Below are 72,089 nucleotides of genomic sequence, written 5' to 3' on the forward strand. Positions count from 1 at the left end.
AATCAAGAAATAAAATTATCTTAAAGATCATCAAAAGGATTTTAGATGAGACCAAGAAAACATGAGATTCTAAGTTTCCTTTGACAGTATGGGAAAATCGAGTAACATTGAAGAAAGAAATTGGTTTCGCCCCTTTTAATCTACTATATGAAATTCATGCAAGGTTGCCATCAAATAATCTAATTGGGATGTACAAGTTCATTTAGAAATATGAGGATGACATCAGTGATGATATGTAGGATAGAATCAATGATATAATTGAACTGTATAAAACTAGAAGAGAAGCCTCAACCCAAATGCCAAGCTATAGTTGCAATTGAAACACTTATATGATAGAAAGTCTACACACACAAAATTTGAACCAGATGATCTGTTCTTTGGAATGCAAGATTGGAAGACAAAAGTAAAACATGAGAATTTTGATCCTATTTGGTTGGGTCCATATCTTATTCACGGTAACTGGGGAAAGGACTCATATATCATTAAGTAACTTTCTGGTGATCTTATTGAACTATTAGTACATAGACAGTTTTTGAAGATTTATGTTAGAAGTATTTTTTTTTTCATGGATAGTAGGTTAGGTTTGTGGATACTATAGATTCTATGTATGTAATACCCCAAAATTGGCTCAGTGCCATGATCACCAATTCTGGTCTATTTCAATCAATCCTCAGTCATATGTCACTAGGCAATTCTTATTATACTACTCACTACTTGACATAATTGTCAAATGCAGAAAACCCTAAATCTGCATTCATTATACTCTTTATTGAATTCCTAAAGTATTGACTCATATTAGTCGCATTAAACCTATTGATTAAGATTTAATTTAATTTGAAGTATTTATACTTTAATTAAATTAAATTATATCCTAAGGCTAATGTACTAAGGAATTAAAATATTTAATTTAATAATTATACCTACTTTAATTAATTGAATTAGAATATTCAATTAAATGAAAAAGGCAGTTATGAGGTCATGTCTCACTTATTAAATTAAATAATATCTACAAAATCTTCTCTTCAGTTTGAAAAGGGATACTCTTTAGTTAACAGAAATTAGAAAAGGAATGAAATCCATTAATTCCTTATTTCACTCATGGAAAGCTTAGTTAACTCCCCTTTCTTAAGGAAGTTTCCATTCTAACTGAATCTCCTCTTGATCTTAACCGTTCATCTAAATTGATCTCGATTGTTGATGGATTAATTGAATTCTATTTAAGAGACTCTTAATTCCTCATTATAGAGGTTGGATTTTGATGATATTGAATTGTTGTCAAATTGCAGACTCAATATTGTCATAGCTTTTTCATTGTTTTAGCTTTAACATCATTTAGCTTTAATATGCATACATATAGTCTAGCTTATTTTATATGTTCTTAGATTAAATGCATATTTCATTTTAGATTACTTGCACACTCATATAGACTTAATTGCATTTAAATCCTTCGTTCTAGAATAGTCTGGTTGCCTGCACCTAAAATCTAAGAGTATAAACAAGCAAAATCCTTCTAGATAGAAGGCAATAGGTCAACTTGCAAGACTCCTGTTGGGTGAACAATCTCATGTTTATTCCAAGACGAATCCGCATACAAGGACTATTTTGAAGTGTGTGTGTGAACTTTGAGGCCACATTCCACATATAAATTTATGGAGCCCACTATGGGGCTTAGAAAAAGAGTTTTCTAGCCTCATTTATTTAATTTTTTGTCATTTTTATCATTCTGTTCATACTATTCTTTATAGTTTCTTGAATCCTCATGCAAGAAATTTTATTTTTGCACAAAGATTTGAGGGTCTCACCTGAATCTCTACACTTTCTCATGCGAAAAAGTGCCCTATTGTGCGAGTCTTTGTGCGGCACCTCATTTTCTCGCGTGGGTTAGTGAAAGACTTCACGTGGGTCTATGCATGATTTCGCACAATGCACACCATTTCTTCGTGCAATTTTGTGCATGATTTCACGTGGTGCACATCATTTCTTTACGTGGGTCTGTGCATGATTTTGCATGGAATTTTGTAACAACAATACAAAAGATAGTTTTTTCAATTTTCCAAACAAAATAATATTTTTTTTTAAAAAGAGTATAAAATAAATTTTGACTTTTGATGTCTTCATAGGTTTTCTTATCTTTTTTATGGGTATAAAAAAGAACCAAAAAAGTTAAATTTTATTTTCCCATAGTTAAGCTTCTATTTGACTAATGCATTTTCTTTGAAGCATTTTTTATTTTAGTTTTTCTAATTTTCTACAGCCTAACAGTTGTCTGTAGGACATTTGATGAAGACTCCTTTATACAAACTCTCCAAACATGAACTGACTGTGTGTTTGTAAGACATTGTCAAAGATACGATTGTCAAAGACTACTCTTAAAACCCACAAAACAATGTGTCTTCTTTCCTACTTTCTAAACATAGTCTAATTAGGGCTTGTAACCTTCTTAGGGTGCAAGATAGAAGAATAGGGGATTATGATCTTCAGCACTTGGAGGTCATGACCAAGGGTGAATCAAAAACCTAGACGCTTCTGAAAGATGGTATTCCGAGGGAGGAAAGCAGCTTAGTGTTCCTCTAGTGCTAATCCTTTTCTATGATGAGATGATGGTTTCCTTTCAAGGGGATCAGAATCTTTAGGAAGGATGAGTTTAGATTGATTAAGCTAAGTCAGTAATTAATGTGTTCTGCATGTTTGGGTGAGAAACTAAGGTAGAGGAGTATGTTGTTTCCCCTTGAGGGAAATCAAAAACTTTGACCCTTGAGTTCAAACCACCAGTCTGAGTCAATCCTTTAGAGGGCCTATTGGAGTGATCGAACCTCTAGGAACGACCCAAGTGATCACACTCTTTTTTTCGGAGATTCCAACTCACTATAATCAAGATGCTTTGTAGAGTGAAAGATTCCAAAGTTAGATTAATTTCTTTCCTTCAATTCTTGATATCACTTATCAAGGGGAAGCTTTGTCTATTGCACAGGTTGGCATCGGCCCCAGTCTGCTAAGCAAGTGTGTGCACTCTTAGATGTTGGTGTGGGTTACTGATCTCAACTCTGCTTGTGGAGCAATCGAGGATTAATTTGAATGGAAGCCAAGTAAAAACCTCCTAGTTATAAGCTACCCAATTCACCTCCAAAAGGAGGCATAATCTTTGTGCAAGGAGGGGGAAGAATCTCTCATGTAGAACTCACTATAGGCATGCTACTGTATGTTTGAAGGTAGTATACATGCTTGTAGCCTACCACAAGGGCGCTCATTCAGCATATACTATTGAGTCCTTTGAATATATCAAAAACATAGGTGCCCTCTAGGAGGTGACATGGCTGTGTGAGGTACATGCATGATCATAAGTTGTGGGGAAAAGGTTTTTCCTTCTCTACCATTTTTTGTTTCTAGAGATAAAGCGTGTTTATTCTCAAGTCATAAGCAAGTCCAAATCTATCTACAACAAACAAAGTTCAAGACTCCCTTGTCCTTCCGAGTTGCTTAGTCCTCGGTGGGATTATTTTCGACGATTGCTTGCTTCCCACTGTCTTGTTCAAAAAAAAATTGCCTTGATTGAAACTCAAAAAAAATTAGAGTTAACCTTGCTATTTGTCCAACAAATTAGTCCAATTAGTCTATCCAATCTGTCTAAAACTATTCAAAACTATCAAAATCTCTTTGAAATCTAAGTCTGCTATCAGTCTAGTCTGCATTTTTGCACATAATTTTCAAAATTTTGCACAAGTAGATTTTGTATTGTCACTTCTTTGCATAGCTTCGTCTAGGTTCTCACATGAATAGTTGCATATCTCTACGCAAGATCTTGCCTCAGATGTCCATATTTTGTTGTCAACTTGTTACTTCTTTATGCGGCCTAAAGCACATCCTCACGCAAAATTCTTATGCTATCAATTAGAGCTATATGCACTTTGTACCAAGTCTATTTCTTGCATCAATTTACTACTTCTCTATCTGAAAAATAGTCCCAACTAGCGGCATTTCTCTTAGCTAAAGATTTGTGACCCGTACTTTGACTAGTCTCGTCTTTTGATTGTCTTGGTTATCATTCTCTAGTGCTTGTCATACACCGTGTTACGACAGTCATAATCTTTGGTTGTTCTAGCCTTCGAATCAGACTATTCGTGCCTTAGTATACAACACACTTATCTTTCTTTTTTGAGGCTACGTTCTAGTGTGGTCCTTGTCTAAGCTTTTTCTTTTCGTCATTGTCTATGACTGTTGCAACTTGAATTATGTTCTAAAACTTGGTTGTCACTACTTGAAACATAGTACATCAAAATGGCTAACAACAAATGTGCTAAATCCAATATTCCTATTGAGGAAGAAAAGCTACTTATTGTAAACATGAAGCAACAAATCCAATCAATGAGCACTCAACTTAAAAGACTAAAGGAGGAAGATGAAACGTCATCGAACAAATTATCCTTGAGAGAAAATTTTCCTTCCTCCTATAACAACCAAAAATCAAATTCTTGTGATCTTGAATCCAAGATATCTGAGAACACTTCACAAACACCCAAGAAATCTAGAAATATCTTTGAAGAAAAACCTTGGAATCCTAAACTAAAGCGTGATTTCACCCCTTTGGGAAGATCATATGAATCAACTTTGGAGGAACTTCTTCAAAAGAAACTCATTGTGTTACCTAAGGTCACTTTGGTGGGAGTTTCCTTTATGAGTAACTATTGCGCTTATCATAGACATAATTTACATAAAATTTCACATTGTAAGGAGCTAAAAAACAAGATCCAAGATCTCTTTGACAATGACATAATTCAAAAATCTAAGCTCTCATCTACTATAGATTATACTCTCAAGAAGGATCATCATCATGAAACCATGTCTGGTAATGGTTCAAACACAACTTCTACTTTTTCCAACATACCTCCACCAAACAAAGCACCTAATTCTTTTTCTATTGACTATGTGTACCCTCAAGGACTGCCTCTAAAAGAAACCCAAGCTACTCTTGACTTGGCTGCAGACCTCTTCCATATTACTAAGAATACATATCTTCAACCTTCATGAAATTTTATGCCAACTACACCCACTCCAACTATCCCTTCACTAGCTCGTCAAGAGCCTACCATGCAAACTCCACACCCTACCTTGTCCTTAGAAGTGGATCCGTGTCAAGAGGATTTAAAAAAATCAAAAGATCAAGATCAAGAACCCTCTCATATCCCTCAAGATTTCATTTCTCCATCTCAAGAGCCATATAGTCCTCCATCTCCCATGTCATGCACCTCTACTAAGAACGATCAAGATATTCCTTCCACCACCCTTAAGGAGACTATTAAAGACCAAGAGAAGGATACTTTTCCTATACTACCTAAAATTCCTTTTGTAGATAAAAGTGTTCTCTCACCCTCTTGTTCTACCTCGCTACATTCACTTCCAAACTATGCTCAAGCTTTAAATACACTTGTCAAAGGTATTCCTCCTATAATAGTTACTCATAAATCTATTGGTGGCATTGGTCATGTTGCTCACTCTAAAGGTGATGATATCCCCACTCATGGTCCATTCACATTTTCTAAATCTATCCTTGGTTCCTATCCATCTAAGCTAAAACCTTCAAACCTTCCATCCATATTGGTACCTTATGTTCCTCTATCTCCTACTCCCACTCTTAGCCCATCACACATTCCTCCTACCTTACCCCAAGATCAACAAAGATACACATACTTGAACTCTTCACATTAACCTTTCCATCTAAACCAGTCATATTGGCCTCATTCATCCACAAGTCCCAAGTCCTTCAGAAGCAATTTGGATGATCAACTCAAACACGAGTGCATCAATCCATTCTCAAAAGTTCACTATGTCTCCTCTAATTGACATGTCAATGTCAAGAAGGAAAATACATAAAAGAGACTGCAAAGATCCACTATTTAAAGAGCTCAACAAAAGAAAGTATGGGTTCTTAAATCTATTATTGAAGAAATGTGTTCCAAAGCATCTAATGAAAAATCAAAAGCTATATGGATTCCCCAGTCTCTTTTGAAGGACTTGAATATTGAAAACAAATCAAAGTTGACATGTAAGCTTCCCAAAGGCATCCACTCCATCTTCTTCGCAACATCTTACTAAAAAGGTTCCAAAACATTATACTTCACCTTCCTCCAAAATTATTCCACCACCTCATACTATTTCATCCATATTTCCTCCATCATTCCACTACCCTAGAAGGTGTGTGTCAATGTTGATCTTTCCCACTTTGTCTACTCCCCTTGTGCATCCCTTTCAATACCCTATCCATTCCACTTGTTGTCCTTCCATCCCATTTATCTCATCCATAGCCTAAAACCTTATCCTCCATATGTCTTTTCTACTATCTCCCTTTCATTACCTTATCAAAATCTTTGAGTGTACCTTGCTATGGCATTGGCTTATCATAACTTATCTTTGTTATAGGAATGATATCTAAATTGAGAAAGGCTTGAATTCTATCCAAAAACTCTAAAAATCCAACAGAGAGAGAGAGAGAGAGAGAGAGAGAGAGAGTACCTTGGTGAAAACTTGGAAACAGGCACCTTGGTAGCAAAAGTAAAGATAAATAAATTTCTCTTATGGTGAAAAACACTTCTTGTGCCACCTTGGACAAGTACCATGATGAAAACCTAGTAAACAGGCATCATGCATAATTCTTCCATCCATGACATCCTATCATGATATTTCTTATCCTTCATATGTCCTCATTCCCAAATTCATTCACTCATAACCTCCATAAAAAACTGTTCTATCCTATTCAGTTAACCCTTTGGTCTTGATCAACAAAAGAAAGAAGAAAATGCAGTTCTTAGCAATCTCTTGACATGGTCATTTTTCTTGAATTACTTTCATGATACCTTCATTACACCATGAGCTTATATTGTTATATTTTTTTCCCTAGCTTGGGTAATCTTGTGAAAACTTTCCTTGATGGTAACATCCATTGCTTCATACTCCTTGCCTATCCATCTCCACTTATCCACCAGCTTGCTACTACATCTTGTCCTACACCTTGCTAGACACTGGAACAAAATCAAGGTAATCCTTCTTGAGAGCTAGTAATCTCTAAAAAAGTTCTAAAAATTTGAAAATATCCTTAAAAAGTCTAAAAATTGCAAAAAGTCTTGAAAACAATCTATTATCTTGGTGAAAACCTAGCAATAGGTGCCTTGGTAACAATACAAAAAATTGGAAAATACGAAAATAGAAAAATTTGAAAAATAGGAAAAAGTGTCATTCCTCTTGCAAAAGATCTCTTAAGCTTCAATCACCAGTTGTTCTAACTATGTCTATTTATTGTTTCTTACTTTTCTTTTCAGATTCTCCTCATAGAATCTCTTTTGTGAAAGTCACCGGTCATCCTAGCTAGGTCTGCCTACTATCGCTAGTGTTACTCTTGTCAAGATTCTCCTCATAGAATCTCTTTTGTGACAGTCACCAGTCGTCCTGGCTGTGTCTACCTACTGTCATCAGTGTCACTCTTGCCAAGATTCTCCTCATAGAATCTCTTTTGCGACAATCACCAGTAGTTCTCACTACATCTGCCTACTGTCACTAGTGTCACTACTTTTCAAGATTCTCCTCATAAAATCTCTTTTGCAACAGTCACTAGTTGTTTCACTTGTGTCTACCTACTATTACTCGAGTCATGTTCCAAGATTCCTTTATGGAAGATCTCTCTTGTGTAAATCACTAGTGATTCTAGATGTGTCTATCTACTATCACTCAGTCCTCTTTAGGTTCTTCACCTCGAAGATTCCTCTTTGACCTTAGTCACTAGTCATTCTAACTGCATCTGCCTACTATTGTCACCCTATTGAAGAGATTTATTTCATCCATATTTTGGACATTGACACTTGACATCAATCCCATGACAAACATTGAACTCAAAACGACACACTTATTTGGATATGCTAAGCATTTTCTTGGTTTGCTTTGTTTTTGCTTTATCGTGTCTCCTCAAGAAACTTGATGATGTCATTTCTTACTAGAGAAGTAATGATTGGGGGCATGATCTTTTCTTTTCTTTCTATCCATGGTTTAGTTCCAATTAGTTGACATATTCCTATAAGAGGGGTGTCCACTATAAGAGCCTCCATCTTGTATTTGATGGTCGCGTCTACCTCAACTCCTTTTATATGAATACATCAATAATGTTGGTTCTTCTCCTTGTATGATGGATTGAACTCTTTATGCTATAGTAAATATTGATACTTGTCCTGCTAAGTGAATGTATGGGCCATTGTGAGTATATCTAGCATGCTTTTGTCTCAGGTTACAAATGCAAGGATCGTTGCAGATAGAAAACTTATTGATTACTTAGCATAAGAAGGATCTCTCATGTGCCCGATGTGTCTACATGCAAGAGACATTCTAGTCATCCTAGTGTTTATGCTCTGATGCTTATGTTAACTTGCTACATCAAAAGGGATAAATGTTCTGGTCATTTTGGCTTCTTGTGTCTTGAATGCTTACATTTAATTTTGACAAAACTAGAATAGATTTCCTATTCATATTCTCATGATTGCAATGTCAGTGAGAATTATATGACATCTATGGTTTTTGGCTATATGCTTAGTGATGATAATTGTTGAGGCTTGGTAACCAGAGCTAGGGTTCCATCTAGTTTAGAGTTGCATATCGCATAGTATTGCATTACTTGGTTCGACATATGATTCAATTGCAAATCTACTTTCATCTTCTGTAATGAGGGGTCGCTGGCTTGTTCAAAGCATCATGTTCTCAATGACTGCACCAATGATTGATTAATCACCCTCTTGGCTACTTTGGCTGCTCTGAACCCATTTTTTCAAAATTGAATTCAAAATATGACACACTTAAGTGGCTCAAAAAAAACACGTTTTAAAATTTTGGGACCAACATGATTGAACGGTTGTGCAGTCCACAATTTTCTGATACTTTATGATTCTTAGAATCTTTTCAACTCAAAATTCTTCATCTTTTCAAATATTATTTTGGAAAAAGTCAACTTTGGTCAACTTTTGGTCAAACTTGGTCTTCTGGACCTTGACATCATGTTGAATTGACTCTAAATTTTCTTCTGATCATTCTATTCTCTTCTTTTCTTTATCTCTCAACATACTCCTTACATCATATTTTTGGTGTGTCATCTTTCAATTTCGCTCCTGAGGGGGCAGGATGATTACATCACTGAACTTGAATTCCAAATCAATCTAAATCTTCATTGCTCAGGGCATCTTGTTCCCATCTTATGTCCTCACCATTTGAGGCATCTCATCACTAGGGGAATCTTGTTTTCCTCTATCTGACATCTTTGTCGTCTATTTCATCTTGTCATCAGTTGATCATACTTTATAGAAGTTATTATTAGAGTCTGATGGATAGCTATCAGGAGAATCTAAACCTCGACTCCTAAGGATCAAGCCTCATTCTGGGGATGATTCTATGACTCATAATTTGATCTTGTATCTTTTATCAATCTTAAATATCTAGGTGTGCTATCTGGATCCTTAAATATTAAGCTCAGTCCTGGAGATGATCTTTTAAATGCTTATCAAACCTCAGGTATTTAGGTGTTCTATCTAGATCCTTAAAGGTTAAGCTTTGTTCTAGAGATAATCTTTTAAATGCTATCAATTTTAGGTATCTAGTTGTTCTATCTGGATCCTTAAAGGTTAAGCTCTATTCTAGAGATGATCTTTTAAATGCTATCAATCTCAGGTATCTAGATTGTTTGTCTAGATCCTTAAAGGTTATACTTCATTCTAAAGGAAATCTTTAAAATGCTTATCAATTTAGGTATCTAGGTGCTCTACTTGGGTTCCTTGGGATTAAGCTTTGCTCTGGAGATGGTTCTTAAAAGCTTATCAATTGGTCTCTGTATCATTAACTTTGGAACCAATCTCATTTCTTGATCTTTGCATCATGCTTTCTGATTTTCTTTGAATTGAACGTGCTGCTCTCACATTCATTCAAAGAGAGGAAAAATGTAAAACCCCAAAATTGGCTCATTGCTATGATCACCAATTCTATTCTACTTCAATCAATCCTAAGTCCTACGTCACTAGGCAATTCTTATTCTGCTACTCGCTACTTGACTTAATTGTCAAATGCAAAAAACCCTAAATCTACATTCATTATACTCTTTATTTAATTCCTAAATTATTGGCTCATATTAGTTGCATTAAACTTATTGATTAAGATTTGATTTAATTTGAAGTATTTATACTTTAATTAAATTAAATTATATCCTAAGGCTAATGTACTAAGGAATTAAAATATTTAATTTAATAATTATGCCTACTTTAATTAATTGAATTAGAATATTCAATTAAATGAAAAAAGCATTTATGAGGTCATGTCTTACTTATTAAATTAAATAATATCTACAAAATCTTCTCTTCAATTTGAAAAGGGAAACTCTTTAGTTAATAGAAATTAGAAAAGGAATGAAATCCATTAATTCCTTATTTCACTCATGGAAAGCTCAGTTAACTCCCCTTTCTTAAGGAAGTTTCCATTCTAACTGAATCTCCTCTTGATCTCAGTCGTTCATCTGAATTTATATCAACCGTTGATGGGTTAGTTGAATTGTATTTAAGAGACTCTTAATTCCTCATTACAGAGGTTGGATTTTGATGATATTGAATTGCTGTCGAATTGCAGACTCAATCTTGTCATAGCTTTTTCATTGTTTTAGCTTTAACATCATTTAGCTTTAATATGCATACATATAGTCTAGATTATTTTATATGTTCTTAGATTAAATGCATATTTCATTTTAGATTAATTGCACACTCATATAGACTTAATTGCATTTAAATCCTTCGTTCTAGAATGGTCTGGTTGCTTGCACCTGAAATCTGATGGCATAAATAGGAAAAACCCTTCTAGATAGAGGAAAACAGGTCGGCTTGCAGGACTCCTATTGGGTGAACAATCTCATGTTCATTATAGGATGAATTTGTATACAAGGACTATGTTGAAGTGTGTCTGTGTGTGTGTGTGAACTCTAAGGCCACATTCCACATATACAATGTATAGGTGTGTTTTTCCTTCCTATTGTTGTTTTCCTTGTATATAGTCTTGTTTGTTTCTTTTCGGTATGTATTGTTGTTTTGTTCTACCTTGTGATTTCCAAAATGTTGTCAAATGTGTGGTCTTCTCTCCCAGTGATTCTAGACTCTTGCATGGACATAAATTATTCATCATCCCCAAATAGAGCCACTATTGGCAGTATTTTTTGCAAATTCACAAAATCCTTGTATTGGAAAAAAAAAATTATGTGTGCTTGCTTTGAACTAGGGTTTTTCTGTGCCTATCCAAGTGAAAGTTTCCCTAAAGTGAAAACCCTAGAAAAATGTGTGGAAGCCCTTAAATTTTTATATCTTGAAGTTTTTTTCTTAGTAACTTAAGTGCATGATGAAGTGACATCCTTTTTCCTTTTTCATGAGTTTGTAACCCATGAAAATAACTTCTATTTAATATATGTTTAAGAAAGGGTTGTCATACCATGTAGTCGGCCCCTTTTTAGTTCCCTAGCTACTCACAAATTTTCTTTAAGTCATCTACTTGTGGTCCACATTCTTTTCAATATTAAAACCTTAGTGCATAACCAATCTACCTTTGTATGTTTGCAAGAAAGGTGGGGATACGATCCAAAAGACAATGCATCTTCATGAGGCTTGATAGAGATCATTACAAAAAAGTGAGATGTAAAAACATGTCTGATGGTGGGCCAAAGCTTTCAAATCTCATTACATTTCTAGTTGAGATATCAATAGCTCTCACTTACTTGTAAACTTCTCTCTTGCCTTGTGAAAAAAGCAAGATCTTGACACATGGCAGTGACCTAAGCTTGAATGGATGCAGTGGGACCTGTCTAGGCAGAAGAATTACTATTACTTTCATTAGTCTATGTAATTCCAACATAGATCATACATGGAGGGTCTGAAAGAAAAAATCATTAAGGAAAGGCCTCCAATGATGCCACATGGACTTAGGGATGATCGAATACACTCTACAAATGGACCAACTATCTTAAATCGAATGGCTCTTGCATCTTCATGAATGTCTCTCTCTTACCTTGGCAAAAAGAAAGATTTTAATGCATGTCACATTTTTTGGTGAAGGAAATGCTTGGTGAGACCTAAGGAGTCAATCAGAGCTAGAAGTATTTTGGTCTTCATCCACCTTTCAAGCAGTTGTTATGGCAACACTATAGGACAAAAATGTCATAAAAAATAGAAAAAAAGAAGGTACAAAGGCCTAATGCTCATGTAGATGATCTCATTAAAGAAATTGAGGAATAAATGATGAATAGGTTTGAGGCTCTTACCCTAGAAGAGGGAAGAGAGATTGTTGGGAAATCAGGAGCTTTATTATTACCAAATGTCAATATAGAAGATGTTGTGGCATTTGATTCCATAATGCAAAACATGAGATTGAGAAGGCCAAATATTAAGGAATCAAATAGACCTCCAACAATCATGTATTATAGAGAGGACTTAACCACCTTAGCTACTTGGTCCTTCTCATTATCTACTTCTGGGAAGTAGATTGTTGATGATACTGGAATCAGGGAAAACATAGTCCTTCAGAGAGTGGAAGGTGCCAATATCTCTAAATCAACTAGAGATTTGAAAGAACATGTTTCCTACATGCATAATGTAGCAAATAAAAAGGAGAAGAAGTATGAAGAGTTATAGGAGAGATATAATCATGTTTTTGCTACTTATGAGAATCAGTCAAAGCTAACCACTTGTTTGCAAACCAAAGTAAGTTTGTTAGAATATAAAGTGGTTAAGCTAGAAGCAATTAAGTCTCCTAGTTTATTTAAGCCATCAAGTATAGATAGAGCAAGCCTTTAAGATAATTGTGTATCGTGTCATTTACACCAACAATAGCCATATCCCACTCCAATAGATTCCACCTAAGGAAGGAAAATATGTTAATGCTTTGATCAAAGAGGTGGTTGACCTATGGTTAAAAATTGAAAATAGCAAAAGTATTTTTGGTTTTGATAAGGAGATTATTGTTCAAACCACATTAATGCACTTGCATGATAAAATTAACTCTAGAATATTTAGACTCCGCCAAGCATGTGAGCTTTTATATTTGGCCATCAACAAATTGGAGGATGATAGAACTTAGGTAAACCCAACTTATCGGAAGCGGGTTGGAAATATTATGAAGATGAAGCAAATTGAACTATGTGTGAGAGTGAACCCTAATGCTTCTTTCAATGCCATGCATAAAGTTAAAATTGTGAAATCACTCAAGAACATTTTAGTTTTGCCTAATTATATTGAAAATAAGATGATGGAGCTAAAAGAAAATTTAGAGTGTTTTTGGGACACATTATTGCCACCAATTTTAAAAGAGGACAAAAGTGTGAAGGAATTTACTAAATGGAAAAATAAGGCTATTACCAAGGTAAGTGACATGGTAAAATCAATAGCCCAAGATATGAATATGACACTTTTTCAAGTTTGTATTTCAAAAATTTAAATTCTTGGGTATGTATGAAAACTTTAAGAAAGAATTCAAACAAGCCACAGTAAAATACAACCCATACAGACGGCTGGCAGATCAGATCCTTGAGCATAAATGGCCAATAGATGATAAATTTGATGAATGGGTAAAATGGTGGATTCTAGCTGATGATTCTAACAATGAGGGACCACCAGAACAATAATAATTTGAAGGATTATTCACTTTTGATGGTGACAGGAGGTTTAGAGGAGAAAGTAAAGAGTCACGTGAGCCAAGGAGCATCACATCAAGCTGGTGAAGGATTAACTACATGTGTTCTTCTTAAGTGAGTCACATATTCTATTGCAATTGGAATATTTTTCCAAATAAGGAGTTGACATGTGTCTATTCCCTCCAAGTCTGAATCTTGTTACAACTCACATCTATAAATGAGTTCCCAAGACTTGAAGAAGTGTCTAAAAAAAATTATCTGAAAATATACTTTTCATTTAGACTCGGTCCATATCTTTTTATGTTATTAGAGTATGCTCTATTTATGAATAAAAGAAACAAAATTAGAAATATTCTGAGTCTTATTGGCTTTCTAAGTTATAGATCCAATCAAGTGAGATCAATATAATTGGAGAAATCAGTGGAGTTATATAATCTAGATCTTGTCTCTTTTTGTTTTAATCTTTGATTTTTTGGATTCAATGTTAAGTATATATGAATTCTAGTTGTAATTCATTTTGAATTATATCCCATCTCAAGATTTATTGATAATCTAATGGATTACGTAATAAGCTTGTCATGGTGTGAGAGAATCATAGGGTTTTACAAAGAGATTTTGATTAGTATGGGATGCTGATAGTATAGTAATTATCTTTACAAAGTAGGGAAATAGATCATAAATTATAGTGTTGGATTTATACATTGGAACCCAAATGGATAAAGCACTGATCATGTGGTTATTTTGAACATAGATAGGGTTGCATAAAAGTAAAAACTTTAAACAAAATCTTTTACGTTTTATGTTATATTGTAGATTTGAAAGAATTAGACTACACTTGACTTAGAGAGCTTTGGGATATGAAGGGTAGCTATCTTGCAGTCCTTTTGTTGTTTCTAAATTAGAAGAATTTTGATGGGGATTAATATTGAATATTGTTACAAAGTGAATGATGATTAACACCAAGGTATACTTGCTTGAAAACTACAAAATTCAAAGGGAAGAAGACTATATTGTCTTATTAGTTTGTCCTATTGGTTTGATTGGGGATACTTTTCATGGTTTGTAGCTGACTCCTAGGTATTTTCTACATCCCAAGAGGTAATTTCAATCCTATCAAATTAGGATCCAATAGCTAGTTCAGGAAATTTTCAAGCAATGCAATGTTTTATTTCTCCTCTATATTAGTATATCTCATTTCCATCCATGGAAGTTTTTGGAAGGGTTTGACTACCTAGTAAATACATTCTATTTGAGCCCCTATGTACAAAATGTTTGCCTAACTCACTGTAAATAAGGGTAACCAAGATTTTATTTGAGTGAATGATGAATTCAACATGAGGTTAGTTAGGGAGTTAGAAGGGTGACCCAATATGAGATTATTCCAAAACTCTACTAATTTTGTGCTAGGGTTTGATGATCTTTACATCCAATTCAAACAATTCACCTACTTAAGGATAGGGAGCTTTGAGAAAGAACCCTCATGGCTTCCCATACACCATTTGAACCTCCTAGTATTTTTAGAAATGTGCCAACATATGGCTATGGTAGATGTCAAATATTGAAGCATGAGGAAGAAGGGTTTCACCTTTCCTATTTCTATGTCCTACTCATTAAAAACTCCAAATATTGTCAAAAGTGTTGAAAATTTTATGGAGAGTTATTAGTTGTTGACTCTTTCTGAAAGAACTCAATTTGAAATAAGGGTTTTGTATGATAAAATTTGTGTGGATCCCAAAATTGCATTCACAAACCCACATTGGAGGATTTTTGGGTGGATTGCATAGATGGGATAAAATTATTTAAAAGGGATTTTACCAAACTAACCTTGTCACAAATATAGTTGGGATATATATATATATACATACTGCTGGAAGTGCTCATTTTAATCCTACAAAATTTGTATGGAAGAGGAAAATAAGTCCTTTCTCACAATACAAACCAATATAATAATAAGAAAATATCCTATAGTATCTTTTAAATAAAATAATAGATCATTTAAGTAACAAACAAAGCATAACATATTAAAATAATATAAAAGAAGCACCTAAGGTACAGGCACTATAATTTCAAATAAGAAGTCAGAACAGTATTAAAAATGGGAGTTTCCAAGGAAGGGTCGACCCAGCAACTAGATGGGACATTCAACAATGGAATAGTAAACAGAAAAAAAAAAAAAAAAAAAAAAACATAAAAGAATGCTGCCTCAATGACACTGAGCGCTCATACCTAGTCTAAATGTAGGAAAGGCTTATGGGAAAGAGGTAGGAAAAGGACCCACCTACCCATATTTTCCTTCACGCCTCCTAATCTCATAAAGGAGTTGAAGCGATACCCAAGAAGCTTAAGTCAGCGCATCTAATTTTGCCTTTTGGTCAGCAAGGTAATGATGAGGGTGGGCTGCCATGTCTTAGACGCTAGCCCATAGAGATAGTTAAGTCTTAGAAAATTGAGACATGAAATTAAGTGCTCAGGTGAGATGGTAAGTGGTTGGAGCAAATACCACCCCATGCACCCTCATGACATTTTGACATTCCTCTTTTGAAATAAATTTCCAATGGAGCAAGTCAAGTAATTAAATCTTCAACAACAAGTATTCCATGCTCCAAATCCAGTTGGTCAGTGGTGACATGATCGAATGGGCAGGGAGCAGGTTGGTATTAAATTTGGAACTCTGTCAAACCTATTCTATCCTTCATATTCTCAACCACCTTAACGTACTTTCAATTTAGTCCTTGTTCCTAGCGTGGGTGCAGACACATGCAGCTGAAGACATAACAAATATTGACCTTGCTCAATAAAGCCTCCACGCATTTAAGGCTGGGCGCATTAAGTTGGGTAAGAAGTTATCTTTTTGCATAGAAGAAGGTACGCAAGGTACCAAGTGGAGCAACTTAGAGCCTTGCGCCAATGCGGAACGAGGGAGACTTGTGTTAGTGTTCAAACATTAGCATGGAAGAGTGGGAAACAAGCCCTGCACGATGGACAATGTCCTTGCCCATGTGCCCACATAGATAGCAATGGGGAGCCACCATGTAACCTTGGGATAGGTGAGTAGGGGTTTTGGGAGTTAGTAGAAGATGGTTAAGGGAGTAGGGAGTTTAGTAGAGGTTAGTATAATTAGCAATTAAGGTTTGTAGTTAGTTAGTTAGTTGGAAAAGTATTAGTAAGTCTTCAAAATAAGTTTTAGGATTTAGTATAATTAATAAGTGGGAAGTAGAGTTGTATGTTTTATATTTCAAATATTAGATTTTAATTAATGTTAGTAATTTTAGTATGTTTTAGATAGTTTAAAGTTTTAAGTATTTAATTCAATTTTGTTTAGTGTTGTTTTATTTTAATTTTATTATTATTAAAGTATTTCTAGATTAGTAAGATTTATTTATGGAATAAAGTTTTCTTTTAATTTAGTTAGTTTTGTTACTGGTTTAAATATGTTGGGTAAGTTAAGATAGTTAATTTATTCAATTCGTTAAAGAAGTGATCTAGAACCATTATGTTAGTAATTAGTGTTTATTAATTTAAATTTTAGAATAAATTAAAGTTAATAGTAGATATTAGTTTATTAGTTTATTTTAATGTTAATAACCATATTGTTCTTAAGTTGGAACTTAGTGTCATTTTATTAAAAATGTTTTTGTTTAGAAAAGGATTATAAAATTGAGATAGATCATTGGAGTAACTTTAAGTGTCAAATAAATAATTGGACTTAAATTAGCAAGTTTTATAGTAGACAATGTTGCGTTGAAATACGATAGCTGTTAGATTATATGATCGATTTAGATATCTTGGAATACGTCTAGATAAGGGCTAGCATAGAACGAACATTTTAGTTGTGTGACTTCCGGGAGGAAGTCAAAGGCTAGTGGGGGAGGATGTAAGGTCCCTCCTCGCATGTACTTATTAAATATGAATTTCTCTGTCAAATCTGTTGTAGGATATTTGAATGGATATGGAGTAATGTTGTAGGTTTTTAAATGTCCTAATGAAAATTGAGAACAACAGATACATCAATGCTTTAATACTTAAAGATTAGAGAACGACTATGTTGTCTCGACTGTTTAAAACATTAATTTGCACTAACAATAATACAAAGTGTTTCACTTAATGATGATGTTATTGATTTTGTTACCTCAATGATTAGGATTATATGCATTTAGATAGTTCAATATTCACTATTGGTGATGTTATGATGTTTAGGTATATGCATGCCTAACAATGATTATTCTCGTATTTAATCTGAATTAATGAAATAAGTTATATGTCATATTGATGATGTAATTGTTGATGATTAAATGTGAGTAGAAATGAATTAAATAGTTAAGTAATTGAAGCATTATGTTCTGAGTTCGCCTCGATCCATCGTAGCATAGTGATACATTACTATTATTTTGATACTCACGACTCGAGATGTCGAGACATTATCTGATGCTTGAACATATTTTATTATCTCTTGTTGTGTGATGTTACTTTCAGATATTTGACATTCGTCATTTAAGGTTTTATGTATATGTATGTTGATGAATTAAGTAAAATGTAGGATTAACACATTGATTTTGGAATCTTTATAATTAAGGATATAAGTAGGATGAAAGAAACCCTGATTGATGTATGTTTCAATTTATGTGAATTTTTGATTCCTATATACATATGTACATGTGATTTTACGGGACTACTGATGTGTGCAATGAGTGTGCAAATATTCTAGCCGAAAAAATCGACGGAGGAACAAAATTGATCTCTATGTGCTCATTGTGGAAACATTGTTGTTCGTAATTCAAGTATTTTAATTTTGAGATGTATGTATGTATCTTTCTATGTTCAGTGAATGTTAATGTTCGTAACTATGTTCTTTTAGTGTCGCTTGACACTCATGAATTGTTTATGTTCTTCAGTGTGCTGATTAGGGTTAGCTGTGTAACCTTTGGACCTAGTTGGTTTAAGTTAGTGTCAGTTTGCTAATTTGGTGCTTAATCGAGTTTTGTCATCCCTAATCCGAATTAGTGCTTAATCTGCATTTTTGAGTTGTTAGTTGGTCCTAATTATTTTCTAGCTTTTGTTTGGCTCTAAACCTATTCCTAAGGCTTTAAAACATGAAATATTTATACCCAAGGGGTATGGGTATGGGTTGGGGGTCTTTTCCAACCCCTAAGCCCCTTTTTTTGACTTTTGAGGTCACTCAAAAAGTCTCTTTTTGCTTTTGTGCGAAAATTGACTATGGCTACCATGAGTTGTCTCACCTCACCTCCACTTAGTGGTTAACCATAGTATGGGTTGAGTTAGGAGCTTCTAGATTTGTAGATGGGTGGGAGAAGTTATTGATCTTTTTGGTGGTTGAGTTTGAGGCTTATTTAGAGGCCCTTCTTGGAGTAGTTTAGGTGGTTACCCAATCTCTACATTTAGAGAGGAGTCTTGGAAGATTGAAGCAAGAAAGGGAAAAGCTCTACTCAAACTTATTCATTTGCCATTACCTCTTTGTGCAGGTAGGAATTATCATCTCCCTTGTTCAGATTTTCATGTTTGTCTCATGCTTATGCTACCTTGTTGATGGTTGAATGCTTGTATGATTGTGGGTATGTTGGGAAGATTTGAAAACCATATTTTTTTTTAATGTTTTCTTTTCTTGTTTATGTTTGAATTTTGAGATTTTCTTGCATGGGTGTTTTGGCATTACTCACCCTTGGAGAGGGTAGAAGTGGCCAATTTCGGGAAAGGTCCTTTTAGTTGGACTCCAACAGTATAGAGTCTCTTCTTAGGATGAGAAGAGGGAGAGAGGGTAGGGTGTTATGGGACCCTACCTGTCAGCACAAACCATGTATGAGTTTTGGCATGTAAGAATGGAAGAACGGAAGTTCTTGATTTATAGCCCCGATTGGGCACCTGGTTTGGTGTTGTGTTTGACATCTCCTATTGGAAAAATCCACCTTTCCCTAGTTTTGATTCATTGTGAATCCTATTGTGAAAACCTTGTATGAATATGCATGTTTGATTTGTTTCTTGGTCATGCTTGTTGTCACCTGATCAAATTTTGTTCTCTCCATAGTTCTTAGAAATGTGTTGCAAAAATTGATATGGAACCCTTGTTAAGGGCCATGATGGAAATGTATATTGATTGTTGAAATTCAATTACGTTCGGGATTAGAATCCTGTGTAGAAATGTATTTTAAACCTCTGTTGAAGTGGCAACGAAGCCAGGTTTTCTTACTAGTTCTTTCTCGGCGGAGCCTTTGAACCAGGTAGTTTTAATAGAAAAATGAGATTGAGTAAATATACTTGCATTGAATCTTATAGCTTTGTTTTTAGTTCTGCGTATGTAATTTAAAATCAGATGTGACGGTGTTACCTTACTGCACATTTTTATGATTGGTAATCACATTCGTTTAAATTAGATTAATCAGATAACATGTTCATATATATACTTAGCTATGCATTTTTAAGTTTAAAATATGTTAAGAAAATTTGCATTTGAGTTGTGTTTTAAATTTTTTATAATTATACATGTGCGTAAGGAAGTTTAGTGAATTTATTTGAATACTTGTTTACTACATGTAATCCTATTATCACTTTTAAATATTAAAACATAACTAGTTGGTGTTTTTGGGCATGACACTATTCATACATCACATGCATTAACATACTAAAATAACATGTAAAGTAAATGCATCTAAAACATGTAAGCAATTAAACACACACACTTGACACCAAGTACGATTACCCAAAAACCTTCCAAATGAGAAGGTAAAACTGGGGTGGGGATGACGACCACAAATCTTCACTACAACAAAAATAAGGTGTAGCCAATTAAGGTTACAATGGTTTGACCATGAAACATGATCTGCCCTATAAAAGGCCTGCCCTGTTAAAGGCTTGCAAAGAATGTTAAGTCCCACCTTGTTAGAGGATTTCAACACCCTGTTAGAAGTGTGCCTGGTTAAAGGACTTTTAGATCATTTAGTTGGAATGCCACCCTGTTAAAGGATTTGGTAAAGCTTATTAGGAGTACTTTGCCTAAGAGATTTAACTAAAATTACCTATCAAAATGTCTCAACATAGATCTTGTGGTTGGCACTTGTTTGCCTAATAATAAATCACCTCTATCCAATCTCTAATTAATCCTTCACAATTTGATGTGACAATGTTGTATCCTCTATCCATAGTTCTTCACTTAACTAATTCTGCAATTCACTTTCACTACTAAGTTACCTTGAATTCTCTGCAAACTATCTTGTTTCATCTCTAATTTGATCATTCACTCCTTCACAATGCTCTCAACTCTCTTCTCTCTCTTTAAAATTTAGGGCTTTGTCCTTCTTAAGAAGACTGAAGTGGCTTAGGGTTAGGTATGAATCTACAGCTGAGATTCATCCATTTTTCCACTTAAACCTTTCCATTTTTTGATTGGTTGCATGTAATTGCATAGGGAATCTACATGTAGATTCATCCTTATCTCTAAAGAATCAAAATCTATCCTTAATTCAGCTAAAAAATGGTTTACATAGTTAGTTGTGCCATAACAAAAAAATATGTCCAATCTGTGTTGCTCGATTTCTGATGCTTGGCATATATTATAATTCTGGTTCTGACTCGACACTTGAATTGCTCAGCATCTATTGCTCACTTGGCACTTGAATCACTTGGCATGGTCTATCTGCTCAGCACTTGAGTGACTTGACACTCATTGCAATTCGGCATGGTCTTGTATTTACATATTATACTCGATATGCATCACTAGATCAACATGAACTAAGTAAATGTCTTAAGTGTGTTGACACTCAATTTTCAAAACCAATATGAGATCAATAAAAATAGGGGAAACCACGTGGGAAAAACCCTACTCCAAAAAGAGATAGAAGAAGCTAAAAAATAGAAAAGAAAGAAGGAAGGACTTATCAGTGAGACCCCCCAAGGACAACTACCTTCACCCTAAGCACAAAATGTAGCTGAAGATACCATGGGGATGAAAAAAGTTTTGTGAAGATGTTTGCAACCTACTCGGCATTAGGAATGCACTCTAGGATAAGACAACCATCTTAAATCAAATTCCTAATGAAGTGCATGTGAAGCTCAATATGTTTGGTCCTCTGATGCTCAAGTAGGTTGTGGGAAATGTGTATAGAACTTTGATTGTCACACCAGAGAAAGGTGGAACTATCAAAAGGAAATCCAAACTCTTTCATCAACTATCGAAGCCATAAAACCTCCTAACTAGCTAGCACAATTACCCTATATTTTCCCTCTGTAGATGATAATGTTTGAGCATGATGCTTCTTGCAAGACTATGTGATAGGATTAGAACCAAGACAAAAGAAAAAGCTAGAAATAGACCTTCAATCATCAATACCACTAGCCCAATCTGAGTCTGCATAACCAACAATGTGAGGATCCCTTGATATGTAGTACCTCGTATGTACCTCAAGATATGTTTGGAAGCTTGCAAATGAATCTCATGTGGATCATGTGAGAATTTAGAAACAAGTCCAACCTCAAAGGATATATCAGGACATTTTTGCATCAGGTACAACAAACTACCCACAAATTGTCTGTATAAAGTGGAATCCATTATAGGAGTAGCGTAAGTGGTAGATAAAAAATCACTTGACTAAAAAGGTGTAGGAGCAGGCTTACAATCAAGCATTTTGAATCTATGAACCATATCAACATCATAATTTTGGTAGAGTATGATTATCCCATCCAAAGACTAAACTTGGAGGCCCAAAAAATGGTGCATAAGTCCAAGGTCTATCATCTCAAACTACTCTCTCATAGCTCGCTAAACACTCTGAATCATAGAGCATGAGCTACCTGTAATAATAAGATCATCAACAAATAACACAAGTATCAATAAATTAGCCCCATGACATTGAATGTACATTGTAGGATCAAAATGATACTGAGTGAAGTATGAAGCAAGTAATAAGGAATCCATCTTCCCATACCAAGCTCGAGGGGCTTGTTTGAGCCCATATAAAGACCTTCAAAGTTTGCAAACCATAGAAAATTCCTGCACAAAACCATGAGGTTGCTGCATATATATATCCCCATGTAGGTCTCCATACAAAAAGATACTCTTCACATCCATCTCAAATATCGTCCATCCCTAAGAAGTTGTACGAGAGAGTACAAGGTGGATATAATTCATCTTGATGATAGGAGAAAAGGTCTTAGGGTAATCAATACCCTCAACCTGTGAAAAACCCTTCGCAAAAAGATGTGCCTTGTACCTATCAATATAACCATTTGCAATATACTTTGTACGGTACACCCACAACATCAAACCAACTTTCTTCCTTTTGGAAGAGGATAAAGATCCCAAGTGTAGTTCATCAAAGAAGAGTACTCCTCATCCATAGCTCTATCCCACTCATAGTGTCCTGTCACTTGCTAAAAACTCAATGGATCATTTGAAATGGCATGACTCAATAGTTTAGTACTAGATGTTTGAGTACAAGTGTGACAAGAATATGAAGGATCTCCTGCCATAGCTCTAGTTGCATCTACAGTATCACGAGCTAACTTAGACACTCTCAAAAAATTTGGTGGAGGTGGAGAAGGTGGATCATTATCAAGATCATCCTTAGAGGATACATAATCTTATATAGGAGAAGAGGAAGTACTAGGTAGTGAGGGAGAAGCTAGTGATGGAGGTTCCATATGAGGATAACACTCATTAAACTAGATATCTCGCTGAAACAAGATCTCTCTAGAATTAAGATCAAACAACCTGTATGCCTTCACATCCTCGCAATAACCAACAAAGATGAGTGGTTGGCTCTTCCTCTTGATGTCTTTAATCTGAGCATCTAGAATAAATGGCTAATCCTCACTACCAAAAATGTGAAATGTAGAAACATAAAGCTTGAAATGAGTCCAAGCCTCCTTAGGAGTCAAATGTTGCAATGCCTTTTAAGGTATCCAATTCTAAATATAGTTGGCACAATTGTTAGCCTCTACCCAAAATGAAGAACTCATAGCTTGAGATTGTATCATACAATTGACCATTTGTCGTAATGTCCCATTCTTTCTCTTTGCTACCCCATTTTGTTGAGGGGTATGTGGAACTATGAACTGATGTTCTAAACCATGCTTAGTGAAAAAATATTTGAAAGACTAAGTCACATATTACCTACCATTGTTAGTGTGTATATGCCTGACAGAAAGAGTAGACCTCTTCTGCATAAATGTCTTAAAGATTTGAAATGAATCAAAGACATCATACTTGTACTTCAAAAAGTACACCCATGCGCATCTAGAGAAGTCATCTATGAAGATAAGCACATATTGAGCACTTGAAAAAGATGGAGTGGGGAATGACATAAGATCACTATGTATCAACTCTAATGGTTCCTTAGCACGTGTGGATCTACTTGCTGGAAATGGATCGCTGTGATGTTTTCCATGTGCACAACCTTACAAACACTGTTAGTACAAGAGATCTAAGGTAGTCCAATCAATAACTCTTGTGTACTCATTTGATGCAAATATCTATAGTTGACATGGGCAAAACACTCATGCCAAAGCTTGCTCACTGTGTTTGCATGTCCAAAAAGAGAATCACCTAAAGAATCAGAGTTCTCAAAGCCATCAAATTGATATGTGAGACTATAAATCAATACTCCCAGTAGCAAAAACCATGTTAGGATCATAGAGATCTCAAATAACCACGTCATGTGGTGAGAACTCAACTGTCTTATTAGAGCCAAAATGACAAATATGGAATACAGATAGGAAGTTCGTAGAAGTGGTTGGAACCAAGAGAACATCCTGTAGGGAACCACCCTATAAAGAGATAGTGTTTGAACCTGAAACTAAAAGATGTGTGAAGTCACCAACTGTAATATATGTAGTAATATTATGAGCAAGTGAGGTAACCGAATTAGGTGAGTGTTTCATATGGTGGGAAGCACCTGAATCAATAATCTAAGTAACTGAAGAAGCCAATTCTCGTGCAGAAAGAGCATGTCCTTTACCTTAAGAAGGAGGTGGTGGCTTTAGAGAAGAAATACTATTTTTCTACATGGCCTCCTCTAAAGCCTCAAGATGTTTCCAACACCTAGAAATTGGATGTCCTTCCTTGCCACAAAAACAACAAGGATCACCTATAAAAATTTTAGTCTTAGATGTAGACTCACTAGAATTAGAAGGTTTACCCTTTGAAGTGGCTTTTCGAGCCTTTAATTTAGGAGAAGGCTTCGAGGAACTCTCACTACCTATTAAATCTTATTTGGGCTTCAATTTTTACCTCGTCTTCCCTATAGATGTCTAAGAAACTAATGGTTAGTTCTTTGATCCTATGAGAGTATCTAATTGTGTAAGCTTGGATTGATTTCTAGTTAAATGATCATAAAATACATCAAAGGTGGGCATGGTAAATCTAGGACCCAAAGCATCCATTATGGAATGGAAGGTAGAAGAGAAAATCTGAAAGTTTCCTTGAAGCTTTGACAGAATTAGATAAATGCACTCTTTATTAGTCTTCACTTTCCCACAATCATGTAACAAAGATCTATATTTAAACCTAATCAGAAAGTCCTCAATAGAGGGAAATTCATTTGGTACAAGTGATGTAAGCTCTGCCTCGATCTGAAGTGCCTTGAACTCATTAATGGTACCAAACAAATCCTTGAACTTGGCCCACATTTTGTGAGGGGAATTTAACCCATCAAGATGAAACTAAGTTGTCTGAAACATTCAAAGAAATCAAACCCATGGCCTCATCCATCTTATTCCTGTTTTGTATGACCTCAAAAGGCCTTTGTAAACTTGGTTGTACTTCATCTTAACGAAACCACAAACCCTTTGAAAGGAGAAGCCATGTCATAGAAGTTGTCCATGTGTGATAGTTATGTGGGTTTAGAGGAACTAGACAAGAAGAGGTCTTAGCCATTTTTTAGAAGGTCTTTGTTTCTGAATAGTTTTGATTTACTAATGTAAATGACATAAACAATAATATAAATTACCCCCCACAATGCAAAAAATTGAACCCCAAATGCCAGAAAGAATTCATATACAAGAAAAGAACATAAAAGATTCAGTTTAGAATCACATGTACCTTTTGAAAAATATTGATGAAAATAGCCATCTAGATCTAGATAGCAATCATAGGTAAAAAAATTTATAGGTCAAAGTACGATGCTCATAGGGGGTTTGAAGTTCTGCCTTTTCAAATCTACCAATGCAGACGTTGGCTCATGCATGAAATTCATAGGAATAAGGTGTAGGTCTAGTAAACCACATCAAGAAGGACACTGCTATGAGTTGCAGGTAACACCGTCTTCAATGTGCCCTCCAAAACAATTTCTTTCCTTCTCCAAAAAATACCCTTTCACATGCACCTGTCGATTAAAAAGTGCTCATTTTATTTTTATTTTTTGTATGCAAAAAAAAATAAAAAATAACATTTTGCAAAGAATACTAGATTTGAAAACTACAACCAAAAACTCTCAAATTAGCTGAAAAATCCCAAATTTCTTTTGTCAAACCCTTGTTCCTCTTTTTCTCCAAATAAGAACAAGCTACAGGAGATTTGACTTTGATACCATGAAGGAGTTGATGAGAACAAATCCACAGATCCTTTAGAACACCTGCATGCAAGAACTTGCCATAGAGAAGAAAAAGACGAGATAAGGCAAGGGTGTGGCTCTGAAAACATGCAAGAATATATTATCAGAGTGAAAGAATGGATGGAAATACAATAGATAAATCCTAATAGAGGAGTTTGTAAAACTCTAAAAGGGAAACCCTAAGAGGTAAAAAATATTTAATATTCAATAATTAATTATCAAATAGAAATTATGCATGTGCATAAAGTGAAATCTTAAGTAGGGAGTAAAGGTAATTTAATAAAATTAAATAAAATTAATCGTTTACTCTAACAAACACTTTATTAGTCGACTCTAAACACATGCATTAGGAAATATTATGATTATAAATCAATTCAATGCATAACTATACCCCATGAAAACGTCAACACGTCCTCCAAATCAAATTACATAGGTTAGGATGAACTATGATGGAAGGAACTTATACTATCGACCCAAGTATCAACACAACTATCAAAATTATTATTTGGTTGTCTTTACACCACCATGGAGAAGCCAAAAACATAATATATGACAAAAATGAAAGCATTGCAGACCATAAAGAACCTTTCTAAATTCATCTTTAAAATAAATCACTTATTAAATCTTGACACAAATGATAACCATGCTAAAAAAATAGAAACACGACAAACCAAATAAATTGTGATACTTCACATACAAGATATAGCATTGAAGAACACCAATCATCATTATATCCTTATACCTTACAAAATAGATTCCCAAGTCCACACTAATATATGAATTCCAAAAAAGGAATATGGAACATTTTAGTGAGTCAATTGAGACACATTATAAAAGAACATACATATAACTATTGCTACACAAATTTGTATAACTTAAAAATTAGGGAAGGGACACCTTATAAAATGTTAATTTTAAAAATACAATCACACACCTAGAACATGCAATACGACAAGGAGACCAAAATACTAACTCAATCATAGAGAAATACACTATTAAAGCCTTATATAGATTTCTTCAATCAAATTTAAGTATCAATCTAATCTCAATAATTAACCAACTATGTCTTTGAGCACGAGGTCAACAAAATGTAGCTACATCTCGTATCTAAAGCCTAATGTATATGCAACAAGGTTTCACCATATACATATCAATCATCTAGATTAATATTCTTCGATGTATACATCTGATGAACTTCTATATCACTCACCCCACAATATCTACCAACCTCTCCAAATATATTACTGATCTCAAATTGGCATTAATGACAAGACCTATCAAGTTGACATCAATGACAATACCATGCAACACTTTTTTTCATCAATACCATCATCCGTAGATGCATTAATAAAATAGAGGGACGTTGTTAAAGAAAAATCACCATCATATGTCATAAAAGAAGAATAATCATGAATCATATTATGAAAGATAGTGATTTTTTGTTTCATAATGAAGGATACAATATCTATGATTTTGATCTACCAATTGGAAGCACATAAGAGGGAGGGTTTGATTTGACCACTAAAGGGAAATGGACCATAGATATTTTAAAGAGTATCGTAACATGATAGATGTAATATGTAGCTTTTTTTTATAATGTTTTTTTATGTTTATATAGAAGAGAGAAGTGTTCACTATTTTTGTTTGTTAATAAAATTTAGGAATCCCACAAAGCTAAAATAACTTAAATTTAATCTTAGAACTATAGATGCAATATATCTCAAAGATATGAATAGTCGAGTTCATGAAATGACATTACAAATATATTTTAAAAATATCACCATTATATATCATAAAAAAGGAACAATCACAAATCATATTATGAAAGGTAATGATATTTTTTCCATAATGAAGGCTAAACTATCTATGATTTTGATCTATCAATTTGAAGCACATAAGAGGGAGGCTTTGATTTGGCCACTAATTGGAAATGGACTATAGATATTTTAAAGAGTATTGTAGCATGATAGATGTAATATGTACCTTTATTTTTGTTTTATAATTGTTTGAAGAAGAGAGAAGTGTCTAATATTTTTGTTTGATAATAAAATTTAGGAAACCCATATATCTAAAATAGCTTAAACTTAATTTAGAACTATAGATACAATACATTTCAAAGATAAGAACACTTGGGTTCATGAAATGACATTACAAATATATCTTAAACATGTGTATTAACTTTAACAAGTATGAAAGTCTATATTAAAATTTGTAACAAGTGGTGACAAAACTAGACACTACCATTCAATATCACCTTCTAACGTCACAAAATGTTAGAGACTGATGATGCAAGTCCAAGTGCACCCCCCTTAAGAGCATCAAATAGCTCCAAATCACACCCTACAATATATCTTAGATATAAACTAAATATAATTCAAATCTTTTATATACATATTAATAATATTTAAAAATATAAACATGTATCTAAAATAATAAAAATTAAACTAATTGAGACAAATTAGAGTTTACTGTAAAATTAAAATGAAGTGAGCATTGACATCACAATTAAAATATAAAATGTTAAAAAATACAATGTAATTTTTTAATATACTACTTATTGAATCACAATTATATTCTAAAATAGTAAACGGAAAAAAATAAATTTAAAAATGACAATAAAGAATATATAATATGAAAAACAAAACCAAAACCATAGACAACATCCAATCCACATATATAAAACTTTGAAAAATAGTTAGAAATATGTTACTTTCCAATCTACTACTATAATGAGCAATGGACATAAATTTGTGGGTCCGCAAATGTTACAAATATGGCCATACTAAAATGCACTTCCATACGGAGGAGAGGACTTGATTAATTTTTTAAAAAGTTAGAAAAAGCAATGTATAGGAAATGCATTTTCGTGGCTGTATAGCCACCAGCATTAAGATGCAACCTTCTGAACTTTAAAAAGTAAAAAAATTAAAATAATAATATAAAGAAAAAGTTATTATGGTTTTCGAAAGTTTGAAACTGGAGCCTTTTCTCCATACGCGCGTTATGCGTAGAGGCTTAGGCAATGCAGTGCGTGTGGGAATTGAAGGAAACTGACTAATGTAGCAGGCACTCCAGGGTTGCATGCTATTAATAGTTTGGAGAGTTATGGCAATACAGTGTGAGAGAATTAGAAACATCCGGAACAGAGCGTGCATGCATGCATTGTTGTCCGACTTTAAGAAACTTTCCTGAATTTTAAGAGGCTTCAGCAGCACGTAATGTGACCAGGATTTGTGGTCGCTATATTACAGAGTTTTCACATTGTTTTACTTCAATGGTTATTTTAGTTCGTTTGCCTTGTTAGCTGATCTTGAATTGGGTCTGAATTTATTAATTTATTTTGAGAAGAAGCAGCATCTTGCAAGTGTTTTTGGAGGTATAAAGATGAAGTTCAGAAATGGTATGGAAGTCGAAACATGCAGCAAGGAACCTGGTTTTGTAGGGGCTTGGTTTGAGGGTGCTATAGTGTCTCAGGAGGGGAATATTTATCGTGTCCAGTACGATAAATTTGAGACAGATGAGGGGCATCCTCTGATGGAGGAGTTACAATGCAACCAATTAAGGCCGCGCTCTCCTGAGATGAACATTATTAGTTGGGCAGGTGGTGATCAAGTTGAGGTTCTTGACAAGGATTGTTGGTGGGAAGGTGTTATCTCAGAGGTTCTTCCTCACAGATATTATAGTGTGTACTTCCCTTGCTATGACAATTGCATGAGATACCCCTACTCCAATATTCGGACCAGGCAGGAATGGAAGAATGGGAAATGGTCATTATCTCTTCCGGTAAATATTTTCCTTTACCTGTTTGGCAATTGTTTTTAACCGTTTAACTTCTGTCGTGTTGTTAATGAAAATATTTGAAGAATGGCTCAATATTTTGCCTCTTGAGCATATAACAGAAGCACCCAGCTTTTATTCTATCCTACTTAATCATGTATAAGTACCGCGTAGATGGTAAATTGAAGTCTCTACTAAGCATTAGGGTTTCACATATATGACAACTAAACACAGTGACCTAATTCAACATAATTAAGGCATAATTTAAAGAACGAAATATCTTCTATACATAACCTATCACTAGTAGGTAATTGAGCATGCCACTGTTATCTATGGTAAAGCCAACCAAGTCGTATCTCACATGTCACTATCAAGTGCAATGATCTTGTGCATAATGATATTAATAAATAACATGTAAAGATGTCGTATTTATATCCCATGCTATGTACTACGTACTCTAAAGTATCATTGTTCACAATGAATTACGAAGTAATATATCACGTCCTACTCTTCCAATACACGAGTTTAACAAAATACAGTGCATTCTTGCTATCATATAGAGACACCACTATCCTCGGCGATTACATTAATCTCAAGATAATCTACCAGATTTTAAGTAGATCACTGAACATGGGTTTTATTATCTAGTGAGAAAGGGTATCTTTCTTACCCATACAATACAATAAATATCCAGCTTAAGTGTAGTTCCTAATGAATACAATCCTCAAATGTACCGAAATATCTCTAATAACTTAAGAATTTGGGCAAAGTTTACAGGCCTTTGTTTTGACTTAATATCATTTGTTTAATATTCCATTGGAATCAAACATTTTGATCTTGTAGTTTCTGGAAAATAACATATTCTTGATTGCCTTTTGTTTGTAGTTACATTCATTGAATTGTCTAATATCTTTATGCCTGGAGAAATGTATGCCCTTTTTTACTACTTGTGCCTTGTATGACATATCAAGAAGCTATTGGGCCCCGAGGAATTATAATTATCAATGTATCTTTGCTACAAGTTTTTGAGTTTTCAGTGTATAAAATTGAAACAATTGGTTTAGAATAATTAGAATATTAGCATTGAGATTTAGTAATATAACTGATTCTTATTGATAATTAGAAGGGTTTTCATGGCACTGTCAGATCTTAAGAAGGTAGGTATCTAATATAACAGTTGGAACAAACTTTTAATCTCTCTTTTGTAATGGAAGATATCCATTTCATTTAGTTATGTCTTGGTGCACATGTTAGCTTTTCAAACCTTTACATTCATTTGAGATCTCATCTTCCTTTACCTATAGGCTTTTTTAGCAATTCTGAGAATTTTGGATCTTCATATGAACACTTTTATATCAATCTTACTTTGTTAGCTCTATTAGGGGTGGTTCTTGTCTGATTGTCAGAGAGTTGCATCATGCATTTTATTATTTGGATCTACTTGAATTTTGGGATACAACCTTATGTTGAGAATATTATTAAAAAATTGACTTGTTTATTAAGATGTCGAGTCCTTTACACCAGTGTATCTAACACATGCTTAAAATTATTTTTGTAGGCAAGAAAACGGAAGACATCAAAACAAGGGAATGCAATTGTAGAAAGTATGTATGAGGTAGATGAGGGCTTTCGTCCTGACAAATGTGACAAAATAAAGAGATTTAGGCATTCAGAATCAGCACAACATGTAGACAAAGGGACACTTCATGCCAAGGGCATTTTTGTTGATGCTTCTCACTATAACACCAGAAAACTGCCTAAACTTAGGAAGAAGCAAAAGAAAAATGGAATTCGCCTGGCAGACGATCACAATGTATCCACACATAAGTTGGAATTATTTTCATATCGCTCTGTGTTAGAGGCTTTTCATGCCCAAGGTTCATTAAGCTGGGAAAGAGAAATTTTACTGACCAATCTCCGTTCTGAATTGCACATTTCTTGCGAAGAGCACACATTTGTGCTGGAACAACTTGCATGTGGTGTTTGATGTAAAATTGTACAGTTCTCAATTGCATATATTGTACAAAATGTTCTTGCAAGATTTGTTACTAACAATCTCTGGAATTTGACTAAAGATGCTTTTCATGAAGAAAAAAGTGAATAGCCTTCCATGTATAATGTCCAAGATTCTTATCAATGTAAAGATCTTTGGCAACATAGTGCAGTTCAGATTTTTGTGATCATGTCATGGTTACTCTTGAATTTTTCATATATTTCACTCTCATTTTCTAGTTGGAATGAACTTTTCTTGCAAACACATTGAAAGTTTATATACTTTTAATTTCTTTCAAAGATTGTGAGATTTACATCATTAGTCAAAAATTGAGTACAAGCACTTTTTAAATTCCGTAAACAGTATATCAGTCAAGACAAACTTATGCAATTGTTAGTCATTATGTTGTCATTTTGACAATATATTCAGACAAAAACATGCTTATTACTGCACATATAATATTGCAATAATCAATCGAGCTATTCAACCTTCATCCTTGAATTAGACACTAGTTTCTTTTTATCCACAGAATTGAGATGTTGCCTACATAAAGTTTTTTTGGTAAGTGGCTTGTTTGTTGCATTGTAATCTATATCTTCGGCCTTCCAGTCAAGAACAATCTAAAATAACCACTGTCCACTTTTCTCCTTTTATGCCAGTATCCTGTGGGGAGCCCTTGTTGCAAACAAATTTCAGTCCATGCAATAACTGACCAGCCAAGAAAGTCAGTAATGACCTTTTTTCGCAATTCCAGCAACTTTTACATGCTGTGTCCAGTCAAGCACCTTTTCATTTACATTTACATTTGTATCTTTGTCGTTAGTAATTGCTAGTTTCATAGCCGCAGCATTTCAATGACAATCATTACTTTAAGTTGCATAAATAAACCCTTATGGTTGATTGTTTTCCATTCAAAAACCTTGGAGTGTAATGTATTGTTTTTAAACCTTGTTTTCAAATCTCCAACTCTGATTTGGAAAACCATTTTTTATTAACTAACATTTCATACACCTAGGTTGCCCTTATGGTAACAAATGCTGGATTTGTGCATCAATCAGGACAAAACTTTATCTTCATTCAACTTTGTAAACAGAATAGCATTTTGAGGCAAAGATGAAAGAAAGATGCAATTAATGATTAGCAGATTTCCATTGGAAATAATTTAGCTAGTTTATTCTAAAAAATTGTCTGTCTGTCACCACATTCATCTGTTTGCACATATGTTCTTTGAGAGTTACCATTTCATCTTGATGCCAAATGATGCTTTCAAAAAAAGAATAGAAAAAGGTATTATACTAAGTTCATTGAACTTCACATTGTATAGCATTTAATTTTAACTATAGGAAGGAAAAATATTCTTGCTTCTCTCTTAGTGATCAATGTGTGGAGCAATTCCACACATCCGAACACGGGAAGTTGTTAATAGACTCTCAACAGCTCACTTGACATACAATCAGCTTTAGGTCAAAATAATCAAAGTCAATCCTAACTTGTGTATCATGTTGCAAGTTATCTATTTCTCATAGTGTAAGGATACAGATATTTTCTCTGATAGGCCAGTGTGTATTTCATAATATATATTTCTTTTGGCTGTTGCCATTCACCACAAAACTCATATGAATGAGCTCTTGTTGACAAGTTGATCCACCAGGACACAATCTTAATAATCCAGAGCAGTTGTGGATGAGATGAAGCAGGAGCCTTGCTTCCTTGAGGAAAAACTAAAAAACGCATATATTTAGGTTATGGGAGCCTCTTGTGGACCAAGAATCTCAAAGCCTGCTACAACAAGTGGAGATGTTTGTCATATTGGCACTCTAATAATGCCTAAGAGCTATACCATATTTTATGGTCGATTTTGGTTGAAGGATTGATAAGGATGCTTTTTTCCAAGGTTTGATCTTGAAAATAGGATTTTCACGCAGTCGTGGTCATAGAAGAAAATGTTGTTATATTTCAAAAAATATCAGATCTCATGCCAGACTGATATTTTCATGAAAAAATTTAAAATTGTGATATTTTCAAAACACATTGACTGCTGTTTTGATTGAAATTTTTCTGAATATTTATGTTAGTTTCTGATTTTATTTGTTGTCATTATCTGATTTTTTCCCTTAAGAAAAAGGGTGGTTTTCAGGTTAAGTGATTTTGATATCTTTAGGATGGCTTAGGTGTTTGATGAAGATCAACCAAATTAAAAGTAATTGTGAGCAGTATGTTGGAGCTTGAATATCAGGAATTATATGATTCCTTTAATGAGACTGTTTCATGCTTTTTGTAAACTTTGTCTCATGTTATGGTGATATTAAGAGTACATCTGTTTATTCTTTGCTTTGTTAGAATTCATGCTTGAGAGCAGATTTATTTCTCTATCTGGGATGACATATGGCCATTGTTCCTATGGCTCCCTTGAAACTGACTCTGTTGTACTGGAAGTAAGAATTTGTGAGTTATGTCAGTCACCCTAGACAGCTCTTGGGAAAGGTTTATTGATAGCAATAATAGAATGCTCTGGGCACCATAGAAACCAGATCTAAGTTGTAAGCAATGGTTTAGGAAACAGATATGGTGGTGCTTTTGGTCTTCACGAGAAACATAGTGCTTTGCTATTTCTCCTATCTACCAATTTAGAATATTGGACCATAGCATGAAGACTAAATGCCATTAACTCCCTTTATATTATCTTTACATTGGATCGGGTGGAGAAAGACCCTTGTATTTTATTATTTGGCAGTAAATAGTGGTCTATATTAGCATTTTAATGAACTAAGTGATTGTGACCAATTTGGTTTATATTGCATTGGATCACATCCTACCCTATTTGTATTAAATACTTATGATCTAGCATATAACCCATAAAAGACATTAGGAACTGCAGCTTCACAGTTCGTCATACTTCATAGCAGGTAGTGTCACTCTTGCTTTATGTGACTTTATAGCTTGACAAATATAGTTTGTAATGTGCAAATGATTTTTAGGGTTCAAACTTTGAAGTCACATTATATAGTGATGCATTCATTATGCAATGAGCACTATAATCAACAATTACAAAATTAATGAGGAAAATCCTTATTTCAGTATTCATGGTGTACATTTTTTGTTTTCTTTCACTCGCACTTTCTTTGCAATTAGGATGGCTTTAATTGTAAAAATATAAATTATTTTCATTGATACATGAGGATGCATCTTTAGGGTCTGTTCTTGTACTTGAAAGTTGAAACATTAAAGGAATGTGGAGATGCACCAGGAGTGTCCCCCGGCCGTCCCCTAACTTTGCTGCCTACTTGGAAGTGCCCCCAAAACTGTTGTCTACCATCAAGGTACGGCTTGCTGTACCCAGGTAGAAATCATGTTTAAACAAAAAACAAAAAATTAAGAGGATTGAGATGACCCACAAAATTGTTGCATTTCTATCAAATACTCAAACCTAATAAAGTTGTAACCTTGTCTTTATAAACAAGAGAAACACAGCAGCATTAACAAATTGCATTGTTTTTGATTACCAGTAATGAGCAGTGAGCTTTGAGGAACGATGAAAAACAAGAAGAGGAGAACAACATTCCAATGGTGGGAAGTAGAAAGCCAGTGGTAGTGAGGTAAGTTTTCCTTTAATTTTCAAGATTCTTTAATTTTTAATATCTACTGTTGTAAAAAGTTTGATGAAAAAGAGCTAAGACAATATTTTTTTTCAGTTTGGATAATATTTTTTGTTAAACATGGGCTGCAATAAGGGTATTGAAAATGTTGGCTTGCAAAAAGAGGAGTTGGGGGCTAATTATGGCGTGGGGTCAATGTACATGAAGTGAGACAACCACATATCTTATTTGAACGTTTAATGTTCTTTTTAAGGTTTCTTTTCTAATGTAGCTTGATGACTTTAATGGCTAGTGTCAATCAGTTACAAGGGGTGTTCCAATGTCAACTGTGCATTTAGATGGATTAATGGAGATGAATGACACTACTTGAAATGATTTGGGACAACTTCTTTGTACTTTATATTTATAATAAGTGTCAACATGGATTTTCCGTTAGCCTTTTCCTTGGGTTCCCATAGGCAAGGCAGAGATGGTTAGGGGCCTCAATTCTGGTGGAATGTTAGCTAGTGATGTCAATAAGTTTTGGCTGACTTTCTATTTTAGCAGATTACTGTATATTGTAAGTGCTATTTGTGGTGACTAATTATAGCTTCAGTCATCTCTCAAGTTCTGTGTGCACCATCTTCAATTTCAGGACTTCAACAGTTTTCTAGTTTTAGCATATTACTATTTATAGTAAGTGCCCTTTCTGGTTACTAGTCTCTGTCTCAATTGCCCCTCAGATAAAAAGAGTGGCATCTTCTTTTCAGGACTTGACAAATTTCCCAAGGTATGGAAATAATATTTTATTAGTTCACTTGAATAATTTAATAAGTGACTTATCACTTAAATGAAATAAAATATCAAAAGTGTCTCCTTGTATCATGCTTAGGCAGTGTTACAGTAATTTATTATTTACTGTAGCTTAAGTTTAAATTAGGTATTTATTATTTCCTCTAGCTTAACTTAGGTATGTTTTATTAGTTGTAATTAGCTGATAGGCTTTCCTTTTGGAGTTGCCTCTAGCGGAATTTGACTCACGCTGGGAAGCCGGTGTCGGGAAACGGTTTCAGACATTCATAAATAGATTGGTGAATAGTTTTTTTTCCATTCATTTCTCTTTCCTCTTCGCCGCTATTGTTTCTCACTGTTGTTCCTTGCACGTTCCAGTTTAGACATCCTACCACCTATTTTCTTGGGAATGGGCATGCTTGCCACTCCAGAGAGTCCAAGGTGATCGGTCATGAACGTAAGTCACAAAAATGCTTGAAATTTTTTCTCAGGACTAAGTCCTGAGACGGGTTATATGGTTCATCTTCCCACTCAGTTCTGAACGTTATGAAATTGACTGTGGACTCATGCTAGCCATATAAGATCTATCATGCATTAAAAAGTCATTGATTCTTTCGTCATGCCATTGCTTCTCTGAAACCTTCACAAAATTCAAAATTGGGATTTCTTCACAACCCAAAAATAATATAACAGTATAGACGTGAATTGAACTATGTAATCTTGTGCTTCCCTATTGTTGGATTCTTTCAAAAACACATTGCTATCTCAAGGCAAGATAGTGCAGTCACATTTATTAATTACTGGACTGAATCAACATGTCTTTTTGGAATCAAAGCTTGCTGCAATGGATGCAGTCTGTGGCAATGTATGCAATCTGTGGCAGCGGGGTTAAAGCATGCCAACTGTTTGACAAAGGGCCCCAACGAAATGGCTTTTTTATGGAACACCATGATTAGAGGCTATAGCTGTATTAGGGTCTTTGAGGAAGCTCTTAGATTATACTATCAAATGCAAGATAATGGTGGACATGCTGAAAATTTCACCTTTACCTTTGTGCGTGCTCAAGACATGTGATTTTCTCTCATATAGACGACGGAAAGGAAATTCATGATCATATAATCAGAAATAGTGTCGAGTCTGACTTATTTGTGGGGAATGCACTCATAGTTATGTATTTAGCCAGTGTATGAGCCAAGCGCCTTTCAGGTACCTGCTAATGGCGGTACCACACCAGCATATGGAGTTGCCTCTCTTGCATATGGAAGCTCTGCCCCTGTTAATGGTAGCACAACCCCAACATATGGTTATGCCGCTCTAACACATAAGGAGGGAAACGAGGGCAAGAATGAGCTCGTGGCTGCATTACCCGCTGCCTACTAGATATCCACGTTACCCTCTACCTCCACGTGCATGCTACCCACCTTATCCTCCTCCTCTGGTGGGAAATATTCTCCACAACAAGGTTTCTCTCCTTGCTATTAGGGCGGTTACCTTCCTTACAACTAGGGTGGATACCATTCTTACAATCAGTGTTACACCCCTGTCCAACAACAGTGGTCGAAGACGAACGAGATGGGATTGGGACTAGGCGTTAGATGGGACGGCTTAAACATCACACACTAACACTTGATTCCTAGGCTAAAAGTGTTAAATAGTCAAAGTTGACTTTTTTTATCAAAGCTTATTTTCTTCCTTAGTGTATGATGTTTAAGGGTGGCCACGTTGGATTACTTTGTGGTGCTCTCGGAGGGGTGTTAATTGGTGACATGGTCAGCTATAGCTTCCATGATGGAGGAGATTATGTCGGTGATTTATGATAAGGTTATTTTTTAGATAACTTGATGAAGTTTCATACTTCGCCCTCTTGATTGGTGATATTTGAAATTGTTTCGTTATTTGAGTTTCAATGAGTAAACTATGTATATTCATTTCAATGCTCTCTTTGTGTTTTTGAATTTCAAGAAAATGCTTCCTTTTCTGTTTATTTGGAAGTTTTGGTCTCCATTGCATTTATTTTTGTGAAAGTGGGAAATTGTGTTTTTTTTCGTGAAGTACTACTAGAATGGTGTTTTCAGTGGGAATTCAATATCTCAATTGATTGGGATTTGTTGGGGCACGTGGTCTGGGCCCATTCCCTATTCTATTTGGGATTGATATGGTCTAGGAAGAAGTCCCTTACCTTGTCTTGTTCGATTATGGATGAGTTGGGAGAATGTCCCAGGGACATCAACATGATCGGATAACATGTGAAAAATGGGCATAGTCTTCTAGAGACTTTTCTCCCCATCTTGTTGTGTTAGGGTTGAAGTGGTGTAGTTTAGTAGGGAGTCCTCCCTTACCACACGGGGTTGAGATCTATGGTTAATACAATTCATTGAGGAGTTCTTACCTTGCGGTTTGGGATTGGCATGACTTCAAGACTTTAAAACCCTGCTTTGGATTTATATGATTTCTATATCTAAAATTTTAACTACACCAGATATGTATTACTTCTATTTATTTACTTATTTTCTCTGATTTTAAATGGTTGGCGTGAAAATATTTTCATCTCTCGATGATATTAAATACTTGAATGAAAATGATTGCTATTGACGATCCTTCTCCTTAGTGGGTTATCTACTTTTGATGAATATTTTTTAATATTCATGTGCAATTACGGTTTATGGTATTCTCGCTTCTTTTATAGTCCAGTGTTTTGGTGGTGGTCACATTGATTTGCAAATGCACGTTGAATTGTCCATTTCAAATGGTTGGCATGAAAAATCTTTTTCATCTCTCAATGATACTAAATACGTGAATAAAAATGATTACTATTGACCATCCTTCTCCTTAGTGGGTTATCTCCTTTTGATGAATATTGTTTTTTATTCATGTGCAATTACCGTTTATGGTATTCTTGCTTCTTTTATGAGTCCCTGCCTTGCATAAGGCAGGGTACTAATGTTTTCGGTAATGGACACGATGAACTTTTTCACAAACCAAAGCTGTATATTTTTAAAGTTGAAGAATCAATTTATTTTTTAATTAATTTTAAATGAGTAATTTCTATTTTGTGATTGGCTAGTAGCAAATATACTAGGGGTAAAAATACTTTATTGGCATCGAAAATTGGGAATCTTTTTCTTCTGGAAACTTCTTTCTCTTTTCAACTCAAATTTTCAGTCCAACTTCATTAGTCCAATTGCCACATTTTAGAGCAAGCAACGTTTTACGGTTTATTGTGTGCAATTTCGACTTCTAATGGCTCATGTCATTTCCATGTTTGACAAATTTATTAACATATAATGTGCCAACTGGATACTGCTCAAATGTGAAGCAAGGAGTACTTAATTTTCAAACGCAGCTCAATTTAAACATTAGAATTTGGGAAACATGGTTGCAAATATAAAATTTAAAATTTTAGATTTGTAAAGAGTGGAATTTGTATGTATAATTTTTTATTGTTATTAAAATTTATTATTATTCTATTTTTTATAATTATTATTACTAACTCTTTTTAAAATTCAAAAAATATATAATCTTTTTTATTAAAAAATTCAAAACAATTTCAATAATATGAATAAAAGATTAAATAAATTCATTTACTTTTATACAATATTTTAAACTTTTTGTGTTTGATTTTAAAAGAAAATTAAGATTTTAAATTTATTAATTTCTATATATTTATTTCAATTCCTTGAAACTAATCTACTAAATAACTTATTTAGTTTTATAACTGAAAACTATTTAATAATATTGAATTTATTTTTGAAAATGACATAAATTTGTATTTTTCGTTTACAACATTTTTTAATACATTTTATGTTTGGTTTTAATCATTTTTCATAAACATCTCAAGTGAAAGATCTTTTTACAAACCCATTTTTTAAGGGCATTGGATGTCTATGTCAAAAGACTTTTTCATTTGCATACAATGGATACAGTTGTATGATCCTTCGTTATATATTTATCAAACAACCCTCCTTCAGACTCCCAAGGCAGGGACTCAAGCTTGTACGAAACTCTTGTTGTCCAGTGTTTTGGTGGTGGTTAAATCAATTTGCAAATACATGTTGTATTGTCCATTTCAAATGGTTGGCATGAATAATCTTTTCATCTCTCAACGATACTAAATACTTGAATGAAAATGATTTCTATTGACCATCCTTCTCCTTAGTGGGTTGAATACTTTTGATGAATAATTTTTTTATTCATGTGCAATTATCATTTATGGTATTCTTGCTTCTTTTATTGTCTAGTGTTTTGGTGGTGGTCACATTGATTTGCAAATGCATGTTGTATTGTCCATTGCAAGGTTGTCATGAAAAATATTTTCATCTCTCAATGATACTAAATACCTGCATGAAAATGATTGCTATTGACCATCCTTCTCCTTAGTGGGTTGTCTACTGTTGATGAATATTTTTTTTTATTCATGTGGAATTACCATTTATGGTGTTCTTGCTTCTTTAATTGTCCAGTATTTGGTGGTGGTCACATTGATTTGCAAATGCATGTTGTATTGTCCATTTGAAATGGTTGGCTTGAAAAATATTTTCATCTCTCGATGATACTAAATACCTAAATGAAAATGATTACTATTGACCATCCTTCTCCTTAGTGGGTTGTCTACTTTTGATGAATATTTCTTTTATTCGTGTGCAATTACCATTTATGATATTCTTGCTTCATTTATTGTCCAGTGTTTTGGTGGTAGTCACATCGATTTGCAAATGCATGTTGTATTGTCTATATCTAATTTGGTTGTTCTATCAGTCACTAGTACATTTGAGACCATTTTTCGACCATTATTGGTTGAAATTTCCAATTTTCGACCAAACTTCGACCAACTTCGACCAACCCATTTGTTGGAATTTTTCCGGTCTGGTTGGTCGAAATTTTGACCAATACGTTGTTCGAAAAACCTCCATAGCCATGGTGCAAGTTCTGCCAGGAATTTGTCAAAATTTCGACCAATGAAGGTAGAAAATTTCAACCAATAAAGGTAGAAATTTCGACCAATGAAGGAAAAAAATTCGAGCAATAAAGGTAGAAATTTTGACCAATGAAGGTCAAAAATTTTGACCAGTGAAGGTAGAAATTTCGATCAATGAAGGTCAAAAATTTTGACCAATGAAGGTAGAAATTCTGACCAATGAAGGTAGAAATTTCTACCAACAGGTAGGTGTAAATTTTTTTTCAGGCATTCTATAAAACAGTCACATGCCTTGCATATGATATGACATTTTGCATGCATCCTGCACTCTCTCATCCAGCTGATGATGGATTACAGAGAGTGATCTGAAACCATGATGCTAAAAAACACACAATCAAATCCAAAACGAACTTGCATTACAAATGGATTGTGGAAATCTGATATTGTTAATTTTGCATGCATGTCTACTAGGACAAATATATGTTTAAGTTGTGATTGTCCTGGTAGACATGCATGCAATTTTACCAATATCAGATTTCCACAATCCATTTGTAGTGCAAGTTCATTTTGGATTTGATTGTGTGTTTTTTAGCATCATGGTTTCAGATCACTCTACGTAATCCATAATTAGCCGGATGAGAGAGAGTGCAGGATGCATGCAAAATGTCATATCATACACAAGGCATGTGAACTGTTTTATAGAATGCTTGAAAAACACTGACAGTAACTAATATGAAAAATATATTAATATAATTAGTTATATGATTGAGACAAATCATGTATAATGAGTTGGTCAAAATTTCGACCAGATAAATTTTGACCAATGGGTTGGTCAAATTTGGTCAAAAATTTGATCAATGAAGGTCGAAAAATGAACCCAAATGCACTAGTGCAAGTATGCTCGCCAAGTTGACTCTTTGAGTTCGCTCATCAAGTCACCTGACCAAAGTGCCTCATCAAGGTCAGTCTTTAGGTCCGCTCATTGAGCTTGCTCACTAAGTTAGCTCGCAATGTCGCGTCTCTAAGTGGCCTCGCTAAGTCGGCTCGCCAACTTGCCCCTCTAAGTTGCCACTTTAAGCCCACTCACCATGTTAGATCGCCAGGCCGGCTCCCCAAGTCAGCTCGCCAAGCTGACAATTGAAGTACGCTCACCAAGTCGACTCTCTAAGTTCGCTCACCAAGTCCGCCCCCTAGGCCAACTCTCCAAGTCAGCTCACCAAGTCACCCCCACCCAGTCACCTCAACGAGTTGACTCATTAAGTCAGCTCACGAAGTCGACTCACCCAGTGGTTTTACCACCTTGCCCCAGCAAGTGGGCTTACTCAGTGTGCTTACGAAGTTGCCCCATAGAGTTGCTTCTCTAAGCTCGCTCACCATGTAAACTCACTTGGTCGGCACGCCAAGTTGACACTTAAGTTTTCTCATCAAGTCACCCAACCAAAGCGCCTCATCAAGGTCAGTCTTTAAGTACACTTAGTAGGTCAGCTCACCAAGTCGCTTCGCGAAGTCGCCTCACCAAGTGGCCTCGATAAGTCAGCTCACCAACTTGCACCACCAAGTCACCACTTTAAGTCGACTCGCCATATCAGCTTGCTAGGCCGACTCCCATAGTCAGCTCGCCAAGCTGACAATTCAAGTACGCTCACCAAGTCAACTCTTTAAGTTCGCTCACCAAGTCTGCCCCCTAGGTCAACTCTCCAGGTTAGCTCACCAAGTCACCCCCACCGAGTCACCTCAACAAGTTGACTCTTTAAGTTAGCTCACCAAGTCTACTGTTCAAGTACGCATGCCAGGTCGGCTTGCCAAGCCCACCAAGTCATGTCACCAAGTCGATTGTTCGAGTACACTCACAAAGTTGACTCTTTAAGGTCGGCTCGCCAAGCTAGCCCACCAATTCATGTCACCAAGTCGCCTCACCAAGTCGGCTCACCCACATGTCCCACCAAGTCCCCAAGTCTGCTCGCCAAGCCGACAATTCAAGTGCGCTCACCAAGTCGACTCTTTAAGTTTTCTCACCAAGCCCATCCCCTAGGTCAACTCTCCAGGTCAGCTTGCCAAGTCACTCCCACCCAGTCACCTCAATGAGTTGACTCTTTCAGTCAGCTCACCAAGTCTACTGTTCAAGTACGCACGCCAGGTCGGCTCGCCAAGCCAGCCCACCAAGTCATGTCACCAAGTCGATTGTTCGAGTACGCTCACAAAGTTGACTCTTTAAGTTCGCTCATCAAGTCACCCCACCAAAGCACCTCATCAAGGTCAGCCTTTAAGTCCGCTCACCAAGTCAGCTCGCCAAGTCGCCGCACCAAGTTGACTCACCTCTCGCCTCACCAAGTGCACTTGCTAAGTCGGCTCACCAACTTGCCCCACCAAGTCAAATATTCAAGTATGCTTGCACAGTTGACTCTTTGAGTTCGCTCATCAAGTCACCTGACCAAAGTGCCTCATCAAGGTCAGTCTTTAGGTCCGCTCATTGAGCTTGCTCACTAAGTTAGCTCGCAATGTCGCGTCTCTAAGTGGCCTCGCTAAGTCGGCTCACCAACTTGCCCCACTAAGTTGCCACTTTAAGCCCACTCACCATGTTAGATCGCCAGGCCGGCTCCCCAAGTCAGCTCGCCAAGCTGACAATTGAAGTACGCTCACCAAGTCGACTCTCTAAGTTCGCTCACCAAGTCCGCCCCTTAGGCCAACTCTCCAGGTCAGCTCACCAAGTCACCCCCACTTGCCCCACCAACTCGCCACTTTAAGTGGACTCGCCATGTCAGCTCGCCAGGCCGACTCCCCTAGTTAGCTCACCAAGCCGACAATTCAAGTACACTCACCAAGTGGACTCTTTATGTTTTCTCACCAAGTCCACCCCCTAGGTCAGCTCACCAAGTCACCCCCACCCAGTGCTTATTGTGAACAAACCAATCTGGATCATAAGAGAAGTGATTAGAGATTATTATGAAAGGGTGCGACTGAAAAGAGATATAACTCACGTCATTTACAACATGACTAATCATTTCTAATGAAAGCTGTAAAAAGGTAGTTCTATCATTCAACTCAGGATGATTGGAAGAACTTATTATATTTTGTATCTCACAATGATCAGTCTGTAAGAGAGCATATTGCCTTTGGCACCCATTCAGTGCAGGCATATAAAGTCTACCATCAGAAACGGCATCATCTTTGAGTATATTTATATTGTCATATCAGATAACTTATCACAATATTTAGAGCATAAATATAAAGTTATATCAGAGACAGCCTGCATATTTGCAAATTCTTACTTGTATATCAGACACAACGAATAGTACAAGGTACTGAGAATTTCCTCAGTCATTGCATGTAATTTCATGTATATCAGAAATAGCAAATATATATCATCTTGATTGTTATGCATTCATAATTATTTTGATCTGAACCATACTATATATGCATTTGGAATTAAGAATCATTCAAATATTACTTTAATACAAGAAACTATTTCTATATTCATTGAATTGTGAAGAATTCAAGTAGTATCTCGTAATCAGAAACATAAGGAAATTACAACCACCAAATTATGTGATTGAGAAGTGAGTCTGCAGAGTCTGCAGTTGCTCATTTTACTATAGACAGCATTTTCCTAAGAAGCTTTACCCCAGTCAAGAATTGATACTCCAATGACACATACTCACAACCACTAGTTTTCTGTCCCCCAGGGTCCCTGCCAATATTCGAAGGTTGCATATGATGCATGACTACTACTAGGATTTTCTCCACAAAAAGAAATTCATGTTGTTATAAAAGCTATTGTCTAATAACATCCTGGCAAATCTCGTGCCTCTAAATTTCTAATGATGTCTGTATATGTCGGATCCCAATTGTGATGGTCGCAAATAACACATTACATATCTTCCTAGAATGTTCTTGACAGGAAGAGATCCCCTGTTTTAAAATAAGACAAATCAGAGTTAGTCCATTTAAAAGTTAGATATACAAATATAGGTGGCACACAGTCTATTAGAAACTTAAGCTTCCACTCTACTTACCAAACATGAGAGTCATAGTTGTTGTTCCGGTTATCGCCCATAACAAAAACATAGCCAGGAGGCACATGCTGCAAATGGATATAACATGAAATGTAGAGATTTTAGTTAACTTGTTTATTGATCGTGTAATCAATGAATAACAAAAGGATATGTGATGTGTGAAACCTCTATCTTTATGGAACACATTGACACAATCAGCAAGGTTGGATTTTTAATCAGTTCAATGTTTGGTTTGGTATGAAATTTCAAAGTCTGGAAGGAATTACTCTGGTAAGAAGCAGAATTCTGATTTGCTTGAGAACATCCACAATCAGAATCAGAACTACAAGGTTCTAGTGATGAATCTTTTGGTCCATCCAAGATATATGGTGAAAAACTTGTATAGATGTCATAGATAAGAAACAGCATCCACTGCAATGTCATAGATGTCTGAGTAAACAATAGTTGATCCTGGCAGTGAGCTCTCCAAGTTGGAGAGAGCAGGTGCCCAGTTTCTGTTGAAGTAGGGTGATGCATCATTTATTCTTACATTGCATAGCCTCCCTGCCATAGCAATAAATGTTCTATTTTAAGGTGAACATCCCAAGATTGACAGCCCTGCTACTATGAACTTTCTGGCTCCAGCATTGTACAGATCCTAGCACGGTTACTGTTAACATTTCCTATATTGAAGAAATAACTAACACCCCAATCAGCATTCCCTGTAGCCAAGTAGTAAAGCGCATTGCCTACAATACTCAAAGCACGCTTTGCCCCAACAACGGTTGTTATTCGAGATGTATATTCCCTAAAATACTGTACTTGCTTCCACAATGCTCGTTTAACAATACCTACACCAATCAGCAGACACCAAAGAACCAGCAAATTCAGAGCCAGATTTTACAAACACATTGCAGAGCTAAGTCTTATATGACAAAGCATTATCTACAAAATTTGTGTTGGATTTGTTTAACAGAATTTGGAAAGACTTTAGCAAGAATATGATAAGGACCAGACTTTTGCAAGAATGGGACTAGACTTTGGGCTTCCCAATGAAGAATTTGATAACATAGTACTCAACAAAAAATTCCTGCGAAATGTATTCTTTCAAAAGAAATTTTGACCAAGAAGGCACTTGATAAGCTGAAGGTTCAAGAAAAAATTTTGTAGGAAGATCAGAGCGGAAGACACCACTTTCAAGACATTCAACATGGCCTCCAATATATGTTTCACTCTCAAGTAGATGCCCATTGTAAAACTTTTCTGGTTCAGATTGATGCTTGTTGGAACAAATGATGTTTGCCTTGAATGCCTGCAAAGGTTCATACATTAATAAAAATCCAACAATAATATCATCAAAACCCTATATTATAATCACCAAAGCACTAATAATCATGTTTAAGCCTCAAAGCACCTTTCAAAAAACCTGTGAACAAAAAGGATGAAATCGCTAAAGAAAATAAACAGATTTTTCTAGAATGAAAATCCAGGACTTGAAGAAAGCATTTAAGCATTATAACACTTAATAAGATCTAGCTTGGATTTAACCAATGTTGTACCAAAATAGTAGGGAACAACCAGGAATGTAATTATTTCAATAGCCATTTCATTTACAAAAAATCTTTAAAAGTATACATTATTGAATTTCAGTTTTCTAAATGTGTGAATATTCCAAAACCTTGATAGATTTAAGTGACCCTAAATTAGATTGGAACAATTTATAAAAGATTTCAAGCCATTGAAAGATTAGTCACCTCAACTATAAGCAACATTTCACAAAGAGTTCCACTGACTTGCATAAAACTTCATCAGGGGGCATAGGGATTATTGTTGTTAAAGAAAAGATAAAAGGGTGTACATATGTCATGTAAAGGTAATATGTTGCAACTGCATCAAATACTGAATAGGAAGCCATTGTCTGCACAAAATAAGTATCAAAAAAACATATCATGGCACTCAGAAATGGAGAACAATGAAACCAGTACACTGACAAATAATTTAAACAAGCAATGTAAATAGCAATGCAATATTATCTTTTACTCCTACTAGTGAAATACAAAATGAGTGAATCAAGAAATCAGCATCAATATTCAAGTGTATCATTATGACTGACCTGTGGCTCTTCCATTGCAAAGCAGACCATATCCTCAGGATTTACTTCCAATGCATCATAACCATGAATGACCAAGAATAAGTCAATAGGCTGGAACGTACATAAGATATAATACAAGCGAACAAGGAAAACTTGTCCTAGGAAAATTAACTGAATTGTTAAGCACTGACATAATACTTGCATATTTCTGATTTGTTGTCTACAGCTTAAAATAGGAATACATCTACTAAACAAAATACAAATCACTAAACAAATTTGAATGTGGTAGAAGAGTGATCAACAACACAGTTAAATGAGTCTATAGTTTTGTGGCATTGACGGCACTTGCTGGTTTGAGAAGAGATTCAAAAGGAGGCCTGGTTGAGGATGCATTTCAACAGCAAGAAAGAGCGAAGACATGATGCATGCATCACTCTGATGAAAAGACTGGCAACGAATAACATGCAAACATATGCTTATTTTATAAACTTCAATGAAATCTATTTTCTCCTGATCAGATCAAAAGACTGCAAGACATCACTCAAGGCATTCGCATCATGATCTTAGCCAAATTACAGGAAGTCATTGTAATCAAATTACTTTCTTTCAATATAATGGGAGGAATCTCCTTTCACAGCAATTCACCAAAAACAAAAAACTCAAAACATGTAGAAAACAAAAAGTAGAGAATGCTATTTAAAGAACTTTTTCAGTGTGCTGAAGAAAGCTGGTAGGCAATACGGTACAGAACTAGATTAAACATATACCCACCATTTTAATCTCAAACAACACATCCACTGAATTGTTATCCTATCTTAAAACAAAATCAAAATTCATGAAACTACCAATTTAAAAGGTTCATAGTGCATTCTATCCATTAAGCAAAGTGCAACTTGAGATAAAATTGTTTGAAAAGTAACCTTCCAGAACACGTGTAAAATGAAATGTACACTTTCTGCCAAGTTTGGATCAGGGATGTTCTACTTCTAGATGAAGAGGTTGTCCAAGTCTAAAATAAAACTACAGCTCCAAAATCAATGACAATTTTTCTGTTTATGGTGTTACTGCTGCCACAAACATAGGAAAGATACATAAGAATATGCCCACTATTTAGAAACATCAAGACAGTAAGACACGAGATCTTGAAGGGAAAAGAAGAGGAGGTTCATAGAATTAATATTACAATTAACGAAAAAAAATCATTTTGGCATATATGTGAAAAAGGAAAACTCGCATAGTCTAAGCCAAGGATAAATTCCATTTTAATTTCAGGCTGGGCATAAAATGCATTCACCAAGCACAAATGATTAAAGAATATCTGGAGCAAGTCTTGATCTATTTCTCCAAATTTAAGCTCCTTCTAAACATAATATAGAAACTCTAACAAAAAGCTATTTAACTATTAGAAGTTACAGTGTTTTGCTAGACAGAACTAGCACCTTCAGGCCCTGGCTACCTTGTGGTAGATAACTGTCACACTTGTAAAGTTTATAGGATCTCTGCAAATGTTTTACTCCTCCTCTTGATTTGGGCAGATTGTAGGAAGAGTAGACTAATAGATTTTTGTGTATCTTCCATCTACAATACTTACCCTCCCTTATATCTAACCCAAGGGGCATGTTCATTGAATGGACATGTCCCTTCATAGGTAGGCTAATTAAACTATTATTATTTCCTCATATTGGTGTCTATTCCAAGAATTACTAATGATTAGTAACTAACTAATCACACTAGTAATTAAGATGGCTGATTAAAGCCACAAGGAAAATGCCAATGTACCTAGAAGAAACAATATGTTCTATTAACCAATACTTAAGGGAACTCATGCATTCTGATCAGATTGATAAAAAATCAGAGCACTTATCTTGTCAAAGTTACAAGGAATTAACACTCCCTCTTAACTTGATAAGATCAGTGATATATTTAGCAACATCAATCCAGATGACTAAGCATAGATATACACTCTATACCTTTCTAAATTTCAAGCATGATGTATCATTATAAATGATACCTGAACACACATCATATTACAAATCTTGTAATATGAGTTAACACCAGAGCTTGTGATCAAATCACTAAACATCGTTCGTAATACAAACTATCAAATCACCTAGGCTTGAAACACAAAGTTTTGACAAGACTTGTGATATGATGTATTACCTGAACTTGTGATAACAATATTGCATAGAATGCAATACTCATGATAAAGACTAGAGAATAATTAAATTCTCCCTTTATCCAAGTTGGGACGTCTAGACTTTGAACTGTCACTGTCACAACATGATCTTGATTCCATCCAAGATCAGATTCTTCTGGCAATCCATTACTAGAATGCCTTACACAGGATAAAATCTGGAGAATAATTAAATTCTTCCTTTAGCCAAGTTGTGATTCATGGATATTGACAAATCCATATCACAACATGATCCTGAATTAAGATCTGCTAGTCCACAGGATAAAATCCATAGAATAATTAAATTCCCCTTTTATCCAAGTTGTGCTCCATAGACATAAAATGCCTTCATCACAACATGGTCTTAAATTCATCCAGATCTGCCAGTAGTTCTCTACTGGTTAGAACATTATCTCAGAGATCGTCACCTCTTTATAATGTCTTTATACTACTGTTTATTATCTTAGAGATCGTCAGCTCTTAAATAACAAACACAAATGGTGAACCCATAATAGTCAATATTCTGATAATAATATGAATCATCATAAGTATACAAAACAATTCAATCATACTTGGAACTTTCTTGAGATGATCACTCTCAGAGAGGTTTGATAAGAATACTTGCTTTCTTATTTCCATTACTTAAGGATAAAGTCTATAGAATAATTAAATTTTCTCTTTATCAAAGTTGTGATTCATAGACATTGAAATGTCTTTTTCACAACTCTATCATGAATCTTTTCAAGATTTGCCAGTAGTCCTCTAGTAGTCCTCTACTGATTCAAAACACCATAAGATCATTTGCTATCACTGCAAAAACGTGCTGGAAGACTGTTTGCTGAGAAATACACCATGATGTTTACAAGGGTAGGCCCATCAGATGGTTGCTCATGTTAGAATTTTCAGACTCCTATTGGATATCAAATCTTCCGAGCTCCTTATTCAAGGTTGCCTTGATGAGATGTCAAACTCCCTCTGAATCCAAAATTCTTTCCTACAAGAACATTCTTAAAAAAGAAAGAAAGATCAAGGCATATAATCTTCTTATAAAAAGTACAAATGAAAGATATATACATATAAAGTAAAAGAAGAACTCAAGCACAATAGATACTTATCTTTCCATCATAATCTTGATGAAAACTTTTGTACTTTAAGAGTATACACCATCTTGACATGGTACACTCGTTCTGAGTTTGTATGACCTAGATCCTGGGGAGTCAACTTGATCTTCTAGGTACTCTCTCTAACATATAACCTTCTTCTCTGTTACAAATTTTATTACTCGAGAACCAACAAAGCATGGTCTACTCCCTCTGAGTCAAAATTCATCATTGTTGAATATCCATGATCTTAGTGTCATAGCATGATGTCACTTTATTCCCTCCTTTCTAAGAGAATTAATAATCTGAATAGTCATAAGATTATGCATCTTTAAGTCCACAATCATTAACTCTCCCTCCTGGACTTGAGGGAAGATCAGAAATGTTTTTAGTAAAATGTATATTTTAATAATCTGTAGTCTCATGATGTAATCTTTATCCATGTGCGTCTCATCAGAGATTCTATCCGCGAGTTATTTTCAATGATGAACTCCCTCTCAATAAAAATTGAGTTTGACTAAGATGATGGAATCATTTATTCTTATTCCAAGATGATAAAATCTCTGTTACAAGCAACTGCTGTTAGCTATGCAATTGTCTTCAAACTGATAGATTCCAAAAAAATTTGGAAAGTGCTATTTTGCATATAAGTAATCTCCAGAATATCATAGCAACTTCAGCATGCTTCATTAGAAACAGTGATCAAATCAATAAGAATACAAAGTTGAATAAGCAGTGACACTGTAATGTCCCCATGTCTGGGCCTATGGAGTAAGACTAATTCAATCCAAAGAGACATTTTTTCTGGCTACCCTACACCCTCATTGAGCTTGGGTAGAGGTAATAGACTTATTAGAATGTACTGAAGGTTATCCTGAACTGCAATGATTTGTATGTTGAGCTTGTCCGCACTTGAATAGTACTTCTTGTGCTATAAATGAATACCCTACGACAAGACGGTAGTCACCATGCTAATTATGCTACATACAAGGCTTGCCTCATCAAAATGTCTTATTTCCAGACTATTAACAGCTACACTAATTAATGTTTATCTAAGGATAATTAGAGAACCAAATTAGTCTTCACAGTCAGATACACTTTAATGCCCAAGCCCCTTTGTAATGGTTGCCTGCGTCATCAAAATTAAATGAATGAGCAATGATATTCTATCAATAGTAAATCCATTTCCTCCCGTAAAATTGTACTCTCGAGATATCACAATATATCCATATTCTCAGAATATCAATATTAGACGTATTATCTCAGCACCTAACAGTTATCGTAAAATAGTGTATCTTGTGAATGCAATAGAATTTTATCTTCAACACTCTGAGCACTAATGTCCTTATTGATATTAAAGACAACCTGTTCATGGTAGATTCAGACTGTATAATTTCTATTTTAAAGGTGCTAACTGTATTATATTTGCTTGTTTCTTCCATGTTCCCAATGTTAAAATATTTTTCTTGTGGCATTCATCGTGACTGAAATTCCTAAATCCGGAAATCAAGCACAACTACTCCAATCAAAGTACTTCAAAAGAAGTCCACTAATTCTGATCCAACCAGCTTTAAGGAGACTGATCTTTAGCACTCTAATCCGTATGCAATAACTGATATATGAAAGAAGATTAGACCTCTGATCTGTCCCAATGGAAGCCTCTTATATCAGACAAATGTGCTGAAGATGGTGTATACGATTTGCCCTTTGAAGTATTTTCCTGTAGCAGACTTGATATAACGCACGATCTGTTCTTATTCGGACTTGGTAGCAGCCCCAATATGCTGTCTGATCTGTATAATTTGGATGGCTGAATTTGTCTTCCCGAATTCTTAAATTTGGTTCTGCTGATGCTGTTCGATCTGTATAATTTGGATGTCAATGGAGACATTGAATTCGCTTCTAAAAATCTGCTCCAACTTGCAGATGGAAATTCAAATTCACTCCTTAAGGTGTGATATAAGTCAGACCATTGATTTCACTCTGCAACACACAAAAGTCTTCACTCAATTCGAACCCGATCAGCTACACAAAATGGAGTATTCCAATAATTGTAATCACAATTTCCTTCAACACAAAGCTTTATTTACATTTGCAGACCTGTAGCTCTGATACCATGTAAAGTTTATATGATCTCTGCAAATGTTTTACTCCTCCTCCTCTTGATTTGGGCAGATTGTAGGAAGAGTAGACTAATAGATTTCTGTGTATCTTCCATCTACAATACTTACCCTCCCTTATATCTAACCCAAGGGGCATGTTCATTGAATGGACACGTCCCTTCATAGGTAGGCTAATTAAACTATTATTATTTCCTCATATTGGTGTCTATTCCAAGAATTACTAATGATTAGTAACTAACTAATCACACTAGTAATTAAGATGGCTGATTAAAGCCACAAGGAAAATGCCAATGTACCTAGAAGAAACAATATGTTCTATTAACCAATACTTAAGGGAACTCATGCATTCTGATCAGACTGATAAAAAATCAGAGCACTTATCTTGTCAAAGTTACAAGGAATTAACAACACTTGACCCAAGCAAAACAATCTAGGTGGCATGCAAATTTAGCATGGCATTCACCTTGAATTTTATCACAATGGAAGCCAAGTTCCTGCAGTCAACCAACAGTAATATCAGAATGATACAGTATCTTCACATAATGCAAACAACTTTAGGATAATGATTTACTGGAGATGAAAACTTATAAGCAGCCAAACACAAATTAACAAATCACTTTGATAGGGTCCAGGTGAGAAATTGCAAAACCGTCTCCTATTTGAAAACATAAATTAAACTTGAATTTTAAACTATATTAGTTTTCATGAATAAGGGGACTAGGTAAACAGCATTAGAGTGCCAGTCTCAAATAACAATCAACTGGAAATGATATAGGAAGAGTTGTTCCTAGAGCAAGAGAATAAAATAAATCAAAAGAGAGAAATATGCATACAACATTTTAAGTTTTAATTTTAATTTTAATTCTATCCAAACATAGGAAAAGTTAATTCTAAAGCTCGCACAAGTCCCAGCTAAAAATATTTTTTGTAAAATAGACTTAATTAATGGGGTCGTGAGGCTGAAGCCTAAGAAGCATCAATGCATTCAAACCTGGACAAATGAGGTAAGAAAAGAGTAAAACATTCTAACCATAATTGCAAAACTTGTTTAGTACTCACAAGCCAGATTGCTATGTGAGTTGTTATTAAATTCATGGTGATTCTTCCCTATAAAAACACAATTTTTGTGCTAATACTTGTCCAAATCCACATTAAAACCTTTTTCTGCCTACAGTTTTTAAGAAAAACACTATTTTTCACTTCATTTCCAAACACAATTGGCAACTTAGTGTAATTAATCTTTCATATTTTACTTCATTTATTAATTTAAGTTATCTTGGCCGTGCATTTCATATTTTATATTTCAGTATGTCAGCAACAAAGGGTTTTTTTATCAACAAAAGTATGAATAATATTTTGTCACATGCTTGTCCTAAGGTCAAATGGGATAAGTATGAGTCGGAAATGATCTCAGACACATGACAGAGCCATCAGTTCAAATCACCAAGAGACATGTTAAAGTGCTAAAATCAGAAACATATTGCAACCAACTTTGGTCCCTGGTGCAGCATATCCAATTGGGCACACCCATGTACAAATCCCAGGTGACTTTAATGTAAAATATCCATCACCATCCAATCTAAATTAAACATAACCTAGCAAGGGCTTTCATCAATAAAAAGACAAAACTAATATATAAAGCGAGAGTGAAGAACACTTTAAATTCACAGCATCACGAATGATACATTCTAGTCATATACTTTCTATCTGTGAAATACACACTTATGTCAGGCTAAAAATCAGTCTTCCATACTAGATATAATGCCCAAAGAACACAATCAAAACGTATTACTTATTAGAAAAGACAAAATAAAATAATGGTTTGATTCAATATAACTAAGACAAGATCAGAATAAATTACTTAGGCATCTGGAACAAGTACTCTGCACATTAAGACTTTAAATGGCAATGCAGATTCATTGAACCATCATGAATTGTGAACTTTCTCCTGAATAGAAAGTAATTCAAAATCCCCAATAGTTTGCTAATTTAAGCAATTTTCATACTTGATACGGAAAATCACTTACATCGCTCATTCTCATTCCATAATGATTAGCCCGTTGCTCCAGGAAAGGCCAATCAAAAAAATCACCATTGTATGTCACATAAATCCCAAGTTTGACTTCATGCATATGATCAAACCACCGATTAATAAGCTCTCTCTGCATATATATCAAATTTCAAAGGAATCAGAATAAGTTTCAGAGGCACAGAGTTTATGGTAGAAAAGGAAATAGCCTAAACTACCTCATTTGGTACATTGGTCACTTTGAAAATCCCTTTGAATTCTGGCTTTGGTGTGTATTCCAAGTCTTCAATGTCCTCCCCAACACACTACAAAAGAAGTGGCAAGATTTTAAAAAGCCAAAGAGGGACTATATTCAATAAATGTACCATGATTGACATAGAGACAACTAGATTCTTAACATGACAAAAGGGAGATATTTAAATACAACACAATTAAAGTCACTGCTCCATTTTTTATATATTTATAAATGCTCCATGGTCAAATATTTGTCATGAAAACAAGAATAAGAGAAGCACCCGTTTTACCCAAACTTTAAATTGTGTCATGCTCATATCAATGTGATACTAAGGAAAGTCATTCCAGAAGTCATTCTTGGAATTCTGAGAGGATATAAGCACGGAGAGCTTTTTTGGTGGACAGAAAAAACTTGAAGTCAAAATTCCAACTTGAATGTAAAAAGCAAGCGTATGCTAAAACAAACTCATTCTTATTAATATACCTTTCAGTTACAATTAGCACTATATTATTTGGTAAGACTTTACTTTTTCCCACACAATAATAAACCAAGAGACGATTATATTCTTTACATGACAAAATGATGTGATTCTGGTAGGACAGGAGTGTATCTGCAGAAATGAACTATTCGTTAGTTCAGTTGCTTGTAAAAAGGTCAATTAGTTGACAAGATTCACAGCCACATCACATCAATTTGGCATGAAATTCCCCTTTGGAAGCTTGCATAGCCAATTCTTCCCATTTAACTTATACATTATTCAAAACTTCTAATCTTGATTCCAAACTCTATGAAAAGTTTGGAAGTAAATCAAATCTTTGCAGATGAAACTTATTAACCAAAGTCATATCAATAATATCATTTTAATATATTTATCTTACAAAAGCATATTCAAATGAAGTGACTTCTTGTCATTCAACTTATTTACTATTCAAAACTTTTATTCTTGAAAATACCCTTGTAAAAAGTTTGGTAGTAAACCGAATCTTTCCAAATGAAACTTATTAGCCAAAGCCATATCAATAATATCAATTTAATATATTTATCTCACAAGGGGAAATTCAAAAGCATTACATCTTGATAACTAGGATGCAATGTGTTCATAACTTGACAATGTACATAGTAATTGCACTTTGCAAATTTACTAAAATTTGAAATCAAATAAGGAAGAAAAGTATTCACCTTGTCCATTTGCTATGCTCAATTGGATTCCAGCTACAAGGTTTAGAAATATAACAAGGTCCTATAGTTTCTTGCAAACAAGAGTGAATCTGTTACAAAAACAATGACAATAGAAGAGAACAAAAAAGTCTTTGGTCCCTAAAACCTTGGGTAGAATAATTATCATGTTCATGCATAAGCTACAAACATGAACTCGTTATCCTTGCAAACGTATTGAAAATTTTGTAGCTGAGATTTTGAAAGCACTGATTACAATTTTTGAATCATACTTTAGATAAGCTCCATCACCAATCATCAGAGAGAAGAGGGAAAATATAGTTACGATATCTCAAAACTCAGTTACAAATATCAAAACACCTGAAGACTTCATTCTTAAACACATGCAGATGTTTAATATGTATTTAATTCAATTTATTAAAAGGTGCAATTAAATGAAACAATTTGAACTTTTTTCAATGTTTAACTAAAAATTATCGAGATGATTGTCACTGATAAAATTGCTTATATTAATTATTGTGCCATGTGATATGTTCAATCTATTACGAACCACATAAATAGGACTGTTGTGATGTCCACGGAAGTTTTCACCTACAGTGGAAAAACAATTCCAATAAAAAATCATATTATAACTGCATGGTAAATAGCTAACATTGTTAATTTATTCATTACTCTTTCTTAATATTTTTCTTAGAAAGCTACATTTAACTTTTTAAAATACTCAGAGAAAATAAAATCATAACTATTAACTCCCTCATGTTAACAGTCATAAACACTAGTATTAACTTATAATAAACTATAAGACTTCTCAAGAGCAGATTGCTCCTATTTCTTCTCAACAGTAGAGCACTACTTCCTCTTGTTGCCTTAGATCATCTCCCCTTTGGCCACCTCTCAATTCATGGCCAGATGTACGCTATGAGCTTTCACTACAGGGTGCCTATTTCAGTCCTCAAAAAATTATCAGATCTTGTACTGGTCCCTTCACACTGATCAATAGTGGCACAGACAACTTTTCCATTTCTAGTCCAGATAGTGATAATCAATGATCTTCAGATTTTTGTTCCCCGGTCTTGACCTCACTTGCTTTAGGAGTTCCTTGTTGTTTTGTATTTTGAAGTTTTCTGCTTCCCTACCTGTGTTCTTCCCCTTCGTGGTACCTTTCTTCTCTTCCAAGAACTCGCTATAGTATCCTGTCGTCTCATGATTCTCATTGACCTATTCTTGGTCATCTGCAGATGTGAATATAATTTTTTTTTTCTTTCTGAAATGCCTACGTTCCCTGAAATTTACAAATATGTCAGTTGTAACACACTTTGATATACACATGCAAAATCTCGACATAATATCACACTAGCTTTAAGAGAGGGTTGTAGATATAATGAATGAAACTTGTTATTTTGACCAAATTTATAAGCAAAGATAGTGCACAGACTTTTACTATGGACACATATATCTCAGATTCATTTCCTTGCATAACCCCTATCTGTAGATATTTTAGAAAAGTTGCTAAATTGCTTAGTCAAGTTCACAATACTAAACGACCTTCGCAAACTTATGCTTCCAGAGGAACGAATTGGTGACATTATCTTCATTTTGATTAAAGGCCGACACTTCTAAAAAATATTTTCCTATCTTTTCCTAAATTTCAGATACCTATTACTGAAGATTTTTCCTCAAAGTTTAAGCTACGAACAAAAAGTCTCGTACAAAAAGATGCACTTAAATCAACAAATATGATATCTTGAAGAGACTTTGCAACAGCTTGCAAAACTTCCTTAGGCCATAATTCAAAGGAGATAGAGCACATACCCTAGGAAGGAATTGTACTAAACAAGCCTCTAAATGGGTAAAGTTAGAAAGCATCTACTAAAATAGTAATTGTAATATCCCCTTTTTGAAATTGCCCTAAAATCACAAATTTAATTCAAATGAGGAATGTAATATATTTATAAAGATAAATCCTGGTTTAGGTCTAGCAATGATGTTGATTATATCTGAAGTATATTTCATAAGACAAATTATTTATATTTAGGGTTAGGATCTAATCAACAAATATAGATATGTATACATATATGTCCATAATTATCTTAACCTATACATACCTAACAATAATCATCTTATTCTAGATAAGTTATGCAATAACCAATCATTCAATTCCCACAATTAATCATATATTGGATTTGTAGAGGAAATCCACAAAGTGTGCTCAGTTATTATTCACCCTAATTAAGCTGAAAAGCATGCAGTGCCTAACCAAGACAACTTGTCCCTTGGCCGACAAGCACTAGGAACATTCCATGATGATTCCATCCCTTAGGGTGGTCTACTTAATTCAAGGCAATCCAAGTCATACAGAAAGAATATTCAGCCCGCACTTGACCAAGACAACTCACCTCTTAGCCCACAAGTGACAAGAACATCCACCATGATGATTTCATCCCTTGGGATAGCCTAAATAATTCCAGGGAACTTATGTCTACCACCTCTCACTAACAGATTTCTTTCCATTCCTTTGATTGTTTTATTCACTTCCCAAAACCAACCATCATGGAGATTGGAGAGGATAACACAGGGGTGCCAAAGGCTATACACCACTAAGCCAAAGGATGCAAAACATCCAACAAAGACAACTTGAACCCTTGGGCCACAAGTGGTAGGAACATCCAGCCAAGACAATTCCATCCAACTCGAAAGTGTACTTAGAGGAGAGACCTATATTGGTTCTCCCAAATGCATCTCCATTCTCACCCACATATGATTGTTGAGATATTGAAAAAAAAATTACTTGCTGAGAATGGTTGGAATTTGCTTCTAGATCTTGAGGGTTAAGGGCATTGCCACTACTAGATTTGCTCCAAACCAAAGCTCTTTATTAACCCACCTGAATTTGGATTTCCAAATTATTGTCACCGTTTGTTTACTATCCTTGTTTCTTTGACAGGATGCTTTCAAGATCTTCTTCATCACACATTTTTCTTTTGCTTGGATTTTCTCTTTTTTTTCTTTTTCTTCATCTCTAGCTTGTGTACTTGTCTTCTTTTTTCTCATATATGTTCCAGCTTCAATTTGTGTTTTTCCTTGAAGCAAAAGCCTTTCTTTTTGGGTTCTTCTCACTTGAAAGAATATCCATTCTCCCAATTTTCCTTGCACTTGTAACATAAATTTTCTGTCCAAAAACTTTTATGGTTGTCTTTAGGTGCTTGTCTTCCTTATAGAAGGGTTTATCTCTTGATGATGTATTTTTAGAGTAACCTTTAGCACTTGTTTCAGCAGTATCAAGTCGTAGGGCTCTTAGGATTGCACCTTGGAGAGTGGTAAGATCAAAGGAAAATACAAGGCCCTTGATCAATTCCAATAGTCCCTCCACAGTAGGTATGTGAGTCTCTTTTTCACTTATTCTGGTAACCAAGACAAAAAGCCTTTGTGATTCTCTCACACAGTCCTCCGTGGTCCGTTCTTGCCTTAATTAGGTTAATTTTTTGAATGACTCTCCATATGCTTTTGATCAAATATGTCAATGATTTTGTAGGTAAAGTCATCAAACGATGCTATGTTTTAATGCCCTTGCATAAGCAAACCATGGTGCCACCAGTTGCGAGTAACCCCCTCCAAATGTATGCATCTTCTTCCATTGTGGGGTAGTATCCAATTTTTGAACCCATGAATGAGTAGTGACATTCCCTAGCCCATCAAAATCAGGAAGAGTTATTTTTCTTACTTTATGATCTAGGATTTTATTAAGTTGACCCGTTCCTTTGAATGGTTAATTCTTGATCCGGCTTAACAAAACTCTCTAAATGGAATGTTTCTCCTCATTTCAAGGTCAAATCTTGAATACGATTCAAAGATTCTTCTAATTAATGATTTCATTCATTCTTTTCTTCTTCTTCTCTATCTAACCCATTTAATGTTATAAAGGAGGGTCTACACATCCTTGAGTTGACCTCAGTGGTGAACTAATGTTTTCAAAATGATTAGAGCTGGAAACCCTCCCATTGGTTTGGTTGGATCTAGGATTATTGTTGTTCGTATTTTGGATGGCTTGGAGAACTAGTTGTCATTCTTTTATTTCGATTCATGAGAGCTTGAGTTTTTTTTCATGGCACTCCACGAGAACCCTCAATCTGTTTGTCATTTGTCTACCCATTGTATTGTTTTAAATGGTGTTATGGACAAATACAATTTTCTTCTTTTCTCTTTCCAAGGCATGTATTGTTTTGAATGGTGTTATGAATGGATACAAGTTTCTTCTTTTCTCTCCCAAGGCCCTTTGAACTCTTTGGCTAGGTTGCATCCACAATCATTCATCCCTCAAGCTAACAAGAACAATGTTCTCCTACCAACTGCAATGTCCCCTTTTTAATTGCCTTTTAACCAAAAATATGATTGAAATAAGGAATGTAACATAGTTATCAACATAAATCTTGATTTAAGTTTTGCAACTATGTTGGCCAACATGCATTGCTAGGGAGTGTCAATCCAGCCTAAAATCCAAGATTCAAGATGGCTGAGGGTTCCCTGATCCTCCCTCCTAAAGCCTTCCCCTTGGTTGATTCCCTAATGAGATGACTATTCCCCCTCCTCTTGGTGTGGCTGTGTGTTCTTGGTGATTTTGATTGATGTGTTTATCATTTCTAGTTTCTCACTTGGATATATGGGTTGTGAATGCCAAACAGTCACTTTTTATTCTATGACTTGTTTTGTGTACGTTTGTTTATATAATGCTTCAAATATAAAGCTCATTTAAGTGTTTCCAATAGAAAACTTCTTCTCTAGCATAAATGTCAAAAAGAGAATTTGATCATCAAATTCATTGTTCTGATTTGCCTGCTGGGAATCCAATGCAATACTGTTAAACTAAGAACTAACTAATAATGAATTAGGATTAGTTAAAAAATTGCTTACTACATGGGACCATATCAGGATAAAATATGTCCCAAAACATACATCCTAAAAAGTGCAATCAGTTTTTGTACTCCTTCTTGTTATTTGCAGAGTTGGTGCTTATTATGACCCTACTAAAGTTAACTAATTAAAGAGACTAAACTAGGAAAAATATAGCCTCTAAATAAATGTAGAAAGTGTGAAAGGGCCCAAGCAGCGCTAGTTGAAATCATTAGACACTATTGAATAAATAATCACATTTAGTGGTGACAATTTTTTCCACCTACTGTTTGCTACGAACTACCAGATCAAGATAAAAAATCCTGTCACAACATAAGTCTGCAAAAGGAAAAGGCAACCTTCCAAACTCCTTGTATTTTGTTGCATGCTATCACTTACTAGACAATTTTAATTTTAAACTCAAGTTTCTAAAAGGACCTGAGTTAGAGTTTTAAATCTTTTCCAGCATAAATGTAAAGCCCGACAATCAAGATTAAAATCTCTTACCCTTTCTTGTCAGCAATGCTACCACTTATGATGATACTATTGAAGTAATTTACTATCAACATATCATTAAATTAGCAGCCTCGACTAGGGACAAAAATTCTCCTCCACAACAATAAAAATGAGCAGCCAATTTTTAATTCCTTGCTCTTATTTTTAGTATTATTATTAACCATGACCCTGCTACGGCAATTAATAAAAACAAAAAAGAATTGGGTTTGTTTTCCGCAGGCAACACTGCCAAAGACAATCAACATTTACCGATACACTATAACACGAGTATTAAAAAGAGGATTATGGCGCTTAGCTTCTGGATTATATTGTGTAGAGATTTTTACCGTCAACATTTCAAATAACACTACGTGATCCATCATCAAGATGAGAGAGCAAGAGGTGTAACGGTAAAAGTAGTGTGATTCTATCCTGATGATGGATCACATAGTGTGATTGAAAATGTTGATGGTAAAATCCTCTACACAAACTAATCTAGAAGCTAAGAACCATAACTATCATGGATTGTGGAAATATGATCTTGTTAATTAAGAAGAGGAGTCAAATTTAAAAATCTCTCTCTTGCTTGTAGTACAAGTATTAACCGTGAACCTGTTGAACTAATGATTGAATAAAATGGAGAATTTTGGTTGTTTTCAGCATCATGTTTACTGTGGCATGCCCAATTAACACTAGAAATCTCCTCTTAACATAATATAGTAGAAAAGTGTAGTAAAATTTTGGTTTCCGACGAGATGCGCTCAAATGGTTAAATTGTTGGACTTCCGAAGAGGAACCTCAAGTTCAAATCCCCATGAGAAGTGATAAAGTGTTAAAATTGAGATAAACTATTAAAATATAACATTCAACTTGCTGGATGTGACATGTGACCCACTAGACAAGATCGGTCACAAAACTCGTGGATCAATTTACAGAAGAGATGCCCCTTAGTTGTTGAATCAATGTCGAATATAATCCGAAAAAGAATACCACTTCAAAATAATGCATTTAATATCTGGAATTTTCACTCTTACTAACACTGCTATTACATCTTATGAACCTTTAAGACTACTAATTGGGTTCATTTTCTACGTAAATTATATAATAAATAGCCAGATCAAAATCGAAATAAAGTTTCACAAATATAGAATGGTAAATTAGCAGATGCTTTCTCAAATTTTATATAAAATGTACACAACAATTAACGACCACTTAAGCAAATGTCATCAAACATCTGATCATATCATATGTCTTAGTTTAGATTTTCAGAATGGAAAGCTAGGGAAAAAGTATTCTACAATAGTACACATAAAAGTCCATGCCTTAATAATTTCCCCATTTGCCACGAAAGAACTATGAGAGGACCAAAACAATTAGTTACCAGTAACATTGGGGGTACTGCATTTGTAGCCTTCATTAGTCAAGTTGAAGTGTAAGGGCATAGGGATTTCCATTTCATCAACCCCAAACTCAACACCACTCATTTGAATCTGCACCGGAATCTGGTTCAAATCCCCAGCAATCTCAATAGTTGTCTTGAGATCTATCTGTGGGAATCCTCACAAAATGGTGCCATTGCTAACATTGGCAGGAAAATTGGAGCCATCTTCAAGCACAACATTGCTCATGCCCACCAACATCTCCCCGTGCTGAAACCCAACATAAAACTGCCACCCTTTAACTTCTTCTTTTCCAGTGTTAAGCATAGTTTCCATGGAATTAAAGACATAAGGCTGATCTTTTGCATTCGTTGTAAGGGGATAAGTTATCCTTGGAGTCTGCCCGTGGTAATTTAAATAAATTCCATTGCACCTATCCTTCAATAAAACTCTAGAAACACTTCCTATTGCATCAACCCAGACTAGAAAGTATATTAAAAACACAGCAAAACTGATATTAAACCCTCCAAACGTCATGTTTTGGGCCTCAAAAGAATTCACATGTTGCCAAAATAGAACCCCCAAATCATAGCATCTAATTCAAACCCTAATTGCTCACACCATGAATACTCAATCCTTTGATTTCAGTTGATCAATTTTTCAAATCGATTCTCGAAAAACAAAATGGGCTTTCCCGAGATCGACTACAAAGCTGGAGGAAATTGTGCCAGTAGAATTCGAAAGGCTTAAAATTGAAATGGGTATCGCTCAAAATCACAAAGGATTTAGAAGTTTGAATATTATGATAATGGTATGGTCCCAAAGGATTTAGAAGCCTGAAGCTATGAAATAGGTTTGCAGCAAACGGATTCAAAAGCTTAAGCAAATGAAAATGAGTTACTCCAAAGCGATTCAAGAGCTTGGAAAAAAGTGAAAAACGAAATGGGCGTGAACCAAATGGATTCAAGAGCTCAAGCCTAGTGTTGTGGAAAGTTTGAAGAGCATTTTATCAAGTGAAATGTCTATTTCGACGGGCTTGCTTTCTATCTCCTGGCATCCATCAATGTGAATCGATCTGCTGTAACACAGAAAACCCGCACCCGCGAAAGACAAAGTGAAAGTGAGAAATGTTTTTTTGTTTTTTTGATGTATAAGCCCCGTGTTGGTCAAAATTTTGACCAACATGGGGGTGTTGGTCGAAATTTTGACCAACACGGGGCTTACATGTAAAAAAAAGAATTTTTTTGCCTTAATATTCCGACCAACTTAAACTTATTTAGTTAATGGTCGAAAATTTTGTTCAAAAAATGGCCTCAAATGTACTAGTGAGTCTTGTGAAGAAAATTTACACTGCAGAATTATGTAATGGAACAATATATGATACACACAAATTATTTGGAAAATCCTAAGAAACAAGCCATGATACACACAAATTATGTGGAAAATCCTAATAAACAAGCCATGGTCGGGGAACTACAGCCAGCCCCTGTAAGTCCCAGCTTTCAAACCATAACCTAAAGTTTAGTCCTTAAGAAAACTATGCCAGGACACTGATATGGTGCCCATGTTGATTATTCATCAAGTTGAAGTAGTACTATTAACTAGCCCACTCCTCACTATTTGTCACTTCTAAATATTACTAGAATTGACGCCATGTTCTAACAATTTGTTCACTTGGTGTCATATTCTAACAATTTGTTTATTTGGTGGAAGATTAAATGTCAATTTATACAATATACAAAAATACCAACATGATTAAGATTATTCTTGTGGATACATATTTGAGGTTATTTAATGGTAGAGATCTTATATTCTTGGAAAAAAGTTATTAATTGGAATCCTGCAAGAAAGTGGATAGTGTATACCTTGCATGTGAAACAATGCTTCTACTTATAAAAAATATAAAAAGTCCCATATACTTCAAGCTATCTATAGACCCAAAAATAAATTATCAATTATAAAATACAATCAATTGATCTCATACTTGACTACTTCTAAGTTTTACTATTCTTTAGTTGTGATTACAAATATCTTCGTGCATGTACCTACAGGTCTTAGTTATTGCTTCGTGATTTTAGGCTTTTGACAACTATATCACTATTTAGATGTCTAATAAAAATGATGATTATTCATATGAGAGTTTTCCTTCATTTTGACTTCTCTAATTTTCCCTTGGGTTCGTTCTTGTGGTTTTTATTGTGCCAATTTCTATAGAGTTTCTATTTTGTACCAAACAATTTAAGATATAAGCTAGAACGGGATGCTTAAGTCAGTAAAAATGAAAAATGCTCGGACACTATCTGCACTTATAGGACAAACTCTCAAAATTTGACTGATTTATTCATAGAAAATTCATATCGACATCTTCTCGATTGCTAGTTTTGGTGGAAATTTGGCCAATCTTTGCTTGAAATACTTTATGTGCTAAATTCCATCCATTCTTTAAAAAAGGTTGTTTTAGTGATTGAGAAGAAAAGTTTTGATTGTTATTTTAGGTATGACAAATGAATATAAAGTTTAGGTTGTCTTTTGTATTACACTGTAAGAGAAGGTCAACAAGGTAAGGTATGTGAAACATGAAATTGACTTGTTCTTAGATAAAGAATAGATGGTCACTTTTAGTATGACATGTGAAATGTAGGGTGTATGATAGGTAGATGATCTAGTAGCCACCTAGGCTAACTTCGGGCATCTAGAAATCCTAATTCATATGTCAAAATTTGCCAATTTTTCTGGTGAACCTTTGTAGGTGAGTGAAGAGCTTAAAGTGAACCTTTAAGCTTTTCCACATTTACGAAGCTCTCTGTAGAACTCGTAGAGTTTGAGGTGGTCTAAAAGTGCCATTTTGAAACATTTACCCAGAATCTGAACTATGTTCACCCCCAATTGTCGCTCACCAAAAAAATAGTACTTTTTGCATAAATGGGTCAATCAGCAACCAAGTAAGCTAAATAATATCAACTATTAGTACATGTGTGATCGATTCTTAGTACATGTGCTATCATTTTTTTGGGCCTTTTTATGAACAGTGATTGAGGAGATAGGTAATGATAGACGTGACAGTTATTTAAGCATGGATGAAACTGGCTCGTGTCCCCTAGTATGGATCTCAAACATAGGAATAAATTCTCTATATCTTGGAAAATATTGGATTACAGACTTCAGACTGATATTTTCATACAATTTTTGCAATACTAAAAATAATAGAAATTGTTTAGCACTAATAGAAGGCAGTATTTTTTAACCTTTGTTGTAATCGAAATTTTCCAAATATATCATATAATCCTACATTTCTGATATTGTCCACTATTTTATGACATTATTTATTTTTATCTCATTTTTATTGTTTTTCTCACTTTGAACGTTGAGAAATGCAATCGGAGAAATTATTGGTTTTCATGGGTTAGGAATGAGTTGATAATATACATCTTGAGGAGAGCTGAGATGTATCAAAATGTGTAAAAATAAATTGAGAGCTTTGATATCAAGAACTATATAAGATTTTCTAATGAAATTGTTTAGTGCTTTTTGCTATTTGTAAACCTTTTATGTTGTGCTATGGTAATATGAATTAGGAGCACTTTTATTTATTTATAATTGCTTTGTTATAATTCACGATTGAGAGTAGGATGATATTTTTGTTTCGAAGGTAGTTCTTTGAATTCCTTGAAAATTTTGAGTGCAGATGCTTGGGAAGGTTTTATCATAATGGTGGTCTAGAATTTTTTGAGCACTATAGAAATCTAATATCTTTACTAAGCAATGGTTTAACATATGGAGACGGTAGTGTGTGCCATAGTTTCGAGAATTGTCTGGGAATCGCCTGAATTGCCGGTTTGGCGATTCGATTCAGGCTGTGGGCGGTTTTTTATGAGTTGTGAATTGGTTTAGCCAATTTTTTCCCATGAATTGCTTGAATTTCCGATTCATGTGATTCATGGAAAAAATCGCCTGAATCGGCTCCATGAATCGGTAGAAATTTATTTAAAAAAACATAATTAGACTTTACATCATCATATCTCTGCAATAGCTACAGAAGTCACGCCTCTCACACATTTGACTAAAAAAGTAAATCATTCATCTCCAGTAAGGAATAGGTCTATCAGTTTTCCACCCACCAAGGAAAGGATTCAAAATCTCCCCACAATGTCAGGATTTGACAACTCAGAAAGAGAAACATCCAAAGAATACGTACTCTTATACATGTGCAACAAATACAATTGGGATTATTATATTAGAGGTTTCATATAGAAGAACAACGAGGCAACATAGTTCTGAATTCATATATACGGACCACTAGAACATTGGATATTCAATCAAATAACACTCTCCCATTCTTAGCAAATATAATACATTTGATAAATCCAATCACAGAAATTGGGCCTAGGACTAATATATTAGTAATACGAGTTATATTCAATAACGGGTGCATGAAATGAGTTTTAAATTGTTAAAATCTATAAATTTAAAGGGGTTTTTTAAATTTTCCGATTCATAGCTGATTCTATTCCAATTCATGGCTGATTCATGATTTGATTCGACCTTGCTGATTCCGATCCGATTTCAATTCTTGTTACTTTGGTGTGTGGTCTTCATAAGAAATATGGTGCTTTCTCTGTCTCTTATTTTATCTAATATGAATGCTACAATGTACAAGACTATAAGCTCTATTTAAGCTCTTAAATCAAACACCTATCGGCGTATCCCTTGCACCTCCTTTGGGTGCAAGTGCTATTTGTATATTTCCTATGTGCATTGTCATTTGAGGGGGAACTATAGGTAATGAAGTGATTTCATAATTGCTCATCTTAGTGAGCTTCATTTATTGCACACTTGTATATATACTTGTTCCTCTTCGTGGAACGCCTCGTAAGAATATTATTTGAAAAAGGCTATAAGTCTCGAGTCTTTAGAGTTATTTTTGATCATATAGATAATGATCTTTTGGAGTCACTTATTCATCTTGAGCACTCTAATGCTATTTGGACTCGCATTCAGGAGTTATATGGAGATCATGATATTCCTCTTTCTGATTCTAATGTGCCTTTTCATTCTTCACAGAAGATAACCCATGTTTGTGATACTTTTGAGGATTTTGAGACTTAAAATGAGGTTTCTTTTTGAGGTTCCTAATTCTTCTTCAGAGATAGTTGATCTGCCTTCACTTCCATTGATTCCTCCATTGTCATTTATATTGTTCTTGATCAGCAAAAACATCATTGTCTTTCAAACTTGGGTGAAGGACACATTATTAGTGCTTCATTGTGTGAGGTATCTATTTTTCTTCCTGATTGGGGTTGCTAGACATTGGTTCGTTTTTTGTGGAGTTTCACATTTCAGATTTGAAGGATACACTTGAAGGGATTTCTCTCCTCTTTCATGACAGTTATCGTGTTTTTGCTTTCATGTCATCTTCGTCATCAGATCTTGCTCCATATAAGTTTTTGCACAGTTCCAGTTTGTCACCTTCTTGTTTGTTTGATGGATTGTAGCATTATCATATTTTATAAACAAGGATATTTATATGCAGATTTCAGAGAGATCATCTTCCTACATTTGGATTCCACTTCCTCACAGTTTCTATTTAGAATGGGAAAGATACCTGCATTTCAACATGATTTTGTTTCCTACTAGGGGGGACAAGTTGCTTGTAAGCATTGTATCAGTTTTTGTCTTCAAACCCTTACCTTCCTCCTATAGGGGGGCATCACTTGGATCTTTGTGATGGATGTTCTTGGGGGTATTGGTGGTGAGATCTCCACACACCACTCATCGTATCGCCTATGTTCATTTGCATTATTTGTTTTTGGAGAGGAATTTTGCCCCATGAGGTTTTCTCATTTTCTTCTAGTTGTAAGAGATCAGTTATATTGCATTGTAAATGGTTAACTGCAGATGTGAATTTTATGCCACTACAAAGTGCATAATCGAATGCCTAGTATTCCAAATGAAACACCAACCAACTCTCTCTTAAACAAGGAAGCTCATATGTCCAAAAATGTATGAATAATGTGATCAAATAAGACAACCTCAAAGTTCCTTCTAATGGCGTACTTAACTCAATTGTAATGATGTAATATGTTGATATCGCAAAGGGACTTACTTTGTTCATTCAATGGATATCCACTACTGAAACCACTTCCTACCAAACAAACTTCAAAGGGAAACATTAGAAATCTATTCTACTCCTAGAATGCGAGATGATGAATGCCTTTGTGCCTCTACTAGACTTAGCTTAGCCATTGACATCAACCAAGCTAGTGCGATCTCCTAAGTAGACGTAAGATGTTCAAATGATTGGCATTTGATTAACACCATCCACTGATGCATATCAATAGCAAGCAATAATTAAAGTAAAACTCTAAATATACTATTTGACCACACAAGGCAAACTTACAATCAATGAGCAACTAGTGGGTTGGTGTAAGCTAGTTCACTAGAGATGCATCTAGAGTATCTTCCATTCAACTAAATGCTACTTCTAACCAACATGAAATGAAATCCTAAGCTAAGTGAGGAAATGAAGAAACCATGCAATAGTGTAAAGAAACACAAGTTATCCACCATGAAGACCAATAATAAATTAGCAATTACTTTGATAGCATTATAAGAACAATTTCAACAAGTCTCTCTTTATAGACAAGGCCTTGGCCTTTTATAGTAGTTCAATTACAATGGATAAGGGCCAAGCTATTGCCTATAAAGCCCTAAGGTAACTACTAGTTACAAGTGTTAAATGCTTGTCCAATTACATCAAAGTACCACCTTGCAGGCCAATGAGAAAATTACAATGATTTTGTAGACCAATCACAAAATAGGTTAGGTAGAAGCCTTGAGTAGACTCCACAAGTACACTTGGCTTGTTTTGATTGGATTTTCCTAGACACATGTAATTAATCTTTTGGATTGGTTGAGAATGATTAGCTGCTATGCTTATCTCATAAATTGATTGATTTCTTGGTGATAAGAGAAATATTTCATGATATTGTGGCTGCCCAAGTTGTTTCCTCTCAAGGATTTCTTCTACTTTTGGAAACCTTCTCATTGCCACACTCGTAAATCTTGCACTTGAAATAGTTCATGATGCCTTTACTGTGACTTTTGCCTTGATATTCCATTTGTATAACTTGTTTTCTTGGAATCTTGATTTCTTGGCCATAATCTTCTTGAAGTGGTGAAACCTTTCATGTACTTGGATTGTTCTACTCAAAAGTTGGATTTCCAAAGGTAATTCAAGTTGGTCCTCTTCTGCGTGCAACCTTATTTCTTTGATTTCATCTTTATGTTGTTGTGAATTTTGCATTTCCAACTTGATCTTCAACTTTGAACTTGCACCTTCACCTTGTTTAAAACCTTGAGCTTGATCTTGTCATAGCTCCTTTGTCCTACAAGTATCTCCTTCCATAGCCACCTTACAAAACAAAAGACGTAATTGTATTAAATCCAAGAATTAGATATGAAGTTCTTCGTAAATTTTGCATTTTCCCCTGAAATTATAAAATCAAAGAGTTGAAAATTATTGATTCTATCATATTTAAACTATTTCACAATGTAATTTAAGAAAATCGAATTTAAGAGTGAGGCAAGATTGCATCATGATTGACTTTTATTAACTCCATATAGATTGGTGGTTTTGGAAGGTGGAAATGGGTACTTGACAAGTGTTGAATCCACACTTGCAATGTACAAGGTTGTACTTGGCAAGTGCAGTATCCACATTAGTCAAGTACAAGCTTGTACATGGCAAGTGCGGATTCGAGACTTGTTAAGTACAAGGTGTTGGCTTTACCAATTGCTAGGAAAATTAATAACTTTTCTCCTCTATTTGTTGTCATTTTCGTTGAATTTTTACTTGAAATTCTTGCATTTGAAGGTGTGAAATGAGAGGGGTGAGGGAGTCGCTCTTGTACTTGACAAGTGTTGATTTCATAGAAGTCAAGTACAACCTTGTACAAGGTAAGTGCAGATTTCATACTTGTCAAGTACAAGGTGTTTTAGCAAAGGAAAACTAAGAGGGTCAAGTGGGAGAGGAGAATACATAAAATATAACCTTTAAGGTACATATTTTAATGTAACTGCGGTGAAGAAAATAATGTACCTATCGAAAGGCCTGTTGAAACCTCAAGGGATACAGGATTTTCTCACACCACCTCATGTTGCTAGCTAGAAGTGCTAGGGAGACCGATATTAGACGAAGGACTTGGTCATTGGTTGAGGTTTAATATAATTGATTAAGTTTTCTAAATCTAGTCTAGTTGATCAAATGGAAATTCACTATAAAAAATAGATAGACTAAAATGTATTCATTACCAAAAACGAAAGAGTGAACTTAGACAATCAAACCTTGAGCTTTCAATCTTAGATAGAAGCATAACTAGTGGACAGCAACGCGATTGTGGGACACCAACTAGCTGCACTAAGGTCTCGTATGGACATAGTAGGAACCAGCAATAACCAAGTAAAAAGATAAATAACAGAGAACTAAACCATGAATATATGAAAAAGAGAAACAAACATAACTTCAATGAATAAAGTGAAACTAGTCTGAATATATGATGTAAAAGAAAAGAAAATCAGATTACAACTCCAAGATGAAAATGAACGAAAGATTAACTATATTATGTGCATTTTAATTGATGGAGCAAAAGGAATAATTTTCTCAAAAATAATATTTTAAGGGCATAATAGGATGCTCTGCAACTTGCCTCTGACCACGTGTATGGGTTTCTGGTGTGACCTCGAATTGACCATCTTGAGGCTCTGTACCATTTCTATATTTTCTCTAAGTTTTGACCCGTTTTTTAGTTTTCTTTCTTTTTTTCTGGCTCGTGTGTTTGTTTCTCACTATGAATCTATGACCTTCCTTCCCTTGCGTCCTTCCCTTCCCTTGTATCATTCTTGTGCCTTGCCCTTGGAGTTCGGCTATTGGATCTGGCTTCATTTAATGCAGATTGGTAATGATGGTCTTAGATGACCTTGGCTATACGGGTGATGGGACGACATTACAAGAAGGCAGTATCAAAGATGGAAATAAAAATGATGATAGTGTTAGCATGAATGCTGATGATATTCCTATGGGGGACTATCCTAGCATTGCTAGATCATTGGGGAGATTGTTAGT

The 72,089-nt window shown here is 34.8% G+C and overlaps 1 protein-coding gene across 1 annotated transcript; it reads left to right on the plus strand.

Moving 5' to 3' along the window:
* Positions 1-29,619: 29,619 nt before the first annotated feature.
* LOC149569284 (uncharacterized) lies at positions 29,620-31,999 on the plus strand. The gene is made up of 2 exons (XM_089816869.1): positions 29,620-30,018; positions 31,571-31,999. Exons 1-2 carry the CDS (start codon positions 29,620-29,622, stop codon positions 31,997-31,999), a joined length of 828 nt encoding a protein of 275 aa, XP_089672995.1.
* The last annotated feature ends 40,090 nt before the right edge of the window (positions 32,000-72,089 follow it).

The sequence above is a fragment of the Cupressus sempervirens genome, chromosome 3 (assembly GCF_028749045.1).
Source record: "Cupressus sempervirens isolate cs-2001-9-10 chromosome 3, ASM2874904v1, whole genome shotgun sequence".
Lineage (NCBI taxonomy): Eukaryota > Viridiplantae > Streptophyta > Pinopsida > Cupressales > Cupressaceae > Cupressus > Cupressus sempervirens.

Bases quoted from the DNA above. Each gene is read 5' to 3' on its own strand.
- LOC149569284 (XM_089816869.1), top strand. From the start codon at position 29,620: ATGAAGTTCAGAAATGGTATGGAAGTCGAAACATGCAGCAAGGAACCT. The intron at 30,019-31,570 runs GTAAATATTTTC...TTATTTTTGTAG, and splicing joins AATGGTCATTATCTCTTCCG to GCAAGAAAACGGAAGACATC.